The 72089-nt window shown below is 35.6% G+C and overlaps 2 protein-coding genes across 4 annotated transcripts; both read left to right on the top strand.

Moving 5' to 3' along the window:
• The first annotated feature begins 27223 nt into the window (after positions 1–27223).
• Positions 27224–48340, top strand: col8a1b (collagen, type VIII, alpha 1b). 3 transcript variants are annotated; one of them, XM_056447986.1, is made up of 4 exons: positions 27230–27310; positions 43520–43604; positions 44997–45291; positions 45657–48340. In XM_056447986.1, exons 3-4 carry the CDS (start codon positions 45000–45002, stop codon positions 47564–47566), a joined length of 2202 nt encoding a protein of 733 aa, XP_056303961.1. In that variant the 5' UTR covers positions 27230–27310; positions 43520–43604; positions 44997–44999; the 3' UTR covers positions 47567–48340. The 3 variants fall into 3 exon arrangements, with proteins under 3 accessions (XP_056303962.1, XP_056303961.1, XP_056303963.1); XM_056447988.1 differs by having other exon boundaries at positions 27232–27310; positions 43544–43604; XM_056447987.1 differs by lacking the exon at positions 43520–43604 and having other exon boundaries at positions 27224–27310.
• A 1867-nt stretch (positions 48341–50207) lies between these two features.
• jagn1b (jagunal homolog 1b) lies at positions 50208–54160 on the top strand. The gene is made up of 3 exons (XM_056447722.1): positions 50208–50308; positions 51493–51604; positions 53298–54160. The coding sequence occupies exons 2-3, from the start codon at positions 51516–51518 to the stop codon at positions 53758–53760; spliced, it is 552 nt and encodes a 183-aa protein (XP_056303697.1). The 5' UTR covers positions 50208–50308; positions 51493–51515; the 3' UTR covers positions 53761–54160.
• Positions 54161–72089: the final 17929 nt, after the last annotated feature.

Raw genomic sequence — 72089 nt, forward strand, 5'->3', positions numbered from 1 at the left:
AATGTGCTGCTGTATTGTCTGCAATGTAATACAAGTCAAAGGAAATTTAGAATCACTTCTTTTATTTTTATTGCATTTTCCATACTGTCCCAACTTTTTCTGATTTGGGGTTGTCATTCAATCCTCAAATCCTATAGCCTGACCCCACTACTGCTTCTCTGTCCTTACACAGTATATCTCCTTTTCTCATTTTCTCCTGTCGGCTGACCTGAGTGATGCTGCCCTCAGCTCTCGTAACACCATCTGCACTGACTTTCCGCCATTAAACTGCCACTCCACCTCAAATATAAAGGTCCAAAGGGGAGTAGATTTTGGTAATAGACTCGTCACAACTGCTATACATTCACCATGAGCCAGACGTTTCGCGGCCTCAGTACTATTTCTTCAGTTGGATGCGGCACTTTTAGCATCTTCCAGCTAATTTTTCATTTCTTCTCACCTTCATCATACGCGACTGACATGAGCATGCACTCCCGCTAACCTTGTCTGCTTTTATCATTAACTTAATGGCTCGAAGGGCCCACAGGTGCTACAACCAAACCGCAAATGTTTCTTCTTAAGTCAAAGCGTCTTCTGTTTCACAAACTTCCAATCCATGGTGAAATAAACTACCTGGATGTTGACATTTATTCGACTACAAGTCATGTTTTGGATCAGACTCGGATGACTGAAGGTCTACAGAAAGGTACGTAATGTTTTGGTGGGTGATTGTGAAGATATACTGGTCTGTTTTAACGATTTTGTGACCCCATAAGGAAGTCACAACTGTCCTCTAGGTTCTCTTGAAATATGCCGAAATTAGATATGAACACATATATACTCCCATGCAGAATAGGCTCTGTTCCAAAACCCAGTGAGACCGTATGCTTAAAGGTGCAGTACGTAGGATTAATACCCAGTTGTTGAACTTGGTATTTCACTCCAAAATCTGATGCCTCCACACAAACACGGGTTGCCAGATTGATGACACCAACAGGAGCGCGCTTGTCTGCCTATTGAGCCTACTGTATCCTAACCTTAGCTACAAGCGATGACACACAATAATATTTTCCATATCAAAAGCTGTTTTTTCCGCTTAGTCCCTTTATTAATCTGGGGTCGCCACAGCGGAATAAACCGCCAGCTTATAAAGCATTTGTTTTACGCAGCGGATGCCCTTTCAGCTGCAACCCATAACTGGGAAACACCCACACACTCTCATTCACACACATACACTACAGACACCCCATTCACCTGAACCACATGTCTCTGGACTTGTGGGGGAAACCGGAGCACCCGGAGGAAACCCATGCAAATGCGGGGAGAACATGCAAACTCCACACAGAAATGCCAACTGACCCCAATAATATCCAGCTGCAGGCCCGCAGAACCACGCACATTTCAGGCACACACAATCCAGCACACACGATCTAGGCAACGACGGATGTTAATGTTTTTAACATCTTCTTGGACATCGTCATGAATATATATATATATATATATATATATATATATATATATATATATATATATATATATATATATATATATATATATTGTTAAAAAATATTGTACACGATAAACAATAGTGTTTACTATTTCACAAATATTGCGATCGAGACAGGCGAATGGGGAGCATTATTTCCGATCACCATTCAATATAATTGACTGAACAGTTTTCTATCAGTCATCATAGATGATCAGTCATTATTTATCTGACAGATTCAGTATAGCAGAGTCTCGTTTGCTGGCCTTGCTGAACGATCTAATTTGGACAGGTTTATTTATATAATGAATTCATTTATAATGAAGCGAAATAATTGCAAGATACTATAGAAAACAATACATCTTTATATGTAATACAAATCTTTTTACATGTAATAAATGTATTACACTATATTTTACTCAAGCAATTGAATAGTATTTATTTGCCTAATTTTCTTAAACTTTTTTTATTAATGATTTCCCACATTAAATACTATAGTAATTTATGGTAAGTAATGTATTGTTTTTAAACCATAAAGTACTGGTAATTTGTGGTAGTTATAGTTGCAGCTAATTTAGCAATACAAACAAATTAACTGTTAATAAATAAGTTAAAAAAAAAAATATATATATATATATATATATATATATATATATATATATATATATATATATATATATATATATATATTACTAACAGTTGCTACAGTTTAGTAAAAGATTTATAATCAAATAATCTGAGATAATCAGTTTATAACTATATTATATATTGTTTAAATTATTAACTATAGTATTTCATGTTAATGTGACACGTTGTTTGCTTTTTATATTTTGCAACAAAACTATTTTAACCAAGTATGATAATATTAAGATCCTGAATTAGTTCATTACACTTAATCCTACAATTAGACGATCTGTTATGTTTTCTTTGAGCATGTGGATACGTGAATAAAGTCATAAGTGTTTAACCAATTGTTTCTATTTACATAATTTGAGTTCAGAAACTGCAGAGATGTTAAAATGATCGTTACGATATAATAATGATATAATGACTGAAATGGGAAAACCCTAAACTGTTCACAGTCTAATGAATGGCAATCGTAGCACGGGTAGTCTCAATCGCCATATTTGTGAAATTCAGTAGGTGGCAATAATGCTTCAAAGGAGTTAGTTACCATATATGGTTTGCCTAGATTGTGTGCGCCTGAAACAGGTGTGGTTCTGCGGCTCTGCAGCTGGATATATCTCACTGACCCAGCCGAGGCTCGAACCAGTGACCTTCTTGCTGTGAGGCGACAGCACTACCTACTGCACCACCACATCGCCATAGTATTAATGTTATAATAATAATAATAAAAATAATAATAAAGATAAGTATTCATTTGATTATAAGCCTTACCATTTTGTTGGAGTGCAGTGCACTATTCTGTGCTTCTGAATGGCTGCATTTAAATGTTTCTGTCATGTTGCATCTTGTGCTTGTCACTTTAATCTTGGGCGTTGTGTGTTGTTAGGACACGGTGTTATGGTGCATTTTACACCAGACGTGGATGAAGCCTCAAAACGCAAGTGATTTACATGTTAAATCAATGCAAAGAAGCGAATAGACATACTGTGGCGGACATTGGAACTGTGTTAAACAATAGACAACAGCTCATCAAACTGGGCTGGGCTGAGTCGCAAGCACCACTGAAAGCCTCCATCATCCAGGTTAAGTTTCTGGAGGAGCTTATGAACTCACAGAGCTGGGTGCATCTCTGAAAGGATCTAATGAACTCAGACACGGCGCCGAATGAGTCTACGCTGTTTCATAAAGCACATAAAGCACAGCTACTTTCTCAGTAAAATCCATGTTAACCATTTAGCAATGAAGCTACAGTCACCAGGCAGACAGAAGCCCCGTTCATGATGCCAATCCGCGTCTACTGTGGAGTGAATTTGGGAATGAAGCGAGTAAACTTAAAATATTCACGTGCCTATTTACGCACAAATATCACGATTTATTCATGCATGCCACGTCTGGTGTGAACACAGCATGACAACGTATGCTGCTCAGCTAAGGTTTACATTTACAATATGTATACATTTTGCTAATTAAAATCCAAATTTTTATAAAGCCTCATTCACACTACAAGTGACTGTTCATTTCAACGGAAAGTGAGCTACTTCCGGTGGCCTCCGTCTACCTAGGCAACTAGGTTGGCGTGTCGAGCGGCACAACAAAGTTGAGAACTTTATGCAAATTCAGAGTGACTTTTTTTAAGCGATAGCCAATAGGAGCACCAGCAGAGCTCACGTAGATCCACTCTCTGCTCGTTCAGAGGCCGATTGTATTCTCCGTGCTGTAGACCTACACACCTTTATGCTTGCAGCAGGTCGCCATCCAAAGCGACAGGCAACTTCAAAGTCTCTGCTACACTCTCAGAAATAAAGGTGGTACCTTTTCAAAAGGTGCACATTTGTACTTAAAGGGACCGTATTGGAACCTAAAAAGTATATATTAGTCCCTACAAATTTTAAGAGGAACACTTTTGTACTTTAGTACCACCCCAGAGACAGCTCGCTTACCTTTATTTCTGAGAGTGTAGAGTGAATGAGGCATAACTCTGAATCTGCGTCTTATTTCGTAGGTTGTGTGATCAATCACAGTCGCATACACTGAATCAGCCTTCAAGACTGTATTGAAATATGGTGTATTTTCCACAAAGGCAACCTAGAGTGTTCAGTTATATGGTTGGTTAAACTGGCACTGGGCTGGTTATAGAGACCAAAACAAAGACGAACTTTCCGACACAGAACACACATTGTCAAAGGCAAATAACTTGAAATTTTTTTAGATAAACAAATAGGTTCATTTAGCATGTTTCTTAAGTATCTGCAAACATATTATGGTATTTCTATGATTTAAAAGAGTCAAAACCTTACATACAGCACTTTTAAGGTACTTCTGATTCTAAAACTGATTCTGACAAGGTTTTGTTTTAACTTTGGATGCTGCCTAAGAATTTACAGCACCCAAGTTTGTGGCTCATTTAGATTTAAAACAGCAACATTGCGAACATTACTTACATGTTTTCTCCACGCGGCCTCTTGCTAACTCACCTTTATAATGGCCCACTGGGGAAACTTGTCTAAAAATCCATTAAGTGTCACCGGTAGTTTTCCAAATGCTTTCCTGTTTTGGACTAAAAACAGAGCACTAGACATTGGATGACAGCAAAGGGGAATGGGGCCAAAATTCAGTCCTGACAAAAGCCATTCAAGCATGTCTGACAAGAAAACTGGCAAAACCTAGTGATATATATACATATAAAAATGTTTTAATATTCCTCCTCTGTAAATAATCAGGATTTTACAGGCTCCATTGCACAGGAACATAGAGACATAGAGAGTTTGCCCTAATGTAATGTTATTCACAATGTTTGGCACAGGGATTCATGCATTTCTGGGTGAACCGTCTCTTTAACTTTACTATTTGTGGGCGGTGCCTGTTTTAAAGTATGCACAAGGGGGAGGAGCCATCACAGATTTGTGGTCCACCACTGATAGCAAGATAATAATCTATTTCCTTTGATTTGAAAGCTTTTTCCTACAAACTTTCCTGACCTCATCCACCGCACTGAGACCGTTCCAGTGGCTAATGAATTGAGTGCAGTGATCTCGTAATGTTTGTCGACGTCTATCATCACGTGAGCTAACTCATGGGTTCAGTAGAAACGGTTTGCGGTGACGACTTTTATTACGCTGACTGACTCAAAGGCCGGACAGGGTGATGGGAGTATAAACAAGGATGTTGTGAAAGCAGTTAGGCTCATTTTCATGAAAACATGGCCTGTCGCCGACACGTTAATTTTTGCTGCGGACATCTGGGAGGGGAGCATTTATAGAGTTTCAGACTATGTGAATGCCTCTGTGATTTATTTGACCTGTGAATTATCGAGTTTCTCCACCGTCAGGTCGGTTTTCTGACAGGTCTTCAATCATAGAAAAGGTGCATTTGAAATAGTACTTTCATACTGGGTGGTTGTGTGGAAGTATTTCTAGTTTGTTCTCTGTTGACGTCTGAACATAATTTTGTGATGTCCTAAACTGCCACTTCTTTTTTTAGTACAGACTATAGTCACTCCGTAAAGTCGGGAAATAAGTCATGGGTTTTCATGGGGAATTTCTAATGGATTTGTTTTTATTATTTTAAAACAGAGAACGTTTTATGCATTTTGGATATTCTTTTACATGACAGCAGAATTTTTGGAGGCAAAAAAATCACAAACTATTGAAAATGTCATTCATTCGTTAATTTTATTTTCGGGTTTAGTCCTTTTATTAATCTGGGGTTGGCACAGCGGAATGAACCACCTATTGAAAATGTATTTTAAATTTTATGAAAACAACATTACTACTGTAGTCTCTGTGGAAACTGTGACAACATACACATGTATTACAGCACGTGTATGAAAATATGGATTTCTTTCATAATGTTCATGTTTAATAATTGTTGCTTGCTCTTTTAAATTATGAAATTAGCTAGTAAAATAAAGAAAGAAAAGCTTCAATGTCTAATATCAATCTCTGGGACATAGTACCAGTGTTTTGAGCTGATGAAACAGCTATTATAACGTTTATGATTTTACTAAATGTCTTTTCCAGGCCTGAGAAGCAAAAATTCTTAAATCAGTGATATTTGAAGGTTTTCCATGACTGTGGAACCCTGTAATCAATTTCCACTGGCAGCTTCTGTAGTTAATTACGTGGTTTGAGAAAGCCAACATACTGATCTACTTTTTAAGCAGCTGCTGCATCTTCTGAAACTAAATTTCTAAGCATGTAAAATGCTAATGCTAGCAAAATGTAAGGCATAAAAATGCAATCATTGCGCTAAATCATGCTAATAGTGTGTTAAACATTGAAATATGCTTGCAACTAAAATGTTAGTTGTATTAAATTACTGAAAAAAATAGCAACATGCTAATTCACACTACCAATGTGTTAATTTTGCTAGAAACATGTAAACAACATGTTATCGACATGCTAGCAAAATACTAAACATGCTAGGAACATGTTGGCTGCGTCCGAAACCACCATTAGGTACTACATTTGAATTTAAACATACTACTCGACCATTAGCAAAGTAGGTTCTATACAGTATGAATGTGAGCAGTATGAATTGGAACTCTGATGTACTAAATCCGCCCTTTTGTTATGATCATGTGACCTATACACAGGAGTTGCATCGCTTGACTCCCATTCATGAATTCTCTTTTGGGGCATCATGGGATAGCGTTGCGTCCATTCGATGCGCACTTCAGAATCTCGCAGAATCTACTTCTTGCATACTGTTTTTTTTGGATTCCATGAATTCGGACATACTACTCGGCTCGCCTACTGTTTTTAGCGTGCTATACAGTATGGAAGTATGCAATTTTGGACGTAGCCATTATCTGCCTTCCAGTTCATGTTCATATTCGCTAAAGATTGTAGCAAGTGTTAAAAACAAGTGTTTAAAATGGTAGCAACAGTTAAAATGTTGTAGCTATAATATTAATACGCTAGCGACATGCCAATTCATGACATCAGTGTGCTAAATATTTTATTATTATGACCATTTAACAGTAGCTAAAATCTTAAAACATTAACAAAATGCTACAGTAGCCATGGCTAAAATGATATAGTATTGTATAAAATTGTTAGTAACATGCAATTCATGCTAGTAAAACACTAATAATGAAAGAAACTTGCTAGCAACATTGCAACTTATGCTATATTTTTAAACATATTAGCAATATGCTAAAACATGTTAGCCATGTGTAAGGTGGTCAAAATGTTCTGTCAAAATGTCATTCATTCATTAATTTTCCTTCAGGTTAGTCCCTTTATTCATCAGGGATCGCCACAGCAAAATGAACCACCAACTTATCCAGAATATGTTTTGATTCAGCGCATGCCCTTCCAGCTGCAACCCATCACTGGGAAACACCCATACACACTCATTCACACACATACACTACGGCTAATTTAGTTTATTCAATTCACCTATAGTTTCAATAAAATTCAGGGAAGGCTTTGTGAGGCCAACATACATTTCTTGACCCAGCGACCTTCACTATCTAGTTTGTATGTGTTCTGCCACAGACAGACAAGCAGTGTTTTCATAAATAAAGTTTGGTCAGGTGCGGCCTGACCCAGACAAACCCGAATTGACCCTGAATAGACAGTCCTGCCCAAGACTCCCCTAGTGGTTTACTGGCTGTTTTTCCAATGTAAGAATGCTCTACATGTGGATCTGTGGAAACTTCTTTCTAGACATCAAGGGAGGTTCAGTGTTTGGCTTGATAAAACACTGCTGCTCCTTGTCTGAACTTCTTGTTTGATGAATCGCTTCCCAGAGGCGAGCAGAAGAATAGCTTTGCTCATCATGTTTTGTGTTCAGGAGAGTTGCGGTGTCGTTTTGCATCCGAAAAAGAATTACTCTGAGGGATCTACTCTCATTAATCGTCCACACATGACATTGTTCGTCACAGAAGAGCTTTTGGGACACCGAAGAAATGAATGAACTAATCCGTCTGCCATGAAAATTATTTACAGACGTGTGGGTGATGTGGACCAAGAATTTTGCTCCTCACAAAACGAAAATCAAATGAAATACAGTTTTTACTTGCTCTCAGGTGTTTCCAAAGCTATATTTGTTTAGTTTTTCTTTCATTGAACACAATAAGTAGATATTTTGAAGCAGTGTTAATTTCGTTGAGGAAAATTTTCCGCCATAATTTTCATGACAAACAGGTTTCTACCGACGAAAACTAAATAAAAATTAAGTGATGATGACAACAACTATAATAAAAATATACCAACGTTTTCATTGACTAATAAAAGCAAGACAAGAACTGATTGAAAATATCCAATCAGAATTAATCTTGGTGTGTGATGCATGACGCACACACACACACACACACATACACAAATTTAAAAAGTAACTGGTCCACAGTAGACGCGGAATGCGATTACATCATCATCCATAGGGGCGTCTGTCAGATTAAACTATAATGAAATGGCAACAGCTAAGACAAAAAGAAGATTCACGTTTGACGTCAAGACAAAAAGACCGTAATAACAACAAATCTAAAGCGACATCAGCATGCCAGGAAATCATCCTGAAATTCAGCAAAGGTAAACTCTGACCTTTTTTATTATGCGTGTGTGGTGAACTGAAACAGTATAGCCTTTTGCTGACCTTTAGATAATTTACTCTGTTAGATTGAACATTCAAAATTCACTCTTAAATTCATATGATCGTGGCATTCATTCTCGTGAGGAGTTGTTCCCTCAAGTGGTTCATTTTAGCCGCAGCTACAGTTAAGCTAACCCGCTAACTCACGCTAGGTTCAAGCGCTGTCTGCATCTGCCTCGATCGTCATGACAACAGCCATTTACAGTGTACCTCTAGCCCAACAGGGTTGTCCTAAATTTACTGAAATATCGTGTTGTAGGTCTTATTCTTTTTTAAACAAGTCTAAATTTACCTTTGTTCATGCATTGCTACCCAATCTGGCCAAAACCCATACACCAATCAATCCATCTCAATAAAACTTTAAACTTTTTATCTGAAAAGGTCATTTTTAACTCTGTTTACTATAACGGTTTAATTATTTTCCTTACAATAACATTTGTGTAAAGGTGCACCATGTATTTACTGCTGAAGACAACGACCTGGACAGATTGTTGTGCATAGATTTAGCTTATTATAGTTTTTTAAACTTTATTTTGGGAAAAAAAGTGTATGCATACAAGTAGAGGTTATTTAAAACAGCAATATTTTAAATATTTTACTAAGAAATATCTAAAATATTAAATTTATTATTATTATTATTTTTGATTGTACTGTTAAATGTATTCAATTATCATAATTTTTTTTTCCATCTGGGCCATTTGAAAAATTCCTTACCCTTTATGAGTCTAAAATTTAAAAAGTCTTAAATTTAACTTGGTGAAACCTGCAGAAACCCTGCACAAAGAAAAACTGCTTTAATGCTTTAAGCGATGTGATTATTTCTTACGTCTGTAAGGATGTAATGATACTGTAGTGCTATAAACTCTGCGTATCAGGGAGTCACATACAAGATAATTAAACTGCCTTGAAGTGAAGCGCACTTCTAGTTTTGATGTACATTTTTGCTTTATAATTCTACAATTTGTCAAGATAATACATATTATAGATATAATACATATCATTTGCCAGTCATATGTCGTTACTCTACTGTAACGAGGAGGCTGAGGCTTTATTAGAATCCATGTGCAGAAGTTTATTAAAGGGGTTAGGCAGAGATATCAATGCGTAAACAGGCAGAGAGTCAGCAAGTAGTCCAATCCAAACAACAAACAACAAATCCAGACGACGTAGTACGAGTGCAGGCAGAAGTTCAGTAACACAACAATCAGTCCAAAACAGATCAAGTGGGCAAAGACAGAGAACGTACGTGAACAAGGCAGGCAGAGACATACACAGGAAAGCAGTCATTAAAGTTACTTGGAACAACGCTTGGTAAGGCAGATAAACTGGCAATACTTTGCAAGGAAGCATGGCCTGAGTTCTCACTGAAATACAGCACAAACAGGAAGTGACTGCAGAGGGAGCGGAGTTGAGTCAGTAGTCGGGCGAGGGCTCCCTCTGCTGGTGTGGCGTTACATATACTTATTTAATCAGTGCTAAACAGCTGAGCACCATGTACAGTAACACCAACTACAACAGTGAGGCTTTCTATAGATTGACATTGCAAAGTGAACTTAATTTTTAAGCCTATTTTAAAAACTATTTTAAGCCCTTTCAAAGTTTTAATGGCTTGAAACTGTTCAACAGGCTGGTTAAAAAGACGTGTGGTTTGCCACGTTAAAATAAAGGGTTTGCTAAATAATTGCACAATCCGGCATTTTCAGATTGCTATACTGTTCTTACATGTGGATTGATTGCCGACACATAATTTTACACATTTTGATATAAATTAACAGCGCATATCTAATTTTTGGTCTTTAATGGAAATAATTAATTTTACATTACATTAAATTAAACCAAATATATTATAGTCAACTAAATCTCGAGTAGATTTAGTCGACTAAAATCTTATGAAATTTAGTTGACTAAAACTAGACTAAAACTAAAATAACTCAAAAGGCTAAAATATGACTACACTAAAATGGAATTTTAGTCAAAAAACTCAGAGAAAAATGTGCTGTCAAAATTAACACTGTTTTGAAGAATGTTGGAAAACTTTATCCATTGACATCCATGGTAGTAAAAAAAATACTAGTCTGTGGCTACCGTTTTTAAACACTTTTCAAAATATCTTATGTGCTCAATAGAAGTAATGAACTTAAAAATGTTAGGAGTGACAGAATAACAGAAATGTCATTTTTTGGGTGAACTATTTCTTTAAAATATTTGAACAGCATTAGTTTAGTATTATTTGGCGATTTAAAAAGAAGCCAACAGAAATCATAACACATAAACATACATGTTTTCAAAATATTGCATTTGGTTTATTTGACCAAATCAAGAGCTAATGCTGCCATGTTTGTTCAGTAGTTCACGGTCTGATTTTCAGAGGGGTCAGTCATCACAATGACATCATAAGCGTATAGCGTGAGCCGCGTGTAAGAGGGTGATGACAAGCACATCCTTTCAAACTAAAATTACCCCCAAATACGTTCCACACAATTTCACCTCAGCCGAGACATAAACCAGAGGCTAACCGTGATAGCAAACACCACAAAACGAATACAAGCCTTCAGAGAATCGCAAACTCTGGCTATTTAGGGAAACCTGCATGAAAGCTTCTCTTTGTCACATGTGTTTTTCACATTCACACAGCAAGACCTGTTTTACATCCTTTGCACACTTTGTCATTTAACGGTGCCATTTCAGCCTACTTTGTCATCTGGTTTTGGTAGTGTGATGTTTTATAAACATTATGATGCAAATTATTATTATAATAACATGAAAACCAGAACTGCAATAACACATTTAACTTCACACACAGTAGCAAGTAATAAAAGAAACATAGTAACACTTTACAATAACAGTACATGAATAATGATGTATTAATTTATAAACTAAACATTACTTTATTATGAACTAATGATGCGCTAATCGTGGATTAACATTAACTATAACCAGAGATGGCAAAAGTACATAAATCCTTTACTCAAGTAGAAGTACAGATACTCATGTTTAAAATCAACTCTGGTAAAAGTTGAAGTATTGATTACACTTTTATACTCAAGTATAAGTAAAGAAGTATGGCCTCAAAAATATACTTAAGTAAACAGTATCATTACATGTTTTAGGTTCCCTAAATATCCGGTTCCCCCCATGTAACGTCATTCTGACGCAAACTCACAGCATTCATCATCTAGTTTTTAAGATCAAAATCAACAGCTGCCATTCATGTTCATATACTCTAAAAATAATTCTGTAGGCCTGTATATCTTTATAAATAATCTCTTACATTTTACGCTGAATTCTGTCCAAAATGTATTATTTTTTTTTATTTTATATTTTAATATTTTTTTTATTGAATATATTGAAAATATATTTTCTTTTGCTAAAATAAATACTTATCGTATTTGAGTGCAAACTCAAATTTTTTTTTTTTTGCTTTAGCAGCTCTCACACGTAACCTGTTATATTAATGTTTTTTTTTTTCCAGGGTATTGTGGATATTTTATTTAATGGATAAACATTAATTCTATGCTAAAAGCTACATACACCTTAAGCATTTGTTTACCTTAAGCATTTGTATGGCATGTTTTTGAACTCGAATGTGTCTCTCTTTCTCTCTTGTTTACCTGTAATCTAATCGAGCAAAATGTGGCTTATTACCATGTAAACAGGGAAGCATCAGTCATATTAAATTCACCGTCTCCCTCTGTCTCATCTGCATAGTCATCCTTGCCTTTCTCTTTGTAATCTTCATAAACTACCCTACGTACGGTGCGTGATGGTGCGCAATTACGAAAATAGACTGCTTCAAAAAGGCTAAATTGCGCAATGAAAAGAAATAATATAGATCGCGCCACCAAACACATAAAAACAAAAGTAACCAGCCCGATTAAAAAATGTAAGGGGTAAAAATTACAGATTTTTTCGTAAAAATGTAAAAAGTTATCAAAAAAAAAACATAGCAGAGTAAAGTACTGATACCAGAAAAATCTCTTAAGTACAGTAATGAAGTATTTTTACATTGTTACTTCCCATCTCTGTGTAACATGGAGGCTGAGGCGGTGTTTGAATCCATGTGCAGAAGTTTATTTAAGGGGTTAGGCAGAGACATCAACGAGTAAACAAACAGAGAGTCGACAACACATAAGCAATCCAATCCAAACAACAAACACAGGGGCAAATCCAGGCGACGAAGTATAAGAGCAGGCAGTTCAGTAACACAACAATCAGTCCAAAACAGATCAAAAGGGCAAAGACAGAGAACGTACGTGATCAAGGCAGGCAGGGTCATACACAGGATAGCAGTCATGAAAGTCACTTGGAGTAACGCTTGGTAAGGCAGGTAAACTGGCAATACTTCGCAAAGAAGCATGGCCTGAGCACTCATTGAAATACAGCACAAACAGAAAGTAGCCGCAGAGGGAGCGGAGCTGAGTCAGTAGTCGGGCGAGGGCTCCCTCTGCTGGCGTGGCGTTACAGAAACCCCCCCCCCCCCCCCTCTAGGAGCGACTCCTGGAGCTCGACGTGGGCGCCCCCGCGGTCTGGGAGCTGGTCGGTCGGGCCTGGCTCGATGAAACTCCTCGATGAGGGAAGGGTCGAGAATGTCCTTGGCAGCAACCCAAGATCTCTCCTCAGGTCCGTATCCTTCCCAGTCCACCAGATATTGGAGCTGACCCCCTCTTCTCCTTGAGTCCAGTAACACGTTTACATATCGACCAGGAAGTAAAAATGGTAAAGCAGATGCTCTCTCCCGCCGTTATGACTCTCCCACAGACAACAACAATTCTAACGAATCCATACTCCCTCCTACTGTTGTCATTGCTCCAGTATCATGGGATATCATGGAAGAAATTCAACGTGAGCAGCAAAATGAAACCTCACCCCCACAGTGCCCACCCAACAAACACAGGGGCAAATCCAGGCGACGAAGTATAAGAGCAGGCAGTTCAGTAACACAACAATCAGTCCAAAACAGATCAAAAGGGCAAAGACAGAGAACGTACGTGATTAAGGCAGGCAGGGTCATACACAGGATAGCAGTCATGAAAGTCACTTGGAATAACGCTTGGTAAGGCAGGTAAACTGGCAATACTTCGCAAAGAAGCATGGCCTGAGCTCTCACTGAAATACAGCACAAACAGGAAGTAGCCGCAGAGGGAGCGGAGCTGAGTCAGTAGTCGGGCGAGGGCTCCCTCTGCTGGCGTGGCGTTACACTCTGACTACAACCTGAGTCACATGAGATCATGTGTGAATAAAGGCTACCTTAATAACTTGTAAGTACATGTTGTTAATTAATGTATTAATTAACATTTAAGTTTAAGCTAAATGTAACATGAACTCATGAGCTGTTAATGTAAAATAATGTCATGACTTTACTTGGAGGGGCACATCATCATTAACTCATCCTTAGCTACTCATGAACTCCCGTGTTTAAACTGTTGATGACAAAACACTTTTCTAGTGTTGTTTAATGTAAACCCACTAGACGGATGTGCATAAGGATTTTATGAGTAGTTAGGAATGAGTTAATGATGATGTGCCCCTCCAAGTAAAGTCATGATATAATTTTACATTAATATGTCATGAGTTCATAGTGGTTAAATTAATCAAACTAATGTGGTAATTAATACATTAATTAACAAACAAGCATGTACTAACAAGTAATTAAGGTAGCCGTTATTCACACATGAACTCTTGTGACTCATATTGTGGTTAAAGTTAGTTCATGATTAGCGAACGTAAAGTTTAGTTTACATCTTAACACATCATTATCCAGGTACTGTTATTGTAAAGTGTTACCAGAAATTAGCATGCTAACTTCTATACTGAGTGTGGGAGAAACATCAGATGAGAAGCAAAATAAAGAGGCAGATAATTTTTAATTAAAAATTTACGTGATGATTTGTAAACAAATTTCGAGTGGGGGGGGGGGGGTATGGGGGATGTTTCAGCATTAAATACGTCATTGACAATTATTCTATTATCCAATCAGTTCTTGACCAAACCCCTATATATATCAAAGCTGTCTTACCTGCAGTATCTCACAACTTTAGCATCCCTCCACCTCCCCGACACCTCACCTATTAAGCATTACATTCCCGGGGGAGCGTTCTGGGGCCGGGCTAGATACTTTGCTCGAATCCCAACTCCTCTCTTTTCCCTGTTAAGGGGAATAACACTAGTTGGGGTGTCTTCCCAGAGCTCATAGCCCTCTCCCCGGACAGCACGCCAAATACGCCTTATTCTTAAACATCTGTAAGTGTGAACTCGTGAAACACCTAATAGCAAAACACCACAGGGAAACATTTTGAGAAACAACGTGTTGAGTTTGTTCAGATATCTATCCAGTTGTCCCATTCAAATGTGCCTCTAGTAACTTTGCTATTTGCATATCACTATGTATGTTTAAAGGTGTAAGTACTTTTTGGAGATTTTTACAGATTTGTAAGTGCAGTGGTGGAAAGAGTACTGAAAAATCATACTCAAGTAAAAGTACCATTACTTGGCAAAAATGTAGTGCAAGTAGAGTAAAATTATTTGTTGTAAATATTACTCAAAGTATGAGTAAAAAGTAGAACTTTCAAAAGTACTCAAGAGTAGTGAGTGTTACACTGTAAAAAGCAATAAGGTTGTTAGAAAGTTACCAAAATCCAGTGTCGAGCCAACATCTAAAACCAACATCACACTGATGTCAAATACTAACATTTATTCATCAGGTATGGCAACCAAAATCCAATATCTGATAAATGTCAATAGTGGCAACGTCCATACAACATCAAGCTGTAACATCATTAGACATTGATATTTGGTTGGTATTAGGTTTGACGTCGGCCTAACGTTGAGTTCTGATGTCAACCCAATTTTCATTTCCAAGCAAAATGCAAGGGTACAACATCAATCTGACATCATGTTGACATGTCGTCATGTTGGGTGTTTTAGGCCATTCCGGTCATTATACATCTATCATCTTCTCATCAATGACATGCATCTAAACAGTCTCTGGGTCAATGTATGTAAAGATTTTGGACATCTTCTTGGACACTTTGAATACTTCCAAACAGTTTGCTGCATTTATAATGTGCCCATGTCTTGAGGTAGTTCATTATGATGCGATTTACCTCCTATGTGTGATTTGATTGGACAGGAATCACAGAACTGATTTTTCTAATTTAGCTAAAACCACCTTGACCAGCCTGGTATAAACTGGACATAGCTGGCTTTGGCTGGGCTCCCAGCCTGGTTAGGCTGGTCAAGCTGGTTTTAGCTGGTCATCTCCCAGCCTGACCAGCTAAGACCAAGCTGGAAATGGCTGGAGACCAGCCTGTAAATGGCCAAAACCCCTCTAAAACCAGGCTCGTCAACCAGCTAAAACCAGCCAACCTGCCTAGGCTGGTTTAAGCTGTTTTTTTCAGCAGGGTTCATGTTGGTTACATTTAGCCTAAACTTAATGCTAATTAATACATTAATTAATACATCATTATTCATGTACTGTTATTGTAAAGTGTTACCAAGTTCTGTCTTTCATTCTGTTAAGTGTATTTATACATGCCAAAAAGAGAAGGAGACTTGCCCGTCTGTTTAGATTTGATTTGCAGGAAAAAGCTTGATAGTGTGCTGTTGCTAGCAGCAGTCCTTCTGATATTTATTAGCCAAAAAATGTACAAGAAGACATAGCCTAAACCATTATTTTTTTGTTCTGTAGCAAAGGAAAAAAGGAAAAAGATTTTCCAGCCTTTTTGGTTAGCTTCTGCAGGAAGAAATCTGTTACGTATAATAATGTGCTGTTGCTAGCATGCAGTTCTTTCCATCATCAAATTTGCAGATGACACCACAGTGATTGGTCTAATCAGCAATAATGATGAGACGGCCTACAGGGAGGAGATACAGCATCTGGCCACCTGGTGCAATGACAATAATCTGCTCCTTAACACCAACAAGACCAAGGAGCTCATTGTGGACTTCAGGAAGGGACGAACAGGCTCACATGATCCCATCCACATTAATGGGATGGCCGTTAAGCCTGTCTCATCCTTCAAGTTCCTGGGGACCCACATCTCAAAGGACCTTTCCTGGACCACCAACACCTCCAGCCTGGTCAAGAAGGCTCACCAGCGCCTATTCTTCTTGAGGCAACTTAAGTAGAACCAGCTTTCATCAGCCGTCTTGGTGAACTTCTACCGCTGCACAATAGAAAGAATCCTGACCAACTGCGTCACAGTCTGGTATGGAAGCTGCTCTGTTGCTGAGCGTAAGGCACTGCAGCGGGTGGTGAAAACTGCCCAACGCATCACAGGGACTACACTGCCAGCCATTGAGGACATCCAAAAGAAACACTGTCTGCGCAGAGCACGCAGTATTCTTAAGGACACCTCTCACCCTGCTCACAGACTGTTTTCTCTCCTGCCTTCCGGCAGGCGCTTCAGGCTCCCCCGGACAAAAACCAGCAGACTGAGGAACAGCTTTTTCCCCAGAGCTGTCTCCCTTTTGAACTCTGCCCCTCACTGACTCTTTTGCCCCCCAATACACCCCCCACACTCCTCTAACTTATAATCCTCACAATCACTGCACTATTTAACATTTGCACATTTAAAGTTTGCACATATTCATTGCACTGATTCACTTATCTGAACTGTACATACCCACTACACTTGAACATTTGTAATTGTTTATCTATCTGCCACTCCTGATTATTAATAGCATCCTGTACATATATTCATTTATTGTAAATCTGTTCATAGCTAATATAACCTGTATATAATGTTCATAGTACATCCATCTGTAAATATTACCATAGTTTTTCTATAACTGCACTTTATAACTTATACCTGTATCCTGCACTTGCTGCTATTGCACTGCTGGTTAGACCGAAACTGCATTTCGTTGCCTTGTACTTGTACATGTGTAATGACAATAAAGTTGAATCTAATCTAATCTAATCTAAATAGCCAAACTGATTATCTGGTGAAACAAAGTTTGACTTTGTCAGTTCTGTAGCCAATGAACTAACGGAAGAAGATTTGCCAGCCTGTTTGGTTACATTTTGGTTTAATGTAATGATGTGCTGTTGCTAGCAGTGCTAACCCTTTCATCCAATGCCAAATAGCCAAACCTTTATTCTTTAGTAAATATAGGCCACACAAAAAAAGTTTTTTAGTTCCTCAGCCAGTGAACTAAAGGAAGAAGATTTGCCAGCCTGTTTGGTAACTCTGTTGAAAAAAAAAAAAAAAAAAAAAAACAGTTTAAAGTAATAGTGCAATAGTGTTCTGTTGCTTGCAGCAATTTGGCTGCTTAGCTTAGGCCTAATCATTCAGAGCTGACTGTTTATGTCTCCAAATTTTGAACAAGTGACTCTGACCAGCTATTTGAAAAGTACAGACGCTGAAATGTCTGTTGACTTTTATGGACTTTCTTCAGGTGCCGTGTTTGCGCTGAGAAAGCAAGAATTGCGAGAATTAGAACTAGGAAATGATCTCAAATATTTCCACAGCTGCTTTTCATCCAGTGCAACTACAAAGCAGGCTCACATTGTATTTTCACACTGACAGAAATGAAGCACTACACAAGAAAACACAATTTTTGCCTTTGCTTTTGGCTTTTTCCTTTCATAATGCTAATGGATTGCTCTTGAGTGGATAGTTCACCCAAAAATTAAAATGTTATTTTGAATATAAGGGTGAGTAAATGATGACAGAATTTTCGGTTTTGGGTGAACTGTCATTTTAATATATATTACAAACTACCACCGTCTTTATACAGTACAGCACAATTTAAATTATTGTAAACATGTTTCCTCAAAAATCCGCTCCTTTGAATTGGTGCAATATTATTGAATTGTAAAATTTAGTATTAGGACAAACTTGGATTTTTATCTCTGACCCAATAGCTCAAAGAGACTGTGTTCGTAAAATATGATTAATATGTTCCTCTGTAGAGTCTGGAATGAATGTAAAGTCTCTGAATGTGCCTACAGGGTAGGTCAGCCAGATAATGAAGATGCATTATTGTTTGATGACAGCAGGGGGCTCTAAGGATCGCCTATTCTTCAATTATGACAACGTTTATGGAATTTAATGTGAAATTTTCCCAGGTTAAAAACAACAACAACAACAACAACAACAACAACAACAAAAATACAAATTCTTAACCTTTACCATTCAGGAAATCTTTTTTATTCCACAAAATGTTCTTTATGGTAGAAAATGTTTGTTTGGAATAAATGTTCTGGATGGTTTTTTGGCAAACCAAAAAAAGCTTCTTCTATGGAATCATTGTGAAAACATCTTTTTTGTTCTTCCTGGCACCTTTATTCTTAAGAGTGTCATATACACTAACCGGGCACTTTATTAGGTCCATCTGTCCAGCTGCTCGTTAATGCAAATTTCTAATCAGCCAATCATATGGCAGCAACTGAATGCATTTAGGCATGTAGACTTAGTCAAGATGATCTACTGCAGTTTAAACCGAGCATTAGAATGAGGAAGAAAGATGATTTAAGTGACTTTAAGCGTGGCGTGTTGGTGCCAGACAGGTTGGTCTGAGTTTAGGGTTTACAGAGAATGGTCTGAAAAAGAGAACATATCCAGTTCTGTGGGTGCAAATGCCTTGTTGATGCCAGAGGTCAGAGGAGAATGGCCAGACTGGTTCGAGCTGATGGAAAGGCAGCAGCAACTCAAATAATCACTCTTTATAACTGAGAAGAGCATCTCTGAACGCACAACACGTCCTAACTTGAGGCAGATGAGCTACAGCAGCAGAAGTCCACAACGGGTGCTACTCCTGTCTGATAAGAACAGGAAACTGAGGCTACAATTCACACAGGCTCACCAAAATTGGACAATAGAAGATTAGAAAAACGTTGCCTGGTCTGACGAGTTTCGATTTCTGCTGCGACATTTTGGTGGTAGGAAGGCCTTTAACAATAATCAATATATCGATGTATTGCACAACACATGGCAATGAAATCAATCATCTTGGGTGATGCAATATATATCGTCCATACATAAAAAAAAAAAAAAACAATATCAGCAACATTTTAGTTGATAGCACAACCTGTCCATCTCTATTGAAGGTGTCAGTGTCAGTATGGTTAAAAATTTTTTTATTTCCTATAAATAACTATAGTATATTGTCATGCGAGGTCTGTTACTTTTTTCAAGTTCTTTTTACCTTGAACTTTTTTGTTAACATTTATTTTTTTGAATTATTATTTATTTATTTAGGAGACACGTTCTGAATAAATTGTTAAAATTACTATAAATTAAATATTTTTAAGAATAAAATATGTGTTCTTTGGAATAGTGTACTTGCATTGTGATGCTGGCATAATATAATGAGTGGCATAAAATGGTCTTAAAATGACAATAATATAGTTTATCGCAATATATTTTGGTGCAATATATTTTACAACAAAAAATAGATATCGTGACAGGCCTAATGGTAGGGTCAGAATTTGGCCTCAACAACATGAAAGCATGGATCCATCTAGCCTTGTATCAACGTTTCAGGGTGATGGTGGTGGTGTAATGGTGTGGGGCATATTTTCTTGTCACACTTTGGGCCCATTAGTACCAATTGAGCATCGTGTCAATGCCACAGCCTACCTAAGAATTGTTGCTGACCATGTCCATCCCTTTATGACCACAGTGTACCGATCTTCTGATGCCTGCTTACAGCAGGATAACGCACCACGTCATAAAGCGCAAAACATCTCAGGCTGGTTTCTTGAACATGACAATGAGTTCACAGTACTCAAATAGCCTCCACAGTCACCAGTCAATCCAATTGAGCGTCTTTGGGATGTGGTGGAACGGGAGATTCGCATCATGGATGTGCAGCCGACAAATCTGCAGCAACTGTGATGCTATGATGTCAATATGGACAAAAAATCTCTGAGGAATATTTCCAGTAACTTGTTGAATCTATGCCACGAAGGATTAAGGCAGTTCTCAAGGCAAAAGGGCGTCCAACCCGGTGCTAGTAAGATGTACCTAATAAAGTGGCCTGTGAGTATATTTTTTTGTTTAACAGAAGAAAGAAACTCAAACCGGTTTGGAACAAGTAATGGGTATGTAAATAAAGACAGAATTGCAAGTATTAATAAATGTGAAATATAAATGCATACTCTTCGATCATATATTACCAGTGGTGGAAAGAGTACTGAAAAATCATACTCAAGTAAAAGTACCATTACGTGCCTAAAAATGTAGTGCAAGTAGAGTAAAAGGTATCGGTTGTAAATATTACTCAAAGTATGAGTAAAAAGTAGCCCTTTCAAAAGTACTCAAGAGTAGTTAGTAGTGAGTATTACGCTGTAAAAAGCTGATGCGTTTACATGTTATTTGTGGATTTGTTTAAACGTAACATTCTGTAGTGCATAGTTTTTGCCCAGAAGGCACACAACATGACGTTATTATTAGTGTAGATTTAGAATGTGACGTTAGGTGACCAAAATTCAACGTCCATCAAGTGTCTGAGGACAATGTTGTTTTGATGTCCAATAATGACATCAAATGACGTTGATATTTGGTCAATTTTAGGTTGTTAGAAAGTAACCAAAATCCAATGTCGACCCAACATCTAAAATAAACATCAAACTGATGTCAAATACTGACATTTATCCATCAGATATGGCAACCAAAATCTAATGTCTGATAAATGTCAATAGTGGTAACGTCCACACAACGTCAAGCTGTTACATCATTAGACGTTGATATTTGGTTGGTTTTAGGTTGGACGTTGGACATTGGCGTTGGCCTGACGTTGACTTCTGACGTCAACTCGATTTTCAATTCCAAACAAAATGCAACGTCCCCATGACGTTGGGGTACAACGTCAATCTGACGTCATGTTGACGTGTTGTGCCTGCTGGGTGTTTAAGGCCATTTCAGTCATCATACAGTAAACATCTGTCATCTTCTTATCAGTGACATGCATCTAAACAGTCTCTGGGTCATTGCGTGTAAAGACTTTGGACATCTTCTTGGACACTTTGAATACTTCCAAACAGTTTGCTGCAATTATAAATCACCCATGTCTTGAAGTAGTTCATTATGCTGCGATTTACCTTTTATGTGTGATTTGATTGGACTCATAGGACTGATTTTTCTAATCCCCATAGACAAGAAAAAATAAAGTAGTGACTGCAGGTTGAAGGAAAGTAGTGGAGTAAAAGTACAGATACAGCACTAAAAATGTATTCAAGGGAAAGTAAAAGTACACATTGTTAAAACTACAGTAACAGTAAACAGTAAATTACAATTCCTGGGGAAAAGTATTCAATTACAGTAATTTGAGTATTTGTAATTAGTTACTTTACACCACTGTGTATTAGCTTAAAGCCCTATATATAATATATAATAATTTATAATATATATATAATCTTATATATATAATCTTATAATCTTATATATATATATATATATATAACCTTATATAACCTTATATAATCAAGGCCAATATTGGACCCAGACTTTTATTAAGATGCTAAATAGGCTAAACCTGAATGAAGTTAAGAATCTTTAGTATTACAAAATGTTTAAATACCATTAATAACTGCCATAAAAACTGTTTGTGTATTAATTCAACAACATTTTTATTTGGGAAATGCTGTTTTATACTATATGAGCAGCAGCTTTTATCATGAATACCAACCATTTCTTACAGATTTGATCTCTCTCTCTCTCTCTCTCTCTCTCTCTCTCTCGCTCTCTCTCGTTCTCTGAATTTGGAGAATGTAAACTACCTCACTGTAAGTCACCATAAAATAGTTTCTCCACATAAGAATGATTTGTTAATTTGAGTATTGTTAGCGCTGCGCAAGATCGCGCTTTTTAAGTCAATGTGAATCTAAACAACATGATTAAACGTTTGTGTTTGGCAGAGCTCAGCAACAGAAAATAAAATCCCACCATACAAGGCGAAATTCCACAAGACACAATAGCATAAGCCGCTTAAAGGGAATGTTGTTGCTTGTAAATCTGGCACTTTTGTTTTGCCAAAAGAAAGAGTTTTGCCACGCTTTGGAAAACAGCGTTGGAAACAGTGTTCTCCTGTTTCTGCACCAAGAGGAGGGCAGCGAACAAATTCAATAGCAGACTCAGTCACTCGCTTGAAATGATAAATAAATACACGTAATTTCAGTCAAATATTTTCAAGTTGTTTTTGAACAGATGTCAAGAACTCTCGGCTCACAAATTGTTCCCGACCTCCTGAAAAGTTAGCTTTTTCCGCTGTGTGGCAGAAATAGTCCAGACGCCTTATTGCAGTCAGTTGACACTGTTGCAAAACAGAGGGAATAACCGGAGGTTTACATCCACCTGCTAGCGTGAGTCACCGGATTTAGCCGCCAATCTCACAGATTAAAGTAATTTCATTTTACAACAGGAAAAAGAACACTAATAACAGGATCATTTCAAAATTGTTTGTTTATATCAAAACATAGCTAATGATTATGCCTCCTTTTGTCTTCACTCATAACTTTTACATTTGTTCATTCGGGTGCTCATGTCGCTCAGAGGAATCGCCTTGACCGATGACGTCTCTCACGGTCACACTCTCGTCAATCTTGATTATTAAACAGAGGTAAATGACTAATACTTTTAGATGGCCGCTCCTATGCTTGCTCATTCTAAAGTATTTTTGATTAGTCCCCCTCAGATGTACATCACAAAATGAATGTGAGCCTGAAGTGGACCACCTGTGCAATGGCAAAGGGGAGCCAAAGATTCAAATTCATATATGGGCCATTTAAGGCAAAGATTTGGCACTTATGGCAAAATGTAATCTGAATGTGAGCCTAATGTGGCTCATGTGGAAAATGATAAATTTGGCTCAAATGATGGAAGACAAATGTGGGCCACATTTGGCAAAAATGTGGCATAGTCATTTAAGGGTAATTTGGGTCTAAACCTAAAGTGGCTCACACGTGTACGTGCAAATGTGGCCCAATTATCTTAAGACAAATGTGGGCCACTTTTGGCAAATATTTGGCACAGTAAGATTTGGCTATTGCGGTTATAAGCCTAATGTGGCCCAGAGAAGATATGGCAAATGTGGCCCAGTTATTTTAAAACATATGTTGGCCACTTTTGGCAAATATTTGGCACAGTAATCTCTGGCTAATGTGGATTTGAGCCTATAGTGGCCCAGATATGATATGGCAAATGTGGCCCAGTTATCCTAAAACAAATGTAGGCCACTTTTGGCAAATATTTGGTACAGTTAGCTCCAGCTAATGTGGCTGTGAGCCTAAAGCGGCCCAGAGAAGATATAGCAAATGTGGCCCAGTTATCCTTAAACATACGTGGACCATATAGACTAAAGTCACCATCATGGAGAAAAGTGTTTAGTTGGGCTCATAGCCCTGAACCTCTTAAAATAAATTTTCTTTTGGGCTGCTGTAACTTTTAAGAACTTTGCTTGAAAAGTTTATTCATTACAGCAAACAAGCCAAGTAAAAAAAAAAAACAATAAAATGAAATGAGGCACAACCTGCCATGCAATAATATAACTCACTGATGTTCACTAATGTTTTAATCCAATGTTTTAAAAGTAATGTGATAACATGCTTGCACATGCCACAGAATTTTGAAGGTTTATAAGTTAAAAAAATTGGTTCAACTTCTGCTTACAGAGACATCAATAATCAGCGTATGAACCATATGACAATTGAACCGTATGACAATTAACAAAATGAATAAAATTTACAAAAATCACAAACAGGAGACTAAAAGTGACAAAAAAAATCAACAACGTCAGCATAAACAGCAGAATCAATAGCAAATAATGAAAACTGGAGCATCAATTAGCTATGTAATGTATTCATACTGCAATGCATGCTGGGATTTTTATACTTAGCCACACCCAGCAAGTGTAAGGTGTTGGCCAGATTTGGGCCAGAATAAAAGCAGAATGTGGCCCAGAATAGGCTCAGGTCTGGTTCATTTGGTTGAATTCTGGCTGAAATGTGGAATGTCTATGGTTTAATTGTGGGCCATATCTGGCAAACAGGAGTGGACCGCCCTATTGACATTATTCAATGCGGTATGTGGGCCGGATTTAAGTGTCTGATGTGGGCCGGATCTGGGCCAGAATAAAGCAGAATGTGGCCCAGAATAGGCTCAGTTCTGGGTCATTTGGTTGAATTCTGGCTGACATGTGGATTGTCTATGGCTTAATTGTGGCCCATATCTGGCAAACAGGATTGGACTGCCCTATTGCCATAATTCCATGCGGTATGTGGGCCGGATTTAAGTGTCTGGTGTGGGCCGGATTTGAGCCACATGAATTTTGCTATCTAGGTATCTAGGTTCCTTGTTGACCTGGACGGAATTAACCCCTTTTCCACCTAAGTACACTTTAATCAATATCAAGAGTCAGTCGGATCTCTAAAATACAATTAGCATGTCCAATGCTCCATCTTAACTGGACTTTAGTCCGTTTACTGACCTGACACAGGAAGTGCGGAAACAAGGATACAGTGTAATCTACTAAAATAAATAATTAAAGAGTAAGCAGAATGTATTCATATGTATTCAATGTATTTAATAGTCAGGTAAATAATATGTATTATGCCAATTAGTCAGTCAATTCATAAACAATCAATACAAGACATCAAATTCTCAAAGATAAATTAAAGATCAAAAGATGCATACCTGACTTCAAAATCTACGTAGTATTCACCTTATTCTCCGTGTACGAGCAGATGCAGCCATTTGCATTTAATGGCATGTTAGATCTGAAGAGTTACTGCCTATAGCGAACAAATGGTAATTTGAATGGAAGCCCCCTAGGTATGGAGCACACCCTTAGCAGTGGGTCAAAAGACACCTGGAGTTATAAATCTATTATTTTGATTATGTCTATTTCTGAAAGAATGAGACCATTGTACCAGTCGCACTGGGACATTTGGAATGATATCAAACATGATGCAAAAAGTCACTTGCATTGATACAGAACAATCCTACTTTGAGATGACCATTCTGTGAGTTAAGATGACCTTTCTGTGAGTTGGGTGAGGGGGAAGAGTAGAGGAAGGGAGGGAATTGGAGGAGAGAGCTTTTCCAGCATTCTTGCTCCATGGGGTGTGAATGTAGATGTTTGCATTGTCCATATGGATGCATAAAAATATCTGAGATTTCTCAAATAATTACATAAACAAAACATTGAAATACATAAAAGACAATAGCTGCACTGCTCTGTGATTTTAACTTGTGAAGTTTTACAAATAGGTAAACCTTTTTTTTTTTTTTGCTGCATCATCATGAATAATTAAAATTCAGACCGTTTTTAATGGGATATAAACTGAGAAATAAAATGTCCTTGATTTCAGACATATAAGAGATAATGCTATATAAAGAGATTATGCTATAAACATATCCTGCAAGTTTCAGAATTCAATTCTTTCTCTTTAGTCTTCAAACAGAATATATTCAAGCAATTCTGCTAAATCAGCAGGCTGTGGAATGAGTCCTTTTATCATGAAATATTGTATAAACTCTGCATTCATAGAAGTAGATCACCACATGTTTAGCTCCACTGCTGATTTACACTGCAGTTTCATGAGAGGTGAAACCAAATGACAGAAATGCTATGAAGACGACAAGACACTGTGAGAGAAAACACAGACTTTGCATTGACCTTGATTCCAACATAAAGATAGATTATTTAAAAGATGTTCCAGATGTCAGTGAAATCATAGTCCTTTGTTCACTACTCTTTACTGCATATTCTTTATAAACAAGAAAAAAATCAGACACTGTATTTTCAAGTGCACTGTTTTTGCAATCAGATAAGATTAGGAACCGGTGTGTGTGTGCAGTGCATGACATGACTTGTAGTCCATATAATGGCAGATTTGTAGTTCTATGCAATCTGTGCATTTACCAGTGTTCTGCAGCCGCTTGGTGATCACTGGTGATCATAACAGTGCTACAAATAAACCTAAACTGAATTGAATTGAACTACCATCTGGCAAAGTTTCAAGTCTCTACAACTTAAGGTTTGGTGTGTCTCATCAGTTTTAGGGCAGAAAGGTGACCTTTGGAGTTTTCTAAAAATTACAACAGGGCTGAAGCACTAGGCTTGAACCCCTAAAAATTAACCCAGTGGTTGGCTTTGTATTGCATTGAAATATCCCATACAGCATTTTTTTTGGAATACCACAAATGGAGAATAGAAAAAAAGGCAACAAGCATTTGCAAATGTAAATGACAATAGAAAACACATTATTAACCTTAAAGGGATTGTTCACTTAAAAATGTCAATCATTTTGATTGAAATATTCTTTTAAGTTTCATTGTGAGTCAAAGAAATTTTCTTTAATTACCCTTAAAGTGGCCTGAATAAACATCGGCTACTGTGTGTGACTGTTAACTCTAAACCTAAAGCTGGGCGGAGGCTGACGTGATCGTTTTTCTCTCGTTCTTTTTCGTTTTTCTCTCTCTCTCTTTCTTTCCCCCCTCTGCCCACCTCCTTTGAGAAGTTGCCTCGCTCCTCCTACCTGCCCATAAAAGTGGAAAGCATGAAGCCCTGAACCAAATTTCTGCTTCTGTCTTCTGGATCTTCTTCCTTCACTTCTCACTCAGAGAGAGATAGAAAAACAGAGGCAGAGACAGAGAGAGAGAGAAAGAGAGAGAGGTGAGTGCTGTACGTGTATAATGTGGGCATGAACAGGAAATAAAATTGATAAACAAATTGATGTTGATCTGAATGGGAGTGTGTAAATTATTAGATATTTCATGTGTCATTATAGCTTTATTATTTTATGCATTAACCATCATTTTAGGATTTGTCTTCATTGTGGAGATTTTTTTTTTTTTCTAAATATATTAATTAAAAAAAAATACTCATATGCTAGAGTGTAAAACATTTTAATGTCCCTCAAATATATTTCAGAATTATATTAATATTATGATCATGTTGCTTTTTTTTTGGCAAATAATTTTAAAAACTGCAATAATTTTCTTTTATATTCTAATTCCAGCTCTATTTCTTGATTTCAGTATTGATTCATTAATGATAATTTAGGCAAAACCTGGTTCTAAATTTATACTCAATAAATATACTAAACAAATATATTTTGTTCTTGGCAACCAGTTTTTGGGAAATTAATAATACATTTTGTAAAATATCTTAAAGCTGTAATGAAATTAGGGTGTGTAATAGAATATGAAAATCACTGCACAAAAGGTGGTATGTAAATTGATGTTACATCATGCATTTTTTTTATTCATTCATCCTAAAATTGTGATTTTTAATAAAATATGAGTAATTATGGGATTTCTGTAGCAATTGTCCAATTTTATATTGTTCCTAAATTAAACCTAAATTTAAAAAAAATTGGTATTTGAACAATTGAAGAGTTCAGATGCAAAAATCTCTAAATGCCATCTGTAATTTTCTTCTAAAATGATCATTTTTATCAGGCTCCTGTGTGTATGTTCAGTAATATTACTTTTATGGCAAAGAATAAGTCCTTTTCTTGGTCTTGAAAGTGAAATATCTCAACATAAACAAATGTTCATTTTTGATGGAAATTTCAGATGGCACTTAGAGGTTTTTGCATCCGAACTCTTCAATTATTGGTCCTAATTTAATACTAGAAATATAATGAACAAAAATAATATCATATTTGTGGATGTTAAAGTTATGTAAATTTAGTATAATACCCTAAAAATGTAATAAAACTTAAGGTGTTTGTAATAAAATATGAAATAATTAAAAATATTAAGACATTTTATGCATTATGGACAAATGATGAATTTTCAGTAACTTTTTGGTAAATTACTTTTACATACATTTCATGTTATTTTAATATGTACTACTATGTTTTACATATATTAATATATATTAAATATTTATTCAAATGCTATTGGAAAATTCATTATTTGTCATTCAAAAGAAATGGAAACCTTATAATCTACTATTTAGAAATTTTATTTGTTTATTTAAGATATACAGTTGAAGTCAGATTTATTAGCCCCCTTTTTTGTCTTTTAAATATTTCCCAAATGATGTTTATCAGAGCAAGGATATGTTCACAGTATTTCCGATAAAAAAATTCTTCTAGAGAAAGTCTTATTTGTTTTATTTCGGCAAGAATAAAATCAGTTTTGAATTTTTTTAAATCCATTTTAAGGTAAAAATTATTAGCCCCTTTCAAGCTATATATTTTTCCAATTGTCTACAGAACAAACCATACAATGACTTGCCTAATTACCTCAACCTGCCTAGTTAACCTAATTAGCCTAGTTAATCCTTTAAATTGCCCTTTAAGCTGAATATACATGTTTTAAAAAATATCAAGTCAAATATTATGTACTGTCATCATGGCAAAGATATAATAAATCAGTTATTAGAAATGAGTTATTAAAACTATTATGTTTAGAAATGTGTTGAAAAAATCTTCTTTCCATTAAACAGAAATTAGGGGGGAAAAGGAGGCTAATAATTCTGACTTCAACTGTATATAACCTTTTAGACTTTATGGATTAGTAACAAACTCAAGTGTTTATCTAATCATTTAAACAAATTTTGATTTGACTTTAGATTAAATATAAAGTCAGTACTGATTCATTAATGATAATTTAAGCAAAACCTGGTTCTAAATTTATACTTAATAAATTTACTAAACAAATATATTTGTTTTTGTACTAATCCATATTATAATATACAAACTCAACAAACTCAAGTGGTTATCCAATCCTTTAAACAAATTTTGATTTTGACTTTGGATTGAATATAAAGTCGCGCAGCAGAATCAATCTAGCTCATATCCTGCTTCATGCCGCACCTGCTGATGTGCAAGAGTCTTTCTCAAGCTCTGCTCAAGGGCTTTGTATGGTTCTAGAGCCACATTCACTTTACTTTCACTTTGATTTTCCTGGCACCGGGCATGACTCTGAGCCCTGCCATTTTTTCCTGCTTCCTACAGCGATCAGTGTTGGATGTTCAGAAAAGTCATTCCTGCGGGCACAAGACCAGGCAGAGCTCTTTTTCCTTCCCTTTCCCTCTTCATCTGTTTCTCTGGTCCAAATATATTGAAAAAACTACCGTTTTTTTTCTACTCTGTGCCAGACACTGATCACTAGATTGATTAAACTGTCAATGTAATTTGATCGGGGATGCTGTATGTCTGGATTCAGAAGATGTTATTTTGTGTAGAAGCTGTGTTTGTAATAAGGATTGCCATATTGGTTTAGATCGATGGTGGTTATTACAGTGCTTTCAAAACAGGATTGTTAAGTGTTTTGGAAATTTTATATTTGTAAATATTAGGAAGTTTGATTATACTTTTTTATATTCTTCTGGAAGCTTCTAAATGTGAAATAAAGTTCAATTCAGATTCATTCGGAGCAAAAACAATCTGATTGGCGAAATGAGAATTCTGGATTTAGAGGTAAAAAACAGAATTGCAATAAATAATGTTAGAATTGTGGAAAAAAATCCTACAAATGCTTAAAATTATAAAATAAAAATGTGATTTAATTGTGAATATGTAAACTCCTATTAACTTAGTCAAAATTCTGATGGGAAATGTATTGTGAGACGTAATAGAAGAATTCTTAAGAAAAAAAGTCAGAATTACAAAATATAAACTCTTTAAAGAAAGCAAGAATTAAAGAAAGAGGCCTATATTAACTCACATTGAAATCACAATGCTGAAAAAGTAATTGCACGATTTAAACTGAGAATACTGAAGTAAAAATTTCAGAATTGTGAGATATAAGCAAAGTCAAGAAGTAAACAAAGTAAGAATTACAAGATGTAATAATATTAATAAATATTTATTTATATTTTATTAATCCTGTGGTGAAAATAGGCTTCATATATTCCAGTTGCAGCTCCTTAATGATTTTAATGCTGGCAATATATTAACCAGGACCGTAGCCAAAGGTCCAGAATTTGTCCCATACATGAGCTCATTTGTCCTCATTTGTCCTATGTTCTATCATAAACTGAAAATAAAGTTCGAAAAAGAGACCAAGTAGAATCCTCTTTTGGCTGTCGCTTTGGTGTGACTTTAGCTAATCAGTTTTGGCCAATGCAAAACAATTATTTTTCATGAGACATCATCCAGTTGTGCAAGAAAATACACAATCTGACATAAGTGACGTCATCCTTTACTGCTGAACTACTGTATTGTTGTTAAATGTAAATGTTTACAATTCAAATTTTATTAAATTCTTGAAACAAAATTGACCCGTAAAAAGGTGTGAAGCACCAAAAGCAGCCCATATTAAAATGAATTTGAGTGGTAATTTAGCTATTGTTGTTATCCATGAATTTTCAAGTGTACTTTTTTACAGAGAGGCTCGAAAAATCATAAAACTCTACATTATTATAGTTTTTTCTAATGATACATGATGTAATAAAGTTCTATTTTTTTTCATTCTTCTTTATTCTAAATCTTCAATAAATATTCTTTATTCTAAATCATTAAAAAGTGTGGTCATGAAGACCACCCGATAAGCTAATAAAAATAGTGTTTAAAATGTCACTAACATGCAGCATTTAAATCTTATAAATAAATAGAAATAGAGGCGAATAACTGCAAAAAGGTCCACTTTTTGAGAAAAAAGAACCACCCCTTTCACCAGGCTGGCTACAGGCCTGTTACCCAATAAACTATACTTATTTATTAAATTATCATATTGTTTAATTGAATATTTTTAAGTACCATTGATTAAACTGTTCTCAACAATGTCATAAGAATAGTTCAAACTGATCCCGATCGAGCCAGAAAGCATATCATTAGACTTTGTTCATATTTTATTATTATTTATTTAGCTACAGAGTAACTTTTATCTTGTTATGAACTTCGTATCCCTGCTGTCTCTTTTTCTTCCATTATTTGTAACTTCTCCTTTGATTCATTAACCAGTTGCAGACGAAGCCATGACCTGTGAATGTTCCTTCTTCAGTTCCCTCCGGCTATTATCAGATTGATGCTTTATAACTTTGTTTCTGATCTGAATGAAAGCCGTGCTCTCTTACACAAATAGGAAACTAAGGAAATAAAAGGGAAAGTAGGCCTTGTTGAGATTTTGAAGGATTTCAGATCGCTTCATTCCAGAGAAATTTCATTGTGACTACGTATTATTAGGATTTTTGTTTTATTCCAGCAATTTGAAGGTGTAATTGGCATCATGAATGCTGCTATTGTCCTGACCTCTATGTGGAGACCAAAAGCTATTTACTTCTCCATTTTGGAATATAGAATTTCAAGTCTTCTCTGGCAGGAGTTTCTCATGTCAAATCAACGTCGTACTGAAACACGAACACCAAAATGTGGCGGCCCATTGGGTTAAAGAGGGGTTTGGCTTAGCTTTGAGATTTGGTTTCTTAGACGGCAGATATTTGCAATGCTGACAAGACTCAGGGCTAATCAACAATTTATGCATTTATTATGTCTACTGGAAAAGCTCAGGATACTGTGTAACAGAGATTTTGTGTATTATATGTACAGTGTGTGAGTAAAATTTTATTCTATAAAGGTAGAAGTAGTTTTATTCTATAAAGGTCTGATAAAATTTCTTCCATTTTTAAAAAATAATAATATTATAATTTAGAACGGCTGCACGGTGGCACAGTGGGTAGAACGTTCGCCACACAGCAAGAAGGTCGCTGGTTCGAGTTTTGGCTGGGTCAGTTGACGTTTCTGTGTGGAGTTTGCATGTTCTCCCCGTGTTTGTGTGGGTTTCCTCCAAGTACTCTGCTTTTCCCCCACAAGTCCAAAGACATGCGGAATGGGTGAATTGGGTAGGCTAAATTGTCCGTAGCGTATGCGTGTGATTGAGTTCCCCGAGATGGGTTGCAAAGGGCATTCGCTGCGTAAAACATGCTGGATAAATTGGCAGTTCATTCCGCTGTGGCGACCCCAGATTAAAGTGACTAAGCCGAAAAGAGAATGAATGAATGAATGAATAATTTAGAACATTTTCCCTCTAAATAGCAATCTGAATTACAAATGTTTTCATTGTTGTGATCGAACCATCACAACCAAATATTTATTTCTTAACTTAAGTATTTCCTAACTTAAGTTAAAACATTGGTTTTGCGCTTAAAGAATTTAATATAAAGGAAATAAAGCACTTTTTTGTTATTTTATGCAAAATAAAACAAAAATAACATTCTACTTAGACTTTTTTACTCAAATATTGAACATGCATCTGTATAATATGCATTCTTTTATCATTTTATAATTTTCATTGCTTTGTTTGATCTTATCGATTCTGCATGAGTCATGGGTTCAGAAATCAAACCACTGGTATTTTAAAACTATTGAGTCAGAATTTACTGTGAATGTGCATTAAAATAGCAATTCTGAGAAAAATAAGTAATATGTATACAGTATAACTATAAACTAATTAGAAAAAAACATTGCATCTGAGAGAAATAAGCTAAGGAATGCATAAATATATTGTAAACTCACAATTATGTGAAAAAAGCTAGAAGTGTGTAAACTCATAAGGTCAGAATTCTGAAAAAAAAACTAATGTTGCAATTCTAAAATAAACCTTCATTCATTCATTTTCTTGTCAGCTTAGTCCCTTTATTAATCTGGGGTCGCCACAGCGGAATGAACCGCCAACTTATCCAGCATCTGTTTTACGCAGCGGATGCCCCTAAAATAAACAAACAAGCAAAAAAATTTATATATATATATATATATATATATATATATATATATATATATATATATATATATATATATATATATATATAAACAAAAGGCAGAATTGTGAGACGCTAACTCCTAGAGACTCTTATGGAAATCCTATAGACTTACAATAGTCACAATTCTGAGAGAAAGTTACATGATTTTGATGTGCAAATGCACTTACTCACTATTCTTCGGTGATGAATAAATGAACTTTGGCAAAATGAACTTTCAATCTAAATGCAAAAAAAAAAAAATGCATTGACATTTGAAAACTTTTTAAAACAGCCATGGTACAAGCAAATCTTGTTTCCTGAAATCTACTCTGAGAAGGTATTGTTTTTTTATTTTTCATGTTGGTTTAAAGAGCCCCTATTAAGCATTAAAAAAGGTCATCTTTTGGTTTTGGCGGTCTCCAACAACAGGCTGATATGCATGCAAGGTCAAAAAACTATTTGTAATATGTCTTGTAATATGCATTTTTTTTTACCTAATTATCCCAACAACTCCCAAATGATTCTTTCAGCAATTCATTTGTTCCTAAACACTTTCTTAGCGCGAAGCTAATCTGCGCTGATTGGTGCGATGACCCAGTCTGTTGCAATTGGTCAACTTCATTCAGCGTGAGACAGAGAGAAATGGCCACCACGGCTTATCAATATTGTTGAAGTAGCACAGAGTGCAGAGTATGTGAGAGCCCAATGCAGGAATGCATTAAAGCGATGCGGTTAAACTCCAGCATATTGCTTTATTCTTAATCATATGTAAAAACAACGACACACATTTAGTATTAATCAACACAGTGGCAAAAAGTTCCTGTCAAGCTCTAACAAAGTCCCATACATCAATAGTTTTTTCTGATCCTTCCTTTAACAAATGGCCAACAAACCCCCCATTGCAGGGTAGATTATTGCATTAATCACCAGAACGTTCACTTATTAATGTTCACTCATCTTCAGTCATGATCAGTCCCACACACACCTGCACTTTGCTAGTGTTTGAAGATCAGATTACCTGATCCAGCACAGAATGGAATTGGTATTGTTTGTGTCAACATCAATACGAAGAGGCAAAAGATCTGAACGAATGACAAATCATTTAAAGAACTCTGAGTTGAATCTTTTATTTAAAAAAATCTATATATTTTAAACAAGCTGCACTTTCAGATTTAAGCCTCAGCTGGATGTTTTCATTCACTTATAGCTGTGTTGCACACTGCATAGAAGGTCATTTTCAAAAACCCATAATAGGGGCTCTTTAAAGATTTTCACATATTGTGAATAAAAAAAAAGATTAATACACACAAATCATTAAAAAGCCCTGTATTGTAGTGCCTTGAAGTTTAGCCAGGCCTCTTTTTGGTTCCCACAGTGGAAGAACTGACAGAACAAAAGTGTAGAGACGGTGTGAAGGCTGAAAGCCACTCGTCTCTGAGCATGTGCAGAACTAGGGAACTAGGCTTGGAATGTGACACATACATTCACAAAGACATCGGCACACCTCTGATCCTGACATGTGTTTGCAGTGACATAAATCACCCGCATCAGTGGTGTCCCGCTCAAACAACGAGAGTCATCTGAGGCCATATATTAGCACCAAACAAGAACTCTGAGAAAATTAAACCTAATTAAAAAATTAATGATGATTTTGAACACCAAAATGGAGCTAATAATGGTGTGTGTCTGTCCCATTCTCTTGATGAGAACTTTATCTGTGCAACAAATTAAAAAAATATATTTTATTCTAATTTAATTATATCTTTTTTTACTAAAAATAAAAAACAAATCATAAAGAAATGATAAAACACATAAATTACCATTTAAAACCAACATATATATTGTCTTATTTAGGTAAACCTAAATCAAGTTATATTATATATAATTATGTGTGTGTGTGCATGTGTGTGTGCTTATTTATGCAGTTTACAAGGACACAACTTTGTATAAAATTAATAATGATATGGGTATTAAGCGGGTATGACAATGCTAAGTTTGTTTATGAGGACATGCCTTGTGTCCACATAATTCATGCTATAACGCTTAAAAATGATACTTAACAAGGTCTTTTGGTTGTGTGTGTCCGTGTGTGCGTGCGTGTGTGTGTGTGCGTGCGTGTGTGTGTATTTTTTTGTTCCCCATGAGGAAAATCACAGAGAATAAAATATTTAGAAAATGTAAAAATGCAACACACTGGTCTCAAGTTTGGCTTTTGAACATCCACACATGACAATGAATACAAACTGATTGTTGATTTTACAAAACATGCCTTAAAGGGCACCTATGGTGAAAAATCTACTTTTCAAGCTGTTTGGACAGACATATGTATAGGTATAGTGTATAGACCGTCATATTAGGGTGATATAAACACACCCAGTGTTTTTTTTTCAATTTATCAACATAAAAACGGTGGACCAATTGGATCGGTTTTCAGACCGACCGCAATTTTACATAGGAGTGCGGTCCACCCTCCACCAAATTGATTGACAGCTGCGCGTATTAACATGTCCCGGTAGTCACGTGTATAATCATATCAACAAGAGAGGACGAGCGCAAAGCAACTGGGAATAAAAGGTCTGTTCAGTTTTCTAGGATCATCAATCATCATCAAATGTGATCAAGAAGAGTGAGTTTTACAAGTTTAAAATGTTTTAAAACAGAGCATGTGTGTAATGAATTACAGAGATTCACTTCAGCTTTACTTTATCAGCATAGCCGCGTGTCAGAACAATTATAAAGGAAGGTGCTTCAATCCCGGTTTGTGGACATTAAATCAGGTTTATTTTGTTTATTAACATAACAGATATCCATACAGCAGTGGAGATTAACCTGTATCCTATCACATATGCGTGCAAAAAGAGTGCAAAGCTAAACGCGCGCTCTGTCTGTGTGTGTGTGTGTGTGTGTGTGTGTGTGTGTGTGTGTGTGTGTGTGTATCTGTGTATGTGCGCATAAACTTTGTAAAAACATTGTGTGCGACTCATTGTTAAGTTGACTTATCTTAACACAACAAATGCGTCAAATCCCAATTGGTAAAGTTCTTACTGTAGTATTTCTCACAAACGCTATGTGAGATCTGCTTCCTTTATGTCTGTTTGTTGTCTGACGCAGCCGATGGAGGAGATTAAGGCATGCAGAAAGGCACATAGAAACAGTGGGCGGGGAGGACTAGCCTTAAAGGCGCAGTACAACAAAACAGCCTCCTGGTGCAAAAATGTATAAAATAGAATCTTATAAAAGGTATAATAAAAATCTGATGGGTGTTTTGAGCTGAAACTTTACAGACAGATTCTGGGGACACAAAAGACTCATATTAAATCTGAAAAAAGGGGTTACCTGGGTGCCCTTTAAATATAAAAGTTGTTTCATCTATATAATTTTGTATTGTTTTATTACAGCATTTGAGCTCCCAAAACTACCCCAGTACATTTGAATGAACAGCTTTGGTACCAATTGCTTGAGATACAAATATATGACTTCCTTTGAAAGGTCTGCCATGGCTTTTCCTAATAAAATGATAAAAGTATAAAAATAAGTATTTTTCCTTTTAAGGCACCAATGGGCACCCATTTGGTTTTAATAGAGGAGAAAGGGTGGCTTTCTGCTACCTCATCGTCGTTAATATACTGCCCGAAATCTCTTATTCCCCCCGGACTAAAACATATGGTACATGAAACACTTCCCTGCGAGGGAGAGCGAGCGTGTTACTGAGCGAGCGAGAGAATGTGTTTTACAGCAGTTCTGGCTCTCAGTCCGTTCTGTCAGCTGATTCTACATTCCGCTGCAACTCGACCTCAGTGTATTTGAACAATATCACATGAGCAAGAACACCATTGTACTTAATATCACCAAAACAGGGTCACAAGCTCACTTTTAATTATTTTGTACTCTTCTCAGATATCCACTTATAATGTCATTTAGATTTTACTTCAACAAATTAACATAATATAGTAATTGACTATTTTATGTCCTGTTTTAACCCTCTCATCTGAATACAGGAATGGCAGATTGTAAAATGCATTAGGAATATGTGATACAGCCTAGTTTTGTGAAACCACAAAAACGTACTTCGATATGATTGACTGCAGGTACTAGGTAAAATGGAGGATATGAGGCTGTATGACAGCAACAATTTGTGTTCGTTTTCACACTAAAGATGTTTAAATTATCACCAAATAAATGAGTTCTCATGCAGTTCTTTGTACAACATCAAATAAATACCACAAAACACCTTACCAATGTCCATAATCTGTAATCAAATATGTTTGCTCTGAATATATATCTCCATATGGACAACTTTTCTGATGCGACCAATTTGCTCGGTAGCTCACTTTGCCTTGCATTTGTTTTTTTGACAATAGATTAAATACACATGAGCAAGGTTTCCGGATAAAATACAAATCCAAAAATTTCTGACTTCAATGCGCAAAGAGTTTACTGTAAGTCAGTAGTATTTCGAACTATAGCCTTATATAAAAATAATATACATATTACATTATGTAGACTTTTATAGGTACTTACCATGTTTCTTTTCTTGTTTTTTGGGTAAAAAAGGTTTTGCTTATAGTAATGCATAGCTACACTGTGTTTTTGTAAATTAGACAGTATATTAGGGTGGCATGGTGGCTCAGTGGTTAGCTGTAACGTGGAGACTGACACGGAGGGATCCATTATGCAGTATTTATTAGTCAGTCAAACACAAACATCCAATACGCACTAAAGTGTGAACACACATCAACAGTAATCAATAATGGTCTTGGGGCTGGCGGCTGACAGACAGAGTGATTTACCAGGCATAGATCAGTGGCAGGCGGAGTGGTTCAGAATCCGTTAGACAGGCTTGGGTCGAGGGCAATCAGCGTGGTTCAGAGTCCGTGTATAAAGCAAGGGTCGTGGGCAGGCAGAAGGCAACTCTGAGTCAGAAACAGTCCAGGGTTATTCTCAGAAGATCAGCCAGGAAAGACCGCTCAGTAATGCTGGCCAGGGCTAAACAAGACTTCGCGATGAACTGGTGTTTGAGTGTGGCTTATATAGGAAGCGTGGGTCGTTAACTAGATTCAGTTCAGGTGTGTGCACAATCAGTTTAGATGAATGATGTAATGCTTAAAAGTCCAGGGATGGTGACCTCTGCTGGCCAGTGAGGAGAATGACTGGGACAGAGTCAGTAACATTAGCACTGTCACCTCACAGCAAGAAGGTTGCTGGTTTGAGTGCCGGCTGGGCCAGTTGGCATTTCTGTGTGGAGTTTGCATGTTCTCCCCGTGTTTGCGTGGTTTTCCTTCGGTTGCTCAGGTTTCTTCCAGTCCAAAGATATGCGCCATAGGTGAATTGGATAAACAAATTTGGCCATGGTATATGAGTGTGTGTGAATAAGAGTATATGGGTGTTTCCCAGTAGTGGGTTATGGCTGGAAGGGCATCTGCTCCGTAAAACATATGCCAGAATAGTTGGCGGTTCATTCTGCTGTGGCGACCCCTGATAAATAAGGAACTAAGCCGAAAGAAAACGAATGAATGAGGCAGTATTTAACTGCATTATGGACTGTATTTTACTGTAGGACAGTTATGCAGTATGTTGCTGTATTTTAGTTGCTTTGCGAAAAGTGCTGTATATTTTATAGTAATGATAAACATACAATTCTGTAAATACAGTACATATGAAGCGAGATAAATGGTGCTGTAAATGTAAATACAGTACTTTTGCTGTAATTGATTTACATTTAGTTACTGTAGATTTTACAGGAAACGAATGGAGTATCATAAGAATGGTTTTCAAAGAATGGTTCAATGTGGCACGTTGTATATTCCAAGTTTTCTAGGCTTATACAATAGGGTTTGGTGAAAGCCATCCAAAATTTAATGTACTGAAGAAAATCCTGATTTGACCAAAAAAATACAGAATGTATGTATAGAATTACAGCGTATGTCTGAATTTCAGTTATCAGATGAAAGTCAGAATGACAGTTCACAGATAAACATGATATGTTGTGATGAACATAACAGATACATTTTCCTCAGAAAATAAAATAAGTGGACTACATCTTTTGTTGGGTTTTTGTTGATTTCTCACAATACATTTGCTTTTTCTAGGTTTCTAGGAGTCGTTGAACACCAAGTCTCAATTATAGTTAGTCATGCATAAAACAGTCCAGGTTGGGATTTTCATTAAATAATACACATTTCGTCAAACCTGTGTGTGTATATATGTGTGTCTTCTGGCATCTTCTCCTGTTTACTGTCGGCACCTCATTATCACCGTCATGCTGACAGTAAAGCACCGTTAAAGCTCCTCAAATTCAGTAGCCAGACCTGAAACAGCAGCTCCAGAATACTGTATCATGAATCTATTTGTCAGCATTTTGAAAAAACAGCACCCTAAACTGACCTTTTTTTTTACTCATTTGCAGACATTATTAGCACTTAAGTTACACATTTTATCAGTTTATGCATTTAAAGGAGACCTATTATGCCCCTTTTTTCAAGATGTAAATAAGTCTCTGATGTCTCCAGATTTGTGTATGTTTCAGCTCAAAATACCCCACAAATAATATTTTATAACTCTTTAAAACAGTGCTATCAGGTTTTGATCTTAACTGTGCCGTTTTGGTGACTGTCACTTTAAATTCAAATGAGATTGTGCACTTTCAAAAGAGGGCGGAACCAAAGACTATAGAATGCACAAGACGTGTCACTTGTAAAAATTTGAAAGGTCAATATGGCGAATGAAGCCCCGCCTACTAGTACAGGAGCCAATCATCGATCGCTATAGACTGCCGTTTCTCCGGGGAAAAGCTCAGGCCAGATGTGTGCTTTACTACAGTTTGTTGTTCAACAAACGCACAAGAATCTCAGCAAATACTTGCTTCACAGACATAAGAAATATATCCACATAAAGCTTTAAATCTGTACTTTAAAATGAACCAAGTGTACTTGATAACAAATGTTTTCTGGTTTTGTAATCTGTATGAAACAAACATGAGGTGTCCTGTCAAACGCATATCACATGACAGCATCTACTCAAACGCCCCACAAACTTGTAAACAAAGAGTCGCCATCAGGACCAAGTTGTGAATTACTTCAGAAGAGCAGTGCGATCCAATGATCATTATTCAGAGGATGACAATGTGTAGAATGGCCGTAAATGAGGTTGGTGTCGTGATCTCATTCCTTTTAAATGCGCATTAGCTCGGGCAACTTGAAAATATGCAGATTTTGTTTGATTTGCACTTTTAGAAACGAAACTTAAGAGACAGATGTTGTTTAATTTTAATGGTGATTCCAAATGTATTATGTAATCGTAAGCCTGGCAAACAGTTTTAGAGAATTTGATGTTTCCCCATTCAGACAGAAGGCCCGAGCATACTGCCCGAAAGGCGTTTCAAAGATGGCTGCCAAGTGAAATAACTTGCCTTAAATGGACTTTGGCGGAGCTCAAATGCCTGTGTGTCAGCATAGTGGCAGATTCAAAAACAAGACTAAAGTCCTGTGCTAATGAGTGAAAGATTGTCACCAATGGGCTGGGCTTTCCCCCTCTGATGACAAAAGGAGAATGTCAATCAAAGTGTTTCTGCAGACTGTTTTTATGAAGTGTTTATAAAATATAAAATGAATACATTTTTACCATTAGAAGCTGATTATATTCTCTGTTGCCAGACAACTGTTTAAACTGTAATTGTTGCATAATAGGTCTTCTTTAATGATAATTGAACTCACAGCCTTGATAACAAACATTTATTACTTAATGAGTTAGCCCAAAAGGAATCTGCGGATGCAGAAATCCGCAGATTTCTGCAGATTTTTGGCCCATCATTGATTCTATTTATTTACTTTTTATTTATTTACTGTATTTATTTATATTTATTACTTTCGACTAATACTAATTTCATAATAATACTGACTAATATGAAAACGTTCATTTGATTCATTTACAATACAGTTTGTAAAGTAATATTTTCTGTCTCTTAGTAGATATATTATATAAGAGACTTGCTTTGTTTACCAAATAAGTGGCTCTAGATGGATTTGCATTGTAAACATTAAATAAAAGTTAAAAAGGGTATTATTTTTTATTTCATATATTATACTCCCGAAATTATTCCACATAAATCCGCAGATTTTTTTTTACAAAATTCTCAGCAGAAATAGCAAAAAATGTCCGCACATTCTGTCTGTCCCTACTAATGACACAGGCAGAGTTAAATTTTTAGGAAAAGACTTTAGAGCAGGGTATAGAACAAGAACATTTTTTTTCTTGATATGAACAGGATTTTCAAGAACACAGAAAGTGTGAAACTGTCTCAATGCAAAAAAGAAAGAAAGAAAAAGTGCTGGGTTCATATCCCGCACAAGCCCTTATTTTTATGTCGCATTTGGAGATGCACTTTAAAGTTATTTAATTTTTTTATATCATTGGACATTATGCAAGATATCAAACCAAACACCAATAAAAAAAACATTAGACTAATGATAATATTTGTAATTAACAACATGGTGGCTCAGAGGCTAGCACTGTCACCTCACAACAAGAAGGTCGCTGGTTTGAGTCTTAAGCTGAATTAGTTTGCATGTTCTCCCCATGTTGGTGTGGGTTTCCTCTGGGTGCTTCGGTTTCCCCGACAGTCCAAATACATGGGGTATAGGTCATTTGAATAAACTAAATTGGCCGTAGTGTGTGTGAATGAGTGTGTATAGATGTTTCTGGCTTGCAGCTGGAAGGCCATCCACTGTGTAAAACATATGCTGGATAAGTTGCCGGTTGATTCCGCTGTGGTGACCCCTGATGAATAAAGGGACTAAGGCGAAGGAAAATTAATGGATGAATTTGGCAGCTGGGTTTGTCCATATTTTATGCAAATTTGAGTTGAAACAGCCAAGCATTTGTAGAGTGCATATATATTTTAAAATATTAGATTTTATATAACATAAATATGTTGATTTATGCTATTGGCAGACCTCATAAGGCTTTAGGGGTGAACAGGCCATAATAACATTGAGTGTATAACTCCAACTACGAAGTTGACACCCAGCATGCTCTTCTTTATTTGTTTATTGTGAACAGAAGTGAGACATCTGGAAGCAGTCAGAAAAGTAGGAATGGAAATTTGATTATATTAGAATCGGGGCAGGGCGATAACAGAGCAGTGGCATGGAACCAAGCAGACAAATGCTGCGGTTGTAAATTTTGGCCAAAAAGACATGAAGAAAAACATTAGTTCCTGCTATCTGCATTGGACATGTAGGGTTGCTGTTGTTATGTCCTGCTTATCCTTGTGGTTTTGACACTCGCTTCTCAGCATACTTTTTGTTTGACCTTTAGTTTCAGCACCAAAAGCTTACAACAGATTTTTACTGGCATGCTCAAATATCCAACACAGAACAGAGGAAACAAGTTTGTTTCAGCCTCGTGAATCTGATAAACAAGCATGAAGATTCAGCGGGCTAGTTTATGAACTGTCGGGTTCAGAATGGATGCCTTCATGAGCCATATTCTTCCCATGAAAATGAATTCTCCTGAATTGCTTCTTCTGGGATTGTTTTCGCATCTCCTTGTGATTTATGCTGGGTGGTAAGATCATGGATGCAAAAGAGAGCTATTGATTTTGATATTCCGTAGCACTTGATATTTTTCAGACAGGGCCAGCAGTAAATAAGAAAAGTTCCAGTGGAATGAGGTTGTTTTGATGTCCACACACATTTTGGATACAGCGAACATTGGACGGCCATTCACTCTGACTTGCCAGTCCTTTTCAGAGTTGTTTTTCAAAAGTTCTAGGGTGCACGTAAAGTCAGCAGTAACACAGAGTGACACAAGATCCTCTGAAAACAAATCTTTGGGTGGAGTTATAAATTAGGTAAGCCCAAGGGATGAAATTTAGTTCTGAGAAAAGAGCTGTCTGGTTTGTGTCCGGTGCCTATTGAAAGAGGGAAACTAATGAATGAATGAATAAATGAATGAATGAATGTGAATAGTTGTGACGCATGTAGACCTCGTATGTAGAAAATGTCTGCTCTCTCAGTGAGAGGAACTGAATATATGTAGACTAGTGTAAGCTATGAAGGGATGATAAACAGGAGAAGTTTCAGATTTATGGAAAAGGTGGAAACTATATCTTTAGAGGCACAATCAACCTGGCTGGCAGCATCTCAATAAAAATGGTTTATGTGATACTTTTTGTTCTATTCATGCTAGATCAATCAAGATCTCTGTTTACAGTAGCTCACAAAAGGGAGTCAAGACTCCGGCCTCCCACCCACATGCTGATCCCAATACGTCGGTATGTATTAGAATCAAAAACCCATTCTTTAAAAGCATTCCAGCTTTTACAAATTTTCCACCCTCAATCAAAGCAGGATGCCCTCTCCATTATGGGCTCGCTTTGGTTTAGACTCACGTTTTGGATTTTAGAACAGCTGTTGGCTTTCCAACTGGGGTGCTCGGTTTCCTGTTCATTGCAGTTTTGAGGACAGCACTTTAGAGGATGTGGCTCTTAAGAAACCCATCAAGTCATTTGTTACACAGTGGTAGGTTAGATGTCTTAACCAGTGGGTATTTTTACATGTGTGTCACTGGCAGAAAATGGCATCATGTTGTTGTCTACAAGTTTGTATATTTTTTTGATATTATAGGATGTGATAATTCATTATTTGTAAGTTCTAAATGTCTCTGCACAAATCACTGAATACATAATAATGGAATGTGTTAACAAACAAAGCATAAGTATAGGCAAGTTCAGCTGTTTTTAGGTTGCTCAGGATTTCTTGTAGTCAGATGGTGTAGTATTTGTTTTGTAGTCATTTCCTGACCCCTAGTGGTCAGATTAAAGTATAATAAATGTATTATTTCCTTCAGTGTATCATTATTTCAAGAGATTCAAGAGATAACATTTTTAATTTAAGCGTTAAATGTTGTTTTCATCTTTTTTTTTTTGCATGTGACTATGGTTTGATAAAGACTATATAGTGAACAGTGCTCAATAGTTGTTTCTTATGACTAGATCCAAGGTAGAGCTATCATAAAATACTCTTTAAAACATGTTTATACTGTTTATTATACTAATACTGTTTTCTTTGTTTCAAAAATACTGACATTTCCTTGTTTTGTTGTCAGTTAAAGGTACAATACAGTTCAATAGGCAAATAGTGTATAAACCAGAAGGCATTGAAATTGCTTGAAAAAGATTCAATAAAAAGATTGATCTGGAATCCACAAGCCTTGTGCTTTTCCTTGTGTGTAACACCTAACACTCTGCATATTCTTTTGAAGAATGCTATTAAACAAAAAGCCATTTAATGCTGTTTTTATTGTACTGACACAAATTAAAAACTCTATATTCTACAATCCAGTCACAGAAATGTTCATGAAGTAAGTATTATGCCATTATATACTGTAACCACCATAAAGACGATAACATTTCTCAGCAATAAGAACAGCCACATAGTAAGTTAAAATGTTTCTCTAAAGTCTTTTACTGATTGTTGATTGCTTAGTTCTGTTAGGGAGACAAGCCAATAAACTTATGGGTACAAGCTCTTTCACCAGACATACAACAATGACCTATTTCAGAAAGAAATTAAAAGTGATTTTGCTATCCTTTGATCTGGAGCCTGACTGCTGACTTTCCTGCTTTTTTCCAAGCCTACCAATTACAAACTTCTCCATTCAACAGGACATGGCTGGGCCTCTCCTCTCTGCCCGCTTGTTTGTACTGGTGGAGCATTTGTGCCTGCTACATCATATCCATGCAGGGTCATTTTATGGACACAAACCATTGCCTCAAAAGCGCCAGCCTCTGCCACAGTTACCTCTTCTACCACATGGCAACGAGGGAATACCCCAACACCATTATCATGGAAAAGAAATCCCTCAACTTCCATTTGGAAATGAGATGCCTTTACTTCCCCAGTATGGGAAGGAACGTCCACAGTTTCCCATGAATATGGGCAAACCCATCGCAGGAAAAGGTTGGTAAATTTGCTAAACACTACATGACTTTATGTTCACTTAAAGATTTAATGGAATATTAGTAAGTTCTTTTAAGTTCTTTTCTCAGGTTTGCCTGGATAATTTAGATGAACTGTAAAGGCTGTAAATGTGATGTTCATTTTGATGGGTGAACCTCTTAAAAACACCTGTCATTAGATTTAATCAGATTTTTACAGATTTTTACTATGTTCATAGTAAACATCTGGTGAATTATTTATGTATTAAAATATTTAATACTGTATATATTTTTGACCATGTAATTTTTATTCATTCATTTTAACATCCTATTTGACTGTTTCTAAAGAAATGCTTTCTTTTTTCTATTCTTTCTTCTTGTTTTCAGGTGAAACAGTTCCAAGAGGACATAAGGGTCCCCCTGGAGAGCCTGGTCCAATAGGGCTTCAAGGGCCTCAGGGCCCTCCAGGACTTCCTGGTCATGGTATCCCAGGGCCTACAGGTAAACCTGGTCCTCAGGGCCCACCAGGCCTTCCTGGAATTGGAAAGCCAGGTATGGCAGGTTTGCCAGGAAAACCTGGAGGTACAGGTTTGCCAGGGCCAAAGGGTGACTTAGGACCAATTGGTGGTGAAGGACCAATAGGACTACCAGGACCTCCAGGTCTTCCAGGGCCACATGGCTTACCAGGTGTGGCGAAACCAGGGGGACAAGGACTCCCTGGACAACCTGGCCCTCGAGGTGAACCTGGACAAAAAGGCTTTCCTGGCATCCCTGGCCTCCAAGGGCCAAAAGGTGAGAATGGTTTTGGTCTCCCAGGATTGCCAGGCATAAAGGGACTTCCAGGATTGCCCGGACCATCAGGACAAGTAGGACTACCAGGAGTTGGCAAACCAGGACTGAATGGACTACCTGGGGTTCCTGGGGGGCAAGGTAAACCTGGTGCACCTGGAGAACCAGGGCTGGCTGGAGTACCTGGGGATAGGGGACAAATTGGACCACCAGGACTGCCAGGCTTTGGCAAACCTGGTTTAGATGGCTTGCCAGGGAAACCAGGTTTCCCAGGTGGAAGGGGCGAGCCAGGTCCCATAGGTTTGCCTGGGGGTCCAGGCTTGCCTGGATTTGGCAAGCCTGGCTATCCTGGCCCTAAAGGTGAAAAGGGGCATGGTGGATTGCCTGGGCCACTAGGCCCAAAAGGTGAAAAAGGCCATGGCGGTCTTCCTGGAATGATTGGACTGCCAGGGCCAAGTGGTCTCCCAGGTCCTCCAGGTCTTATGGGACCCCCTGGAGGCATTGGATTTCCTGGTCCGAAAGGAGAAGGTGGTGCATTGGGACCAAAAGGACTATTAGGTCCAAAAGGTGAACCAGGACCTCCAGGTCTTCCTGGCAAGCCAGGATTCCCAGGAGAATTGGGGCAACCAGGACCTAGAGGCTTAACTGGTCCATTAGGACCCAAAGGTGAAAGTGGACACAAAGGCTTACCTGGGCTGCCTGGAGTGCCTGGAAAGCCTGGTACAAAAGGAGAACTTGGATTTCCAGGTGGGAAAGGCCATCCAGGGCCTATGGGAATACCAGGATTAATGGGTCCAGCAGGACCAATAGGTCCACCTGGTCTGCCTGGCCCAAAAGGAGAATATGGACCACCAGGAAAACCTGGAATCCCAGGTGAGGGAAAACCAGGACTTCCAGGCCCAACAGGGCCTGCTGGTATACCTGGACCGGGTGGGCCCCATGGTCCACCTGGAATACCTGGTCCTCCTGGCCCACCTGGGCTACCTGGACCTCCTGCTCAAGCTCCGTTTTTTGGGCAAATACTTCCCGAGACAGGTCCTGGGCTTGATGGGGCAAAAGGTGGTTATAAGAAAGAAAAGCCTGGAGGAGCTGTTATTGGTAGACATGGCCTAGAAATGCCTGCATTTACAGCTCAGCTGACAACCCCATTCCCCCCAGTTGGACAACCTGTTGTCTTCAACAAGATTCTGCATAATGGAAACCATAATTACAACTCGCAAACTGGCATCTTCACATGCAAAATACCTGGAATTTACTACTTTGTCTACCATGTTAATTGTAAAGGAAACAATGTATGGGTGGGTTTATACAGAAACAATGAGCCAGTTATGTATACATATGACGAATACAAGAAAAGTTACCTGGATCAGGCATCAGGGAGTGCTGTGTTGCCCTTACACATTGGAGACACTGTTCATGTTCAGTTACCATCAGAGCAAGCAGCAGGACTTTATGCTGGTCCTTACGTCCACTCATCATTCTCTGGGTATTTGTTATATCCAATGTGAATATGTGAAAAAATGCATAAACAGTCACATTTGATGTCTCTAGTACTACAAAGGCAATGGTTCTTCATATAAAATAATACAATGCTAAATATATGATTACGTCTAATTACACATAATTAGAAACCATTTTACAGTAACTTTAGGTATTTGTTCATCCATATGGTTAGCACTTTGTTAGAACTTTTATCACATTATTTATTTGCATATTATTTGCATTGTTTGACAGTATAATGATTGTAAATGGGCGTCACATTGACTACACATATGATGTGATATTGCCATAATGAGGAATGTTCACATTGTTGGATATGCACTATTTTTCTGCTGTCTTAGTTTTTCTTTCTACCATCTCAATGAATTTCAGGAAAGTATGTGAGAACTTGCATACAGATTATCTCATTAACTAACAGCATCAGTAAAATACATATCTAAAATCTTCCTGAACCTTTCACTTACAATAGGTTCTTTCAAACCCAATTTATCAAAATATAACTCAATGGTTTTGTTTGTCAGTGAGTACATTTTCAGTTTTAAATGTGTATAAGGCCACATAAACACTCAAACAGTCCTAGGAAAATGTCTGTAATTTATTTTAATTTTTACTACTGAATGACTAAATTTGTATATGTGCAAGGAGACCATGGGGCACAACACAGAGGGAATTTATTCTTTGTTCATTTTTATTTTACTGTGGTGCTAAACTGTTAAACAAATATTGATTAAGATTTAATGTCATTTGTGATGTGTTTTTTTAAATAAAATTTATTTACTGAAGTTGTGTGAATTTGTTAATAATTCCTCAGAAAAAAAGAAAGAATATCTTGATACTAAACTTCATTCATGGAATTTTGTAATAATCAGTATTTTACACTTAGCTAGATGTTATAGCAATGCATACCTCACAATATTAAGTAATTAACTAAGCATTAAGTAACTAATTAAGCATATTAAGCGCATGATTGAACTTATCATTCTGTGTTTACTCCATTTAATGTGCAATTACACAAGCACAACTTATAACTATTTCTGGAATAGTTATTATAACTATATATGATATTATATAACTATAATTGTATTATTATTATTGTTGATGCTGCTTATAATATTGTGTAATTTCTGGACATCTCAGCAATGTCAATTAATAAAAAAAATTAATAATAATATGGGGGGGATTGACCCCCCTAATTAATTGATGTCCCCTGAAAGACGTCAAAACAATATGTATAGGGGGTCACTCCTCTAAATAGTTTGCTCTGATCAGTATCTTAAATACTAATGTTATTACTTAAAATAATAGATGATGTAAATTTACATTTGACCACTTCTATAATGGATTATTTGGTTGTGAATGCATAATCGCGTCAATCAATCTATGCCGATAGACATGGTTAGTGTTCACACTATTCTTGTAAAATAGGTGTTTGTTTCGAGGGTTACACGGTTTACCGGTACTATGGTAGTATCTCGATACTATGGCTCCAAAATACTGGCGGTGGTGCCACTGTAGTTTGTAAATGGTAGTATTGTCATTAATGGTCTATCTACAATAGATAATGTTGTATATGAAAAAGTTACTAAAATGCTCACACGTTTGTGCAACAATAGACCATTTTATTTTAATAGTCTGTGGAGCCCTTTAAGGTTGCAAAACTGTGTAGATTTCACACCTTTTATGGTAGCCTATTGCACGTTTTCTAACGCTTCAGTTTGAACACACATCTGAACCGGTTCATTAGTGTTCCTGTCAATATGATTTAGTAGCTACAACAATCGTGACAATCTCTTAAAAAGAACGACTAAAAAGAACGACAGTTACTTTGGATTATTACCTGATGGAAAAAAAAAACAATAGATGAAAAACTCAAAATAGCAACAGGAAACATTTAAACAATTTTTGACCACCTCATATAGCCTATTTTTGTTGAATAAATGCTCTTTTTGTACAAAATTTTATTTGGTATAATTTGCATCCTTATTTTAAAGTTTTTTTGATGGTCAGTTATCTACAAAATAAACAAAAAGAATACATTAATTTTGGGTAAGGTGACGTACAAATAATATTTTTTCCAATAATAGGGAACTATGAATTCAATTGATGTAAGCCTATTATAACAAAATATAGTATTTCTGACAATTTTCTTTATAACTTAAGTTATGAATTACAGTATCACAATACTACTTGGTATCATGATACTTCAGCTGGTATAGTATCGTAGGGTGAATTAATGGTATCGTGACAACCCTAGTTTCTACATATAAACTAAAGCTAATACATATAAACTAAAGCTATAGCTAAAGAGATACTGCAGGTCAGAATACACAAAATATCCCACAAAACACTGAAAACTTAAATATGTTTAATTAATAGATGTCATTTAAATAAATACATTTAATTGACTGTATTACACTAAATAACTTGACCCCCCTGATCGTCAATGTCTAATTCGCACCATGTATGTATCCATTAATCTACACAACAAATGTGCTTCCTAGTCTCAAAGACAGCAGCAATTTAACACTATTTTACTAACATCATCAATGAAATGCAAAATTGGATAACTAGTTATATTTATCAATCCTTTTTTAAAGCAGAATGACATTTTCGTATTCATTAATCGTTCTCACTCCACACCAATGAGGGCGATGTACTAGTCTGTCAGGACGAACACACAGATAGAAGAAGAGATACTTTTGCTCACGTTTCTGCTGTGTGAGTTGTTTGCTGGTTCATGTCAAAATAAGGTAGGAGTAAAATCTTACTGTTCAATTAACTTTATATTCGCAGGTTTGATATATAAATGCGAGTCTGTGTATTTGAAAAGCTGACTGTTAAAATAAACCTGTAGTGCCTCACATAAAGTCACTTTGTTACTTCAGCTGGAACGTTAAGGAAGCGTCAGCAAAAGCTGCAGAAGTTGAATTGACTTATAGTTGTGATCTGATAATTCGTCGTTTTAATATCAAAACTGCGTTAATATTGAATAAATGCCTATCATTAAAACGTGAGTGGGAGGTTGATTAACTCAACAACCAAGTTTTGACAGCTCACTACAAGGTCGTAAACTCATAATAAACAAGCAAATACTGCTGCAAAGATTTATAAAGGTTTTGTAAATAAGTTAGTCGAATTAAAATGGCTTTACATGGTGTTTGGTGTAGTTTGGTTATAGTCAATAAAATGTAACAAAAATTAAGAGTATTTACGGAAGTGGAACTTTAGAGGTTTTGTTAACATTGTTATTCGGCTGTGTTTCTTCAAGCTGTTATAATTGTTAAAATGCCACAAATTCAGTAATATCGCTGCAGAAAGTGTGCAGGTAAAGTCGTGGCATAACTTACTCCTTTATTGGGATGTATTTATGACAGTTGCTGTCAGTCACATTCTATAAAAAAATAAAGGTGGTGTCAGTAAATATAATGAACTCTGATTGAGTTGGTTTCATGTTCACACATTAGTTCAGTGACAGCTTGTGACAGGGTTCCTATATTGTTTTCCATGCTACTTTGAATATTCGGTCAGTAAAAGCGTGTAAGTATGACTTCAAAAACAACATTAGCAATATTTAATTGACTGTGAACAATGCTGTACTTTGCTAGTCATGGGCTGCTATTATGATTTCTCTATTTAGAATTTGCAACGAATGCTTTTTTGAAAATATAACAATGAGAAAGTCTGAATTGTGTGAATGTAAAACCAACTTTACCTCAATTAAAGTCTGTCAGCTCCAGTCATTAACCGCGCCTTCATCAGTAGAAAGCATTTATATTTAGTGTATTCCCGCGGTTTATAAATTAACGTTACGCGTTGGCTCGAATTTAGTATACTTGTATGTACTTTTGTTGAACCTTAACGGTAGTGTGCTTTGCCTCAAAATGACTTTTACATCAAAGAAGTGAGGTAAATTTAGAGTTTACTTCTACCTCAGGTTGTCGACGGAGGTGGGTTGCCATGGCATCACGAGCAGGACCGCGGGCTACTGGAACAGACGGCAGCGACTACCAGCACCGCGAGCGCGTCGCGTCACACTACCAGATGAGGTACAAAATGTCATGAATTGGAGTTAATGTAATGAAATATGATTAATAGAAATATACATATTTTACAACATTTCTGGAGATAAGGTCATTCACAGTAATTCTTTCATCAATATTTTTCAGGAAAAATGTCAAATCTCTATTCGTTTAAAAGGCAGATTTTTGTTTTATAAATCCGATGTTGATTCAAAGTACTATTTTACTACGTTTTTGCTATACTATTTGTTATGTTTTATGATATAAATCCATGAAACAGGTTTTATGTTCCATGACTTTAAGGTCACAATATGTAAATATGTTCAAGAAAGTTCTAAAACTGAACTGAATTCAAATATTTTATTTTGGTTTTATTAAAATGGGGAAAAAGTACATTTTAAGTAATAGTTCAATAATAATAATAATAATAATAATATAAAACATTTACTCAGTGTTTACTTACTCTCAGGTGGTCCCAAACTGTCTTTGCTCTGAAGATATTCTAAAGAAACCTGAAAATCTGTAGCCATTGACTTCCTAGGTATTCATTAGTAGGAAAACAAAGACTGCAGAAGTCAATGGTTACGGGTTTTCATCTTCCTTCTAAATATCAGTTTTGTATAATTTTTTTTTTTTTTGTTTAACAGAAGAAACTCAAAATGTTTTTCAATAATTCTTCCATCCTTCACTTCAAAACCATTATTTACTCAACCCACGTTCAAAACCTATTTGAGTTTCTTTTTTCTGTTGAACACAAAAGACAATAGTAGCACTTTTATTATAGGTCACAATTCATGCTTTTAGCTACTGGCTTATTACCTGCCTATTATTAAGATATTAACTGTTCTTTAGTAGTTATAAAGTATGATCTTATTCTGCATACCTAACCCTACCCAATACCTAAACCCAACTTCTACCTTACTATTATTAAATAGCTAATTAGTAGTTTATTAATCTAGTAGTGTTAAGTATTGGTTTGCTAATACCTTGGATTGTGGTTTTTGCTAGATCAGATACATTTACGGTCGGAAGTTAACGAGAACTATTTATATTATTTATTATATTTGCAATTAATTATATTTTATTAACGTCTACCCCTAGCCCAACCCTAAACCCAACCGTCACAGTAATGTAAAAACTGTAGTTGTACAGAGTGTTCTTTATTAAATTACCCAATAAATTGTTTTTTTTTTTTTACATCCACCCCTACCCCAACCCCAAACGCAATGGTCACAGTACTGTAAAAATTATAACTATTGTTATACAGTGTCACAAAAATGATGCTATATTGATGTGCGTATCCACAACTGCATCCTATCTAGACTTTAACATGAATTGTGACCTAAACCAAAGACTATAAAATACCCTTAAGGGACTTTGTCTAAACTAAAGTGTGACCAAGACAATAATTTGAAAAATGCTGATAGAGTAGCTGGCACCCATTGACTTCTATAGTAATTGTTTTCCTACTATGGAAGTCAATGGGTGCCAGCAGCCAGCCTTCTTCAAAATATCTATATATTTTTTGTGTTCAAAAGAAATAAAAAAAAACATACAGGTTTAAAACCACATTATAGAATAAATTGAGGAATATATTGACGGAATTACAGATTTTGGATGAACTTTCCCTTTAAAAAAACTTGGACATTGCAGACTACAACAGCATTAAGTTACAGAGTTTGCCTGTTCCTGTTGAACTGACCCTTTTCAATCCCTACAGTGTGGCTCTGAAGTCTGAGATCAAGAAATTGAACATCGCCCATGCAGTGGTCTGGTTTCTTATCGCGGCACAGGTGCTTGTCAGCCAACTCAACCTGGTATCCCATAAAGTAGTGGCTTCTCCATACCAATGGGAATACACATATCTCCTGAGCATTATACCTACTGTCTTCAGTTTCATGGCTTTGCCAAAAAACAACATCAGCTATCTGGTCATCTCAATGATCAGCGGCGGGCTTTTCTGCGTCGGTCCTATTCTTTACGGAGGAATGGAGATGTTCCCTGTGGCTCAGCAGCTTTACCGCCACGGCAAAGCTTATAGGTTCATCTTTGGCTTCTCTGCCGTGTCTATAATGTACTTAGTCTTGATTATTTCAGTTCAGGTACACGGCTGGCAGATCTACTACAGTAAAAAGCTGCTGGACGCCTGGTTCACCAACACACAAGACAAAAAGAAGAAATAAGTGACTTCTGGAGGATAATGTTGAGTGTGAATACTTGTTTGTGTCTTTATTACATTTCCTGAGGGTTCTTCGATCAAATACTTGTTATGATTAACTGAATTGAGCCTAAGAGGAGATCAGATTTGTTAAACCGGGATGTTCGGTGTCTGTCAAGCTTCTCATCCACTGGCTCTCAGCCCAGATCAAGACGTCACTGATGTCCGTTTCTGCTTAGGTTTGAACTGCTGGCTTTGTAATCTCTGTCTGTTCCCACCACACTGTCTTTGCATATACCTCATGTCTCATGAATCGAACTCAGATGATCTACAATTATTCGTTTAATAATATAGTTTCAAATTTTTCTGCTCCCCCTAAAAATTTGCTAACAATAAAATGCCAATAAAAATGTAAACCTTGACAATTTTGGAATATTCTTGTTTAAATTCACAGACAAACTTAAGATTGCAGTCATGTAACCGATCTAAATGCTAAATAATATTTTAAAATATTAATAATAATGAGAAGAAATATGGCTCACTTTACAATATGGTTTGAACTCCGTATAACTAAGAATGAACATTACTTGTACAGCGTTTACTAATGCATTATTAAAATAAAAGTAAATAAAGTACCATCAAAATTCATGCTTGTTAACATTAGTTAATGCACTGCATTAACATGAACTAACGTTAACAAAGATTAAATACTGTAATAGACCATTTTGAGGGATGTAAACAATAACAATGGTCATATTTTATTTCCTGTTTTACATTTTTAATTTCTGTAGCTTCTGATAATACAAAAAGAGCCACATATTGATAAATAATGTTATGATAGCTGTTAAGATTATAATTAAGATTTGATTGAATTGCTGCTTGTTATGGTTATGAAATAGTTTGACAACAAGCAGGAGATGTTAATGGGCAAATGGCATCGCCACATTTAAATAGTTTTTTTATGTTACTTAACATTACCTAACAACCTTATTGTAAAGTGTTACCGAAATATGTTGTGATATACAGTAGGAGAAATATTGGTCGTTGAAATTAATTGGTAAAAAACTATAATTTATCTTCTCCTGTATGTGTATGAACATTGCCATGTCTTTTATTTTTACATTCTCCAATAAATCAATCATTTTCTTTCTCTAAATCAAACAATCCAAGTGTATTAATCATAGAAATGTTATTTAATTAAATATATTTAACTAAAGGTGGCTAGTTAAGGGTTGCATGCCAAACTATTTATAAGAAGTCTTGACTTGTAGCTGCATATATGTTAATTAAAATATAAAATAAAAATAAGTGATGTAGTGCTGGATAAGTTGGTGACCCCTGATGAATAAAGGGACTAAGCTGAAGGAAAATTAATGAATGAATTAGTGATGTAGTGTAGTAACTTTTCAAATGTGCCAAGCAGAATCATAATTTGTAGTTTCTTTCACAGTTTTAAAATTATTTTGGGAAAAAAAATGATAATTTGACAAACCTAAAAGTAATTTAAAATAATAATTACTTGTTGTAGTTTTGAATTTTTGCATATGGATTAGGGCTGCACAATATAGGAAAAATCACACATTGCGATGTTTTTTTATTTTGCTATATATATATATATATATATATATATATATATATATATATATATATATATATATTGCAATATGAATACAATTTCACTTGATAAGTTGATTAAATGTTTGTAAAGAATATATTATTTTAGATATATAATATATAATATAAATATATCATATAATAATCTACAAACAAATATAATAAAGATAAATGCTATTTACATAGCGTTTTATTGTATTCTAAAGAGTTGAAATGTATTCAGGTATACAGTAATTGAATAATCAAATGTAAAATAATTCTGCATTGTCATAGTTTTATAAACAATTCTATAAAATTAATTGTTATTAATTTTTTAACGTTAAAAACGGTACATTTTTCTTACGCCTGAATGATTTTAAAACCCTCAAAAACACTTGCAAAATGATCAATTATAATTCAGATTCAACATTGTGTATATTCACCATGTCACTAGTGCGAGTGATCACATTGCGATATCGATGCTTAAACGATATATTTTACAGGCCTAATATGGATGATTATTTCTCTAGGTCTCTCTCTTTGAAAATAGGTTTCTGGGTAAGTGTGCATGTTTTGTTTTGATTTGCAATTATATATTGCGATATGTCTACAATTTCACTAGATAAGTTGAATAAATGTTTGTAAAGAATCTATAATTTTAGATTGATTAGGGATGATTCTGTAGGGAGTGCATAAAATATAATAAACAATCTACAAACAGATAAATTCAATAAAGAAAAATATGCTAATTACATAAATAATGTTTTATTGTATTGCAAATATTCGAAATGTATTCAGGTACACTGTGATTGAAAATAATTCTGCATAGTTTTAATTTTCTAAACAATTACATAAAATTATTCGTGATTAATTTTTCAACGTTACAAATGGTACATTTTCTTACACCTGAATGTTTTTAAATATCAGTCACAGGCCTCAAAAAACACTTGCAAAATTATCAATTTTAATTCAGATTTAGTATTGTGTATACTCGCAATGTCACTATTGCGAGTGATCACATTACGATATTGATGCTGAAACTATATTGTGCAGCCCTAAAATGGATGATTTTCTCCTTTAAAATAGGCAAGTGTGCATCGCCATCACTCTTGGATGCATGGGTTCTAAATTAGCTTTATTAGCTTACAAAGATTAGCGTGTTTAACCTTTGCACTGTTTAGCTGTATACTTTTCTCGTTTAAGTTCTTGAGCAACACGTTTCAGTCTTTACTCCAAACAAACTGTCAACAAAGTATGTTAACAACATTGTGTTAGCATCTTGGTTCAGTGTTTTTTCTTTTTTTTTTTTTTTTTTTTACAAGCTGTTTGAATTAGATTACCATAAAGCTACTAAACTATATAAATCTATTAACCATCTATTAACGTGTGTGTGTATATATATATATATATATATATATATATATATATATATATATATATATATATATATATATATATATATACTGTCATATGGGTAAAGCTATCATGAAAACAAATGTTTATGGTACTATGAACACTTTGTAGCCGATGTGTACTTTCTAAACTCTTGGCTGATTATTTGAACATTTTCGGCAAGGTTTTCATGCCAGCAAGTCAGCTTTCCTCCATATCGTACTCCACTTTACAAATGAGGCCTTTTCTTAACTAAAGGGTGAAGTTTTTTGTATAAATTTACTATAGAATGTTGAATATTTCCTTTGGCAAATAGGCCTACTGTAGTGTTTTTGAATCTAATATAGTAAACCAGTAAATATGATGTGGTAATTTAATGTAGTATTGAACTTTATGCACAGTTAGTGTTTTTCAGCCAATGATAAACTTCAGGTGAAAGCTTTATGTGGCTATTTCCAATTTCGTAAGGTTCCTTTTACAGCATCGATGTTGTAATGTAATTCAGATATAATCAGTTAAATAGACTTAAGCATCCATTTGGTTGTTAAAGCTTAAAAAGAGATGAAAGACCATCTAAATCAGGGATGTCAAACTCAGTTTATGGAGGGCCGCAGCCCTGCACAGTTTAGTTCCAGCCCTGCTTCAACACACTTACCAGTAGGTTTCAAACAAGACTGAAAGACTAAATTAGTTTGATCAGCTGTGTTTAATTAGGGTCGGAACTAAACTGTGCAGGGCTGCGGCCCTCCAGGAATTGAGTTTGACATCCCTGATCTAAATACACATGCCGCAGAAACTCCATTGAAAATAGTATAGGTAAAATAAATTTCCATATTTTAAAGACATGGCACGGATGTATATATATATATATATATATATATATATATATATATATATATATATATATATATATATATATATATATATATATATATATAATTTAATGCAGTGCTTCTTGTTTGGTCTGATACCCACTTTATATCGTATCTCAGCCAGTGAAGATTGCTGTGAAGATTGCTGTTTTTTTGTTGAAAGAAATCAGATCTTAAACGTGGCGATTTTGTATGACAATTAACAGGATGCCCTGGGGCTGGCTGACTGAAATTAAAACTCTGTGTGTAAGCATATACACTATTACAACTACATTTGTTATAGTAACTACTCTATAATAAATTAAACAAATTATTAATTACTATAGGTCATGTTCTGCAACCATTGTACTCTGAGCAACTTTTAATACTATAGTATTTTAAAGTAAATAGTGTAATAATAATAATAACAACACTATAGTGTTTTTGAACCATATTGTAATAGTATTGTACAGTATTTTCGACACTTAATGAATACTACAGCAGTGTTGCATTTTATATATATTTATATATATATATATAAATATTTATATATATATATATATATAAATACACACACACACACACAGCATATATACTGGAAGTACACCCCTCACAAATCTATCTTTTAAATTCATATTTTTAATAGGAAGCTCTATAATATTATATTTGTGCATATACATTAGATTAGTCAGTACTGAAGCCAAATCTGGAGTTTATCTAACAAAACTTAGGATAACGCTTCAAAAACTAGTACACTCAAATTTATATGTTATAGAAAAATATTAAATACAAATTAAAAACAGGAAAAATCAAGAGAAGCAAAAAATGTAAAAAAAAATTTTAGGTTGTGATTTTTATTTGCAATATTTTGCCTGAATTTAGTTGTTTTGTCTTTCAATTTCTAAATGTTTGGTGATTAAAATATTATTTTAATAAATATATCTGTTTAATAAATCTGTTTTGTTTAAATGCACCAAAATACATTGGCTATATTGAATGAGAATTGGATAAAAATATTCATTTTCAAAATGGGTGTATTCATTTATGCTGAGCACTGTATGTGTGTATGTATTTATGTATATTCACTACAGTTTTCTATATAGTAGGCCTATGGAAGTGGACGAATAAAAAACAGAATACTATAATATAATACAGTACAAGCTTACTAATAGTTTATAAAGTAGGAGGCTATAGGCCTAAAATGATTACCACAGTTTATCAATTTCCCATGATGCTTCAGTAAATACTACATTTTATTATAGTAAATCCTACAGTACACTATGTATTTTTTCTAGTATGTCTACATTTCAGGTTTTTGCTTGTCCACAGATGAGCCGTTAATTTGCCTGTTGCATGGCGTATCTGAAACGAGTGAATGCCAGTAGCTTAATTTGCATCCAATACAATGCTGACTTTGAATAACAAAATGAAGTTGAGAAAAAAAGGTAATTTATCTTTAAATGCATGACATATGCCAATCTTTCACACAATGAAGTGTTTATTTACACGTCAAAACGGTTTGTTTGGCACAGACGTCATATCGTGATAGTGCTCGCGTGTTTTCTGTCCTGCTTTGAATCTCTTCAGAATTTTTACAAATTATTCTTATGTAAAAATGTGTTATGATGTGTATACAAATTTGTTAGGTAATGTGTTTACCTATTGACTGAGATTGATTCAAAGGTTAAGCCACAGAAAATTAAATACCTTACTCACCTAATGTCTTCCTAAACATAGACGTGATTGCGTTATCCGAATATATATTCATTTGTGTCTTCAGGTAGAGTAATGGATTATATTTATATTTACAGGATATAGATATTTTATTTCAACACTATTCCTATGCGTATTGTCAATGTAAAAAAAAAATAATTAATTAATAATTCGCATATAAGAGCTCAGCAGATACAAATGAAACAAACCTGTCTGACCCTGCACGTTTCTTGTCATTTTGGTTTTTGCAAAACATTCCCAATACCACAAATACCGTGTCCATAAGCTTTCCTCCCGAAAATGCAAATATCATGTCAAACATATGAGTTCCGACTACAAAAGACAGAAGCAAACAATGTTTGAGGTGCAGATGTGGATCATTAAAAGGATGATGATGGATCACTCAGTGCTCATGCTCATATTTATATCAGGTAAGGGATTTGTTTTTGTAACATTACACATTATCTTTCATAATAATAGATGTTATATGGTGATTTAAAAAAAAAAATGCAGATGGAGTGGCCTTTCTTTTCAGCCCCCGAAAATTAAATGAGAAAAAGATTGTATTTTATTATATAACATTCTAGCTTTGGTTACTCACATTGACAAGGATGTAAGAATGCACACATATAAAAGAAAGTCCATTCTATATGTAAAGCTGTGTTGAATTTAAAAAAATGGATGTAAATTATTTGAATTTGTGAAGAAATGTGATCAGACTTTTATAGAATCGAACATACACTAAAACGTGCTGGGTTCCACACAATCCCTTCATGTTGTTCCAACACAAATCGATTAAGTTAATGTAATTGTTTAGACAAATTTAAGTGGATTGAACATAAAATTATTACATTGTTCCCCAAAAACTTTGGGAATGTGTTGATTCAGCTCATTTCATATAAACTGTTTGAACAAGCAGCAAAAATCTTTTTTTTTTAGTGTATTAACGATTTGCTCAACAGCCTCTGCAAACAGTCCCGAGTGCATTTACAATGATTCAGTTCACTTTGACCATTTAGCTTTGTAGAACCTCAAAATTTCACCAAGAACCATTGGTAATAATATTGTTTTGCATGTATTACATTTTTAACTCTTAAAACCAGTTTCAGCAAAAGAAATTATTTAATTGTTTAAATCTTTAACTCTTTAATCCCAGCGGGCACCTTGATGTCAAAACGACCTCAAGATACACACTAAAATGAAAATCGGTTTAATATCAACTGACTACATTCATGTCAAAACTACATCAAATTGACATCTAACATTGGCGTCTAAAAACATGTCACAAATCAATTACTGTAGACTGTCAAAAATCCTAAAAACAAAAATGTAAAACATCTGCAGTTCAAGAGTACTGTAATTGATTTTTTGAATGTGTTTTTTGATGCTATGTTAGATGTCAATTTAATGTTTTTACAGGACAACTTAATTGTTTTCTGTTCAATCCACTTAAATTTGTCTAAACAATTATGTTAACTTGATCGATTTGTGTTGGAACAACATGAAGGAATTGTGTCGAACCCAGTATTAACAGTGTTGGTTACTTGTAAGGAAAGTAATGTGAATGTATATGTTATGTTTATTTTTGCATTTTATTTATTCTTTTAAGAGTAAGATATAGGCTTAAAATTGTAATATATAACTTTTTTTTGCCCAACGCTGGTAAATTCAACCCAGGCTCATTCTGAAAACGTACCTCTACAGACGTTTCTGGAGACCGCGAAATGCGTCCTGTCCCTGAAGTTTTTGTTTTCGCGAATCCACGAGAGGCCGCTGTGTACGCTTTTTTAGATCTTAAAAATCGCCTGCTGTTCTCGAGTAAATCCACCGCCGCTGTCGACTGGCTTTTTGACAGACTTTTTGACTGACTGAGCGAACGATCGACTGACCCACACACCCACTTACCTAAACCCAACTAACACGTTTCAAAAGCAATCCAAAAAAAAGAAAAGCCCTCATTTGATTTTTTTTTACCACGTTTTCAGATTTTACCACATTTTCACCCTGCTATTCACTTGTTTATTTTATTTTTTGGATTCTGTTTTTATGTTACCTGCTTTCTGGAACCGCTCTTCACCAGACTCGAACCCCGTCGTCGTGGTCAACTCTCTGCGTCTCAAGTCCGCTGACGTACATGGCGCGCTCATGGAACAAACTGGTCACAGCCAAAATGCCGTCCATAGGTAAGCGGTCAGCTGGTATGCGTAAAAAGGAACGGTGTCACACTGCCCTGTAGCGTTCGTTTTAAAAAAAAAATTAATGCAGCCATACGTACCTCTGGCTACGTAATTCGCGGTCTCCAGAAACGTCTGTAGGGCTACGTTTTCAGAATGAGCCTGTGTTGGGTAAATTTGATGCAGTTTTTACATCAAGGTGCCTGCTAAGAGTGTCATGATAAAAACTAACAGCAAATCTATGGTATAAAGAACAATATATGCAATTTCACTGTACCAAACTGAATTAATTTCTTGATTCTTGATTTCAAACTGAACAGCTTTTCTAAATAATACTACGGCACAGATTTCTGCTTACCCTTTCTGGAACTTCACATATAATACTGTGACTACCGCTACTATTACTACCAGTCCTAACAACTCTTCTACTACCACCCCAATTACCAATAATACTTTGTCTACTACCACCCTTACTACTACACTTTCTAGCACCTCTACCACCATTAATGCTTTATCCACTACCACCCCTACTACTACTAGTGCTTTATCCACTACCACCCCTACTACTACTAGTGCTTTATCCACCACCACCCCTACTACTATTAGTGCTTTATCCACTACCACCCCTAATACTACTAGTGCTTTATCCACTACCACCCCTTCTACTACTAGTACTTTATTCACTACCCCCCTTACCACCTCTAGTACTTTAACTACTACCACTTCAACCTCATCTGCCACCCTTATTACCACAATACTGACCCCCAGTTCAACCCAAACTACCATTTCGACCACTTTATCAACATCAACTGTCAACCCTAGCCAGCATTCAACCAGTACTCAACCTACAGGTAAGGATTTTACTGCAAAAAAAAACAGTTTTGTCTTGTTTCAAGTCCAAATATCTACAAATTCTTAACCCAAGGAGCTTTTCTAGACACGTAAAACATTTCAAAATTTTCAAAAATCAAAATGGTCAAAATTAAATGATTAATCATTAGAACAAACAAAATAATCTTCCAATGGAGTAAGAACATAATCTTATTTCAAATCGAAAACAAGATTATTTTACCCCATTGGCAGATTATTTTGACAAAACAATGTTTTTACTTGTCTAAAAAATGCTTCTTGATTTAAAAAAAGAGATATTTGTACTAGAAACAAGACAAAAACCCCAAGTAAGACAAGCATTTTTTGGTTTTTAGTGTTCAGAGGAGTTTTCTTGCAGAATGTTTTTGTCTTGGATAACAATGACATTTTCAAAATCGGTTTTATTGCAGGTAATAAGTGTCCAGAGCAAACACTTGACAATTTGACCTTTCCAGATACTGCAGTTGGCCAGATTAGTTATTCAACACAGGAATGCCCCCCGGGAACTGTAAACGGTATGTAATATGTTAAATTAATACATGAACATGAATTAAAAACCAGAGTTGGGCAAAGTGGAAGATTCCATTACACAAAAAAAATGTCTTGACGTGTAAGACAAAGGAAAACTCAGCTTTTGGAAAAAAAAACAAACAAACAAAAAACGCTCATTTTACAACTCACCTAGAATAAAACAATTGAGTTTTACCATTTTTCAATCCATTCTGCCAATCTCTGGATCTGGCAGGTAACTTTCAGCTTTGTTTAGCTTATATAACTGAATTGGACTAGACCATTAGCATCTTGCTGATGCTTAAATTAAGTTAAATTTGATAAATTGACTATTTAAGGCTTGTCTTCTGTATCAATGAAAAATTAGTTGCTATTGTATAGGCCGATATGTCTAGGAACTATACTCTCATTCCAGCATAATAATCAAGGAACTTTGCTGCAAATGATATTATTTGACTGAAACTAATTTGCGTTGAAACGTTGGAAGTTACAAAGCTGGCGGCTATTTTCAGGCACTGTGCAATATGTAAACTTTTTGAAATATTATGCCATGATACTGCTGTAAACTTTCTAGATTATTACGCCAGAATGAAAGTACATGACTAGCCATATCAGCCTAGAAAAGAGCAACTTTTCTTTTTCTGTCAATCTTAGTACACAATGCAACTACAGAGGAATCAAGCTTTAAAAATGAACATTATCAATACACTTTGCTAATTTTTGAGTGAGATGCTAATGGTCTAATCCTATTCAATGATTAATGCTAAGCTAAGCTAAATGTTCTCCTGCCAGACCTGGAGATCATAATTTTGAATGAAACCAAAAATGGTAAAACTCAACTCAAGGAGAGTTGTAAAATTAGCTGTTTTCAAATAAAGTGGAGTGCTCCTTTAAGCCTTGAATGTTAATTTGTGCGATAGAAATCTTGTGACATCTGTACAGAAATTTAAATGAATGATTTGCGCCAAATAAAAATGTATTAAACATTTATTTTTTACTGTTGAACACGAAGTAAGACATTTTGAAAAACCTATGTAACTTAAATATTGCTGGTCACAATTAACTTCTCTACTATGGAAATCAATATCAACATTTTGGTTACCAACATTCAATAAAATACCTTCTTCGCTATCAGCAAAAATAAATGTAAAAAAGAAACTGCCACAGGTTGGAACGTGGTGAGAAAATTTTCATTTTTGGGTGATGAACTATTCCTTTAACTTAATTTGGGTCACTAGAAATCCATATCAAAATAAGTTATTGCAACTGTTTTGGTTTAGGCATGTCAGTGTTTTTTGTTCATTAGGTAACATGTTTAACTAGATTTGTGTGTTTGTTGTGTTGTCTTCAGCTGGTATTCCTATGGCTTCAGCTCAGTGTTTGAATTACACACAATTCTACGCATTCGGGGGACTTAAACGTCTGGACTGTGACTCGAACCTGGCAGCACTCGAAAGCAAAGTCAATGTCTGTATTTAAACTTTGAATATTTATAGGAGAGCATTTGAACAAATTCACATTGGTTTTGAATGACAAAAATGGACACCAGTCATATTTTAGTATTGTTAATATGTACAATTTGATTTTAAATTGAACAAATTGAAAAAAAAATCATGTTTTTGTAATTTTTGTTATTAATATAATTGTTTTAAATATACATAAAAATATATATATATAGTTTTTTTTACACATTACTCTGTCATTTTTAGTGGTATCCTAGATCTAACATTGCTATATATGTTTCAGTGTTGGTTCTATTTTAGTTTGAAGTTTAAAATAACTCTGACACTGCCTTTTTTATTGTAGATGTGGTACTAGGATACTACTAAACCTAATAACTAAAGTTCAGACAGGAACACTTTGCAATTTAGGATGATTATTAGAACATACAGCAGTTCTGATTTAACCCCAGAACCATAAGCTAGGCAAATATATGAGATAAGTATTAAATTGGGGTGTATGATGTCTTGGTGATAGATCCAAGGTAGAATGTCTGTCCTTCTGTATTGAGCTGGAGGACTTGAAATGAGAGGAGACGACAGACAGAAGGTGCACAAGTATATTTTATAGCCACATATATTTGCATGCATGCATGCATGTATGTATGTGTGTGTGTGTGTATATATATATATATATATATATATATACATACATATACACAGTTGAAGTCAGAATTACTTGCCCCCCTGAATTATTAGCCCCTGTTCATTTTTTCCCCAATTTCTCTTTAGAGAGAAGATTTTTTCAACATATTTCTAAACATAATAGTTTTAATAACTCGTCTCTAATAACTGATTTATTTTTTCTTTGCCATGATGACAGTCAATAATATTTGACTGTAAACCAGTGTGCAACCTAATATTGTACATTAAATATTTCTAAAACTGCAACATGTCTGTTTAAGTTTTTGCCTCTGGTTTACTGTATTGTATTGTCAGTGGATAGAACTCTGGACAACAAACTAGTTTTGTTTGTAATTGTTTATTGTTCAGAGGACCCTGGAGGAGAATATGAGCGTTGCCTCCAGTGTGGAGATACTTACATCCAAACCTGGAGAGTTAACGTCTGAAAACATCACCTCAGCGGCTCATATTGTCCATGACCTGCTGTCCTCCAGGATGTTCAATGAGGCAAGAATCTGAGAATCAGTGAACATGTGAGAGTTTTTGACTGATTTATGAAAGCGCTGAGATGTTGTTGATGTTTGTTGTATTTGTGCAGTCAGTTGGGGTCTCAGCGGTGGCCACCATCAGTCAGCTCATGAAGGCTGATCAACAGCAGTACTCTGGAAACACTTATGATGCTCTTCAGAGGTATTTTTATATATGGTAAAAAAACTAAATAAAAAGTCATGACTTGGTATGTTTTTTTTTACATTAATTTAACTTAACTAAGAAAGTTAATCAGGTTTCAACTTGTTTTTTAAATTAAACTACTTTAACTTGATGTTTTAAATCAGTTTAATTGAAATAAGTTAAAATGACTTGTAAATTTAAATTGTTCAACTTAAATAAAGTGAGGAACACACTTTTTACAGTGTAGGATTTGATATAATGTCAATATAATATAATATAATATAAAACTTTTAAAATACATAACCAGCAAAACCACTAATGTCTGTGTGTATCTCATTTACAGCAAAACATACAACTCAATTAATGTAATTTAATTAAACAACAACTAATTTGTGAAATAACTATTATTAAAATGCATTCAAGTGGTTAATTTATTGTTAATTATATAATTTATATAACAATGCACAAAGGTAATTTAAAGATTTATTTTTTGGCTATTTTGCCTTTATTAGATAGGACAGTATTTAGGACAGGAAGCGAAGTTGGAGAGAGAGAGGGGGGTAGGGTAGGGAAATGTCCTCAAGCCGAGATTCGAACTTGTGACGCCCTGACGTGCTACTGCACCATATGTCGACGCGCTAACCAATAGGCTATTGCGCCGACGCACAAAGGTATTTTAAATAACCATAGTAAAATTGGTTTCTTTTTCATTAAAACAATTTGTTTTGGTATTTAATAAATGTATTGTATACGTGTGTGTGTGTGTGTGTCCTTTAAATATAATGTATAATGACATGGGTATTACATTGGTACGACAATGTTAAGTTGGTTTATAAGGACATACCTTGTGTCCTCATAATACAAAATGCTTAAAATCATACTTAACAGTGAATTTTGACATTCAAATTATGCCACAGGTTTCCTGTGAGGGTTGGGTTAGGGGTATAGGGAAAGGCCATATAATAGCATTTTTTTACAGTATAAATAACATTATGCCTATGGAGAGTCCTCATGAACCACACATTTAAGTATATGTGTGGGCATGTGTACTCAACAGTATTTTTAATTTGGTTATTTTATGTATTAAATTTTGAAATGTATTTGATTAGAACGTATGTTTCACTTTTGTATGTGTATTATATCAACAGCGTCACAAAGACTTTGGAAAATTTTGTTTTGACCATGACAAGCAAAACTCCACTGGTGCAACCAAACATTGCCCTTCACAACATCAAATTATCAAGCTGGACCCCTCAAGTGAAGTTCTACTCTCAAGCAGGTCAGGAAAGAGCCAATCCAAGCATAAATATAATTTATTTGTTGATATCAGAAAGACTGTAATGGAGGCTGCTTTCACCAGGACTGTCAGATAGGGCTCCTGAAAGAATCGGTCTTGGCGGAGACGCTGCTAGCATGACGTCCTCTTTAGGACATCCTGTCGATCTCTTGCTAACGGTCAAACTGCAAAACGATTCCCAAAACGACTGCGGTAGGTTTCTGTTTCTGTGGTTGTTTTGGTTTTGAGGATTAGAATTGACACTGATTTCTCTTTCTCTGTAGACAGCAGAAATCTCAGCATTGGAGTGGTGGTTTATGAAAATGATAATTTTTTCAACTCAAAACAGTTTGCTAGCAAACTAAACACAACCACAAGGGTGGTTTCTGCCAGCCTTACAGACAAACACATGCTGGAGAACGTGGAGTTCGCCCTCAGGCCTCAGGTACAGTATAAACGAACATAAATTCATTATTATTACGTAAAATAAGCAGATTCTGAATCACTCATGTTATTAGTCAACACAACTCCTACATATGCAATAACTGTAGAGTTGTTAGCATAAAATAAACCCTGCCAGGGTGCTGAGGATCAAGAATGACCAGATTTGTATATTAAATTCCGCATTTAAACAAATGATAATGAGGTATTGTTTAGAACACTGGAAAAAGTTTGAAAAGAAAGATATTAATACTAGTCTAAATCATATGAAACCATGGTTTAAAATAAGATTGAAATTTTAATAGAGTCATAAAACGTGTATTTCTGTGATGGACAACTAAATTTTCAGCATCATTAGTCCAGTTCCCAGTGTCACATGATCTTTCAAAAATCCTTCAGATATGATTATTTACTACCTAATAGAAAATTGTTATTAATACAAATGTTGAAACCATTTACCTATATACATACAGTATATATACAAGTCACAATTAAAACAACTCTATTCAAATATTAAATACGTGGTGCAGTGGGTAGCACAATCGCCTCACAGCAAGAAGGTCGCTGGTTCAAGTCCTGGCTAGGCCAGTTGGCATTTCTGTGTGGTGTTTGCATGTTCTCCTTGTGTTCATGTCGGTTTCCTCCAGGTACTTCGGTTTCCCCCACAGTCCAAAGACATGTGGTACTGGTGAATTGAATACGCTAAATTGGACGTAGTGTTCTATTTCAGCTGGAAGGGCATCCGTTGTGTAAAACATATGCTGGAATAGTTGGTGGTTCATTCCGCTGTGGCTACCCCAGATTAATAAGGGACTAAACCAAAAAGAAAATGAATGAATATTGCACACAGATAATATATTAAAATGTAATAATTCATTTTGATTTTATGTTTGTGTTTCCAGAATATATCCGGCCTGACAGTCTTTGACTTTGCATGTGTGTTTTGGGATTATGATCAGAGAGACTGGAGAACAGAGGGCTGCGTCAAAGTTCTAGATCTCTCTGGTGTCAACTGTAAATGCAACCACACCACCAACTTTGCAGTTCTGGTGGTGAGTTTGGCAGACATTTTGCTATAAGACTATACTATATGTAGTAAATAATGCTACTTAGTAAATAATATCACAAGAGACAAGACTCATAAATTAGTGAAATCCGGCATTAGCATGATGCTAAGCTAACATAAGGTGCGTCCCAAATTGTATACTTGTGCACTATTCTACGCCATTTTGTAGTATAAATAGTGTAAGTAGTGCGTTTACACTGAAATATTCGTTTTATTCTAAAGTGAATGAGTGCACTTTAAAAACCCAGATGATGCACTTATTTAACCATTAAAAAGAAGTGTGGAATGTTGGACACTACGCACTCAACAGCTGCTGCTTTGCTCACATAGTGGAAGGGGTGGAAGAGCTTCCGGGCTCTGTTAGATTATTTTATTTATTTTGGATTGTGAAAGCAAAATTCTCCCACTAGAGTGATTACAGCGCCTCCTGATGGTGAATGCGATTATATTCATGGCTGGTATTATTTGGTAGTTTGGTCATTGGTCATTTCACTAATTTGGGACCAATCAAACGTTATCTGGTAAACGGTTTGAATTTCCGCTTAGTAAAAAAACAAGTGTTCCATTAGGGATGACACTAAAATCATATACTACGCTGTTGAGTGTGTAAGTGCATAAGTACATAGTGCATAATGTGTCATTTGGGATGCAGCTATAGTTTGTTATGCTAATTTACCTGCTGTGTTTATCAACAAGGTTTCTCTGTTTCTGTAGAGCTTTAGGGCAGATTACAAGTATTCTGAGGCTTTAAACTGGATTAGCATTGTGGGATGCAGTTTGTCCATTGTGGGATTGGTCCTTACGACGATGTATCAAATTAAAACAAGGTACGTTCAAAAAGAACACGAACACATTTTAAATATATATGGACATTTACTGTATTATAATGTAATATTTACATATTAGTACATATACAGATCTCTGGTAAAAAAAAAAAAGATTCCAAAGTTTTTATACGGCAGACAGCAATTTAGGCTAGTTTTTAATAGCTGACGGTGCTCAAGGGTAGTTTTTAACAGTAGATTGCACTCTAGGTTAGGCTAGTTTTTAAACAGCAGATGGGGCTAGTTTTTGATAGCTGATGGCGCTCTAGGCTAGTTTTTAATAGCTGATGGCACTTTAGGCTAGTTTTTAAAAGCAGATCGGGCTATATTTTAACAGCTGATGGCGCTCTAGGCTAGTTTTTAACAGCAGATTGGGCTCTAAGCTAGTTTTTAACAGCAGATGCTCTAAGCTAGTTTTTAATAACAGCAGATGGTGCTCTAAGCTAGTATTTAGAGCAGATAGTGCTCTAAGCTAGTTTTTAACAGCAGATGATGCTCTAGGCTAGTTTTTAACAGCAGACGGTGCTCTAGGCTAGTTTTTACAGCAGATGGTGCTCTAGGCTAGTTTTTAACAGCAGACGGTGCTCTAAGCTAGTTTTTAACAGCAGACGGTGCTCTAAGCTAGTTTTTACAGCAGATGGTTCTCTAAGCTAGTTTTTAACAACAGCAGATGGTGCTCTAGGCTAGTTTTTAACAGAAGACGATGCTCTAAGCTAGTTTTTAACAGCAGGCGATGCTCTAAGCTTTTTAACAACAGCAGATGGTGCTCTATGTTAGTTTTTACAGCAGATGGTGCTCTAGGCTAGTTTTTACAGCAGATGGTGCTCTAGGCTAGTTTTTACAGCAGATGGTGCTCTAGGCAAGTTTTTAACAGCAGACGGTTCTCTAAGCTAGTTTTTAACAACAGCAGATGGTGCTCTAGGCTAGTTTTTAACCGAAGACGATGCTCTAAGCTAGTTTTTAACAACAGCTCTAGGCTAGTTTTTAACAGCAGATGATGCTCAAAGCTAGCTTTTAACAACAGCATATGGTGCTCTAGGCTGATTTTTACAGCATATGGTGCTCTAGGCTAGTTTTTAACAGCAGACGATGCTCTTAGCTAGTTTTTTTTACAGCAGATGGCACTCTAGGCAAGTTTTTACCAGCAGACATAATTGTATGCTAGTTTTAACAGCAGACAGTGCTTTAGGGAAGTTTTTAAAAGCAGACAGTACTTTTCTCTAGGATAGTTTTTTACTGTATACTCAAACTCACGCGGAAGAGCACTTGCAGTTGTCTCCTGACAATTTGTAAATTTAGTTAAAGTTAAAGAGAATAAACAAATATATTGTTGATTTTATTACATTTTACTTTCTCTAAATTAGAGTGGTGCTAAAAAACCCTCAAAATATCACTATGCTATAGATTTTTTTCCCTAATTATCAGTATTTTTGTAAAGTAAAATTATCTATGATAATTACAAAAACCTGCAAAAATGTAATCCTCTTGATTTCTTGTCTAAATAAAACTCATAAAACCAGGAAAAGGAGAGGAGCCAACTCCACTATGCTGTTAGTAAACATCTGTGTCTGCATGACCACCTACTACCTGCTCTTCATTTTTGGGATCAACAACCCGGAACCGAACTCAAAGGTCTCTGCCTCTCAGCAGAACTTTATTCCTTCTACAGATTTGCAAGTGATGGTTGATCAGGGTCCTTGTACGGCAATCACAGCCCTGCTGCAGTACTTCCTGCTGGCCACGTTTGTCTGGAACATCTTGTACGCGGCTCATGTGTTTTTCCTCATTAGAAATGCCCTCAATGGTCCACCTCGAGCTTTCCACACCATCGCCATGATAGCCGGCTGGGGTACATTTAAACTGATATTTAAATTCATGACACTTTGGAACTTTACGTTAACTTAAACAATTTGGGATATTATAAACATTTTCATTTTAATATCTGACAAAATAAAATGCCTTTTTATAATTTTCATTTATATTAATGTTATATTTTTAGATGAAGTAACTTTGTTGGTAACACTTAAGAATAATGGTCCATTAGTTAATGTATTTGGAGCAATGCATTATTAAAATCCAAAGTTGTGCTTGCTAACATTAGTTATTGCACCGTGAGTTAACATGAGCTAATGTTATTTACCTATTTACATTACAAAGACGAATAAATACATTATTTATTACTAATTGCTTGTTTATCTTAGTAAACACATTAAATAACATTAACTAACATTAACAAAGATTAATAAAATACATCATTAAATGTATAACCAATTGTTTGTTCATGTTGGTAAATACATAAAATAACAGCAACTTATGGACTATTATTTTAAAGTGTTACCACCTTGTTTAAATGTATACAAACGAGAAAGATAAAAATCTAATAATTTTAATAAGTCATATTCATAAAGACCTATAATGTCATAGGTTTGCCTGCTGTTATTGTTGGCCTCTCGCTGGCCACAACCTACAGATTTAAGGACCCTTCTGGTTATCGACAAGAAGAGTTGTAAGTGAAAAAAATCCCTCTATACACTTTATTTACTGTAGGCTAGGTAAACCTATATTCCATGTGAATTTACAAGATTTCTGATTCATTATCTACATTATGAAAATGAATTATGGTTTATTATTAAGTAGTATTATTGAGTTATTTTATTTGATTACCATTGGTGTAACCACAGTTAATGTTATTATGATTCAAATAGCAAAACCATGGTTAAAAAACAAGAAATATATATTTATTTTTATTGTATTTTGTAGTAAAACCATATGGCTATTTTACTAAAATAACAACATGCACTAAATGGTCGAACTATTTACTCTACAAACAAGTTTATTATTAAATTGTT

This window comes from Danio aesculapii, chromosome 22, assembly GCF_903798145.1.
Source record: "Danio aesculapii chromosome 22, fDanAes4.1, whole genome shotgun sequence".
Taxonomy (NCBI): Eukaryota; Metazoa; Chordata; class Actinopteri; order Cypriniformes; family Danionidae; genus Danio; species Danio aesculapii.

Bases quoted from the DNA above. Each gene is read 5' to 3' on its own strand.
- col8a1b (XM_056447987.1), top strand. From the start codon at position 45,000: ATGGCTGGGCCTCTCCTCTCTGCCCGCTTGTTTGTACTGGTGGAGCAT. The intron at 45,292-45,656 runs GTTGGTAAATTT...TCTTGTTTTCAG, and splicing joins CAAACCCATCGCAGGAAAAG to GTGAAACAGTTCCAAGAGGA.
- jagn1b (XM_056447722.1), top strand. From the start codon at position 51,516: ATGGCATCACGAGCAGGACCGCGGGCTACTGGAACAGACGGCAGCGAC. The intron at 51,605-53,297 runs GTACAAAATGTC...CAATCCCTACAG, and splicing joins GCGTCACACTACCAGATGAG to TGTGGCTCTGAAGTCTGAGA.